We start from the raw sequence: 72,089 nt of genomic DNA, 5'->3' as shown, positions 1-72,089 counted from the left end.
GCACATAGATTTGTGCCAAACCACTTGTTGAGCATGCACATGCATCTTTAGGTAGACGCGGACTTTGTTTTCTGCAAAACCACAAGTTATGCGTGCACATGCTGCCTTTGGCAGAGCGCGCACGTGGATTTCTGCCAAACGACGTGCTATGCACGCCGATGCTGCTATTTTGAGCGCCCGCACATGGATTTCTGCCAAACAACTTGTTGAGCATACACATGCATCTTTTGGTAGACGCGGAAGTTGTCTTCTGCAAAACTACAAGTTATGCATGCACATGCTGCCTTTGGCCGGACGCGCACGTGGATTTCTGCCAAACGACGTGCTAAGCACGCTGAAGCTGCTCTTTTGAGCACCCGCACATGGATTTGTGCCAAACCAATTGTTGAGCATGCACATGCATCTTTTGGTAGACGCGGACGTTGTTTTCTGCAAAACCACAAGTCATGTATGGACATGCTGCTTTTGGCAGAGCGCGCAGGTAAATTTCTGCCAAAGGACGCCAAAGCAGGCCAATGCTGCTCTTTTTAGCACCCGCGCATGGATTTCTGCCAAACAACTTTTTGAGCATGCACATGCATTTTTGGTAGGCGCGGAAGTTGTTTTCTGCAAAACTACATGTTATGCATGCACATGCTGCCTTTTGCAGAGCGCGCACGTGGATTTCTGCCAAACGACGTGCTAAGCACGTCGCTGCTGCTCTTTTTAGCACCCGCACATGGATTTGTTCCAAACCACTTGTTGAGCATGCATATGCATCTTTTGGTAGACGCGGACGTTGTTTTCTGCAAAACTACAAGTTATGCATGCACATGCTGCCTTTGACCGAGCGCGCACGGGGATTTCTGCCAAACGACGTGCTAAGCACGCCGATGCTGCTCTTTTTAGCACCCGCACATGGATTTGTGCCAAACCACTTGTTGAGCATGCACATGCATCTGTTCGTAGACGCGTACGTTGTTTTCTGGAAAACTACAAGTTATGCATGCACATGCTGCTTTTGGCAGAGCACACACGTGGATATCTGCCAAACGACGTGCTATGCACGCCGATGCTGCTCTTTTTAGCACCCCCACATGGATTTGTGCCAAACCACTTGTTTAGCATGCACATGCATCTTTTGGTAGACGCGGACGTTGTTTTCTGCAAAACCACAAGTTATGCATGCACATGCTGCTTTTGGCAGAGCGCGCACGTGGATTTCTGCCAAACGATGTGCTAAGCACGCCGCTGCTGCTCTTTTTAGCACCCGCACATGGATTTGTGCCAAACCACTTGTTGAGTATGCACATGCATCTTTTGGTAGACGCGGACGTTGTTTTCTGCAAAACCACAAGTTATGCATGGACATGCTGCTTTTGGCAGAGCGCGCAGGTAAATTTCTGCCGAAGGACGCCAATGCAGGCCAATGCTGCTCTTTTTAGCACCCGCGCATGGATTTCTGCGAAACAACTTGTTGAGCATGCACATGCATCTTTTGGTAGACGCGGAAGTTGTTTTCTGCAAAACTACAAGTTATGCATGCACATGCTGCCTTTTGCAGAGCGCGCACGTGGATTTCTGCCAAACGACGTCCTAAGCACGCCGATGCTGCTCTTTTTAGCACCCCCACATGGATTTGTGCCAAACCACTTGTTTAGCATGCACATGCATCTTTTTGTAGACGCGGACGTTGTTTTCTGCAAAACCACAAGTTATGCATGCACATGCTGCTTTTGGCAGAGCGCGCACGTGGATTTCTGCCAAACGATGTGCTAAGCACGCCGCTGCTGCTCTTTTTAGCACCCGCACATGGATTTGTGCCGAACCACTTGTTGAGCATGCACATGCCTCTTTTGGTAGACGCGGACGTTGTTTTCTGCAAAACCACTAGTTATGCGTGCACATGCAGCTTTTGGCAGAGCGCGCACGTGCATTTCTGCCAAACGACGTGCTAAGCACGCCAATGCTGCTCTTTTTAGCACCCGCGCATGGATTTCTGCCAAGCAACTTGTTGAGCACACACATGCATCTTTTGGTAGACGCGGAAGTTGTTTTCTGCAAAACTACAAGTTATGCATACACATGGTGCCTTTGGTCGAGCGCGCACGTGGATTTCTGCCAAACGACGTGCTAAGCACGCCGATGCTGCTCTTTTTAGCAAGCGCACATGGATTTGTGCCAAACCACTTGTTGAGCATGTACATGCATCTTTTGGTAGACGCGGACGTTGTTTTCTGCAAAACCACAAGTTATGCATGCACATGCTGCTTTTGGAAGAGCGCGCACGTGGATTTCTGCCAAACGATTTGCTAAGCAAGCCCATGCAGCTCCTTTTAGCACCCGCGCATGAATTTGGGCCAAGCCACTTGTTGAGCATGCACATGCATCTTTTGGTAGGCGCGGACGTTGTTTTCTGCAAAACCACAAGTTAGGCTTGCACATGCTGCTTCAGGCCGAGCGCGCGCGTGGATTTCTGCCAAACGACGTGCTAAGCAAGCCCATGCTGCTCTTTTTAGCACCCGCGCATGGATTTGTCCCAAACCAGTTGTTGAGAATGCACATGCATATTTTAGTAGACGCTGACGTTGTTTTCTGCAAAACTACAAGTTACGCATGCACATGCTGCTTTGGCAGAGCGCGCTCGTGGATTTCTGCCAAACGACGTGCTAAGCAAGCCCATGCTGCTCTTTTTAGCACCCGCGCATGGATTTGTCCCAAACCAGTTGTTGAGAATGCACATGCATATTTTAGTAGACGCTGACGTTGTTTTCTGCAAAACTACAAGTTACGCATGCACATGCTGCTTTGGCAGAGCGCGCTCGTGGATTTCTACCAAACGACCTGCTAAGCATGCCAATGCTGCTCTTTTTAGCACCTGCGCATGGATTTGTGCCAAACCACTGTTTAAGCATACACATGCAACTTTTGGTAGACGCGGATGTTGTTTTCTGTAAAACAACAAGTTATGTATGCACATGCTGGTTTTGGCAGACCGCGCACGTGGATTTCTGCCAAACGATTTACTAAGCACGCCGCTGCTGCTCTTTTTAGCCCCCGCACATGGATTTGTGCCAAACCACTTGTTGAGCATGCACATGCATCTTTTGGTAGACGGGGACGTTGTTTTCTGCAAAACCACACGTTATGCATGCACATGCTGCTTTTGGCAGAGCGCGCACGTAAATTTCTGCCAAAGGACGCGCTAAGCACGCCAATGCTGCTCTTTTTAGCACCCGCGCATGGATTTCTACCAAACAACTTGTTGAGCATGCACATGCATCTTCTGGTAGACGTGGAAGTTGTTTTCTGCAAAACAACAAGTTATGCATGCACATGCTGCCTTTGGCCGAGCGCGCACGGCGATTTCTGCCAAACGACGTGCTAAGCACGCCGATGCTGCTCTTTTTAGCACCCGCACATGGATTTGTGCCAAACCACTTGTTGAGCATGCACATGCATCTTTTGGTAGGCGCGGACGTTGTTTTCTGCAAAACCACAAGTTATGCACGCACATGCTGCTTTTGGCAGAGCGCGCACGTGGATTTCTGCCAAACGATTTGCTAAGCACGCTGCTGCTGCTCTTTTAAGCAACCGCACATGATTTTGTGCCAAACCACTTGTTGAGCATGCACATGCATATTTTAGTAGACGCTGACGTTGTTTTCTGCAAAACAACAAGTTACGCATGAACATGCTGCTTTGGCAGAGCGCGCACGTGGATTTCTGCCAAACGACGTGCTAAGCACGCCGATGCTGCTCTTTTTACCACCCGCACATGGATTTGTGCTATACCACTTGTTGAGCATGCACATGCATCTCTTCGTAGACGCGTACGTTGTTTTCTGGAAAACTACAAGTTATGCATGCACATGCTGCTTTTGGTAGAGCACACACGTGGATATCTGCCAAACGACGTGCTATGTACGCCGATGGTGCTGTTTTGAGCACCCGCACATGGATTTGTGCCAAACCACTTGTTGAGCATGCACATGCATCTTTTGATAGACTGGAACTATGTTTTCTGCAAAACCACAAGTTATGTATGGACATGCTGCTTTTGGCAGAGCGCGCAGGTAAATTTCTGCCAAAGGACGCCAATGCAGGCCAATGCTGCTCTTTTTAGCACCCGCGCATGGATTTCTGCCAAACAACTTTTTGAGCATGCACATGGATTTTTGGTAGACGCGGAAGTTGTTTTCTGCAAAACTACAAGTTATGCATGCACATGCGGCCTTTTGCAGAGCGCGCACGTGGATTTCTGCCAAACGACGTGCTAAGCACGTCGCTGCTGCTCTTTTTAGCACCCGCACATGGATTTGTTCCAAACCACTTGTTGAGCATGCATATGCATCTTTTGGTAGACGCGGACGTTGTTTTCTGCAAAACCACAAGTTATGCGTGCACATGCTGCTTTTGGCAGAGCGCGCACGTGGATTTCTGCCAAACGACGTGCTAAACGCCAATGCTGCTATTTTTAGCACCCGAGCATGGATTTCTGCCAAACAACTTGTTGAGCCTACACATGCATCTTTTGGTAGACGCGGAAGTTGTTTTCTGCAAAACTACAAGTTATGCATGCACATGCTGCCTTTGGCCGAGCGCGCACGGGGATTTCTGCCAAACGACGTGCTAAGCGCGCCGATGCTGCTCTTTTTAGCACCCGCACATGGATTTGTGCCAAACCACTTGTTGAGCATGCACATGCATCTTTTGGTAGGCGCGGACGTTGTTTTCTGCAATACCACAAGTTATGCACGCACATGCTGCTTTTGGCAGAGCGCGCACGTGGATTTCTGCCAAACGATTTGCTAAGCACGCCGATGCTGCTCTTTTTAGCACCCGCGCATAGATTTGTGCCAAACCACTTGTTGAGCATGCACATGCATCTTTTGGTAGGCGCGGACGTTGTTTTCTGCAATACCACAAGTTATGCACGCACATGCTGCTTTTGGCAGAGCGCGCACGTGGATTTCTGCCAAACGACGTGCTATGCACGCCGATGCTGCTATTTTGAGCGCCCGCACATGGAATTGTGCCAAACCACTTGTTGAGCATGCACATGCATCTTTTGGTAGACGCGGACGTTGTTTTCTGCAAAACCACAAGTTATGCATGGACATGCTGCTTTTGGCAGAGCGCGCACGTAAATTTCTGCCAAACGACGTGCTAAACGCCAATGCTGCTCTTTTCAGCACCCGCGCATGGATTTCTGCCAAACAACTTATTGAGCATACACATGCATCTTTTGGTAGACGCGGAAGTTGTTTTCTGCAAAACTACAAGTTATGCATGCACATGTTGCCTTTGACCGAGCGCGCACGGGGATTTTGCCAAACGACGTGCTCAGCACGCCGATGCTGCTCTTTTTAGCACCCGCACATGGATTTGTGCCAAACCACTTGTTGAGCATGCACATGCATCTGTTCGTAGACGCGTACGTTGTTTTCTGGAAAACTACAAGTTATGCATGCACATGCTGCTTTTGGCAGAGCACACACGTGGATATCTGCCAAACGACGTGCTATGCACGCCGATGGTGCTCTTTTGAGCGCCCGCACATGGATTTATGCCAAACCACTTGTTGAGCATGCACATGCATCTTTTGGTAGACGCGGACGTTGTTTTCTGCAAAACCACAAGTTATGCATGGACATGCTGCTTTTGGCAGTGCGCAAAGGTAAATTTCTGCCAATGGACGCCAATGCAGGCCAATGCTGCTCTTTTTAGCACCCGCGCATGGATTTCTGCCAAAAAACTTGTTGAGCATGCACATGCATCTTTTGGTAGACGCGGAAGTTGTTTTCTGCAAAACTACAAGTTATGCATGCACATGCTGCCTTTTGCAGAGCGCGCACGTTGATTTCTGCCAAACGACGTCCTAAGCACGCCGATGCTGCTCTTTTTAGCACCCCCACATGGATTTGTGCCAAACCACTTGTTTAGCATGCACATGCATCTTTTGGTAGACGCGGACGTTGTTTTCTGCAAAACTACAAGTTATGCATGCACATGCTGCTTTTGGCAGAGCGCGCACGTGGATTTCTGCCAAACGATTTGCTAAGCACGCCGCTGCTGCTCTTTTTAGCACCCGCACATGGATTTGTGCCGAACCACTTGTTGAGCATGCACATGCCTCTTTTGGTAGACGCGGACGTTGTTTTCTGCAAAACCACTAGTTATGCGTGCACATGCAGCTTTTGGCAGAGCGCGCACGTGCATTTCTGCCAAACGACGTGCTAAGCACGCCAATGCTGCTCTTTTTAGCACCCGCGCATGGATTTCTGCCAAGCAACTTGTTGAGCATACACATGCATCTTTTGGTAGACGCGGAAGTTGTTTTCTGCAAAACTACAAGTTATGCATACACATGGTGCCTTTGGCCGAGCGCGCACGTGGATTTCTGCCAAACGACGTGCTAAGCACGCCGATGCTGCTCTTTTTAGCACCCGCACATAGATTTGTGCCAAACCACTTGTTGAGCATGTACATGCATCTTTTGGTAGACGCGGACGTTGTTTTCTGCAAAACCACAAGTTAGGCTTGCATATGCTGCTTCAGGCCGAGCGGGCACGTGGATTTCTGCCAATCGACGTGCTAAGCAAGCCCATGCTGCTCTTTTTAGCACCCGCGCTTGGATTTGTCCCAAACCAGTTGTTGAGCATGCACATGCATATTTTAGTAGACGCTGACGTTGTTTTCTGCAAAACTACAAGTTACGCATGCACATGCTGCTTTGGCAGAGCGCGCTCGTGGAATTCTACCAAACGACGTGCTGAGCATGCCAATGCTGCTCTTTTTAGCACCCGCGCATGGATTTGTGCCAAACCACTGTTTAAGCATGCACATGCAACTTTTGGTAGACGCGGATGTTGTTTTCTGTAAAACAACAAGTTATGTATGCACATGCTGGTTTTGGCAGAGCGCGCACGTGGATTTCTGCCAAACGATTTACTAAGCACGCCGCTGCTGCTCTTTTTAGCACCCGCACATGGATTTGTGCCAAACCACTTGTTGAGCATGCACATGCATCTTTTGGTAGACGCGGACGTTGTTTTCTGTAAAACCACACGTTATGCATGCACATGCTGCCTTTGGCCGAGCGCGCACGGGGATTTCTGCCAAACGACGTGCTAAGCACGCCGATGCTGCTCTTTTTAGCACCCGCACATGGATTTGTGCCAAACCACTTGTTGAGCATGCACATGCATCTTTTGGTAGGCGCGGACGTTGTTTTCTGCAAAACCACAAGTTATGCACGCACATGCTGCTTTTGGCAGAGCGCGCACGTGGATTTCTGCCAAACGATTTGCTAAGCACGCCGCTGCTGCTCTTTTAAGCAACCGCACATGATTTTGTGCCAAACCACTTGTTGAGCATGCACATGCATATTTTAGTAGACGCTGACGTTGTTTTCTGCAAAACAACAAGTTACGCATGAACATGCTGCTTTGGCAGAGTGCGCACGTGGATTTCTGCCAAACGACGTGCTAAGCACGCCGATGCTGCTCTTTTTACCACCCGCACATGGATTTGTGCCAAACCACTTGTTGAGCATGCACATGCATCTTTTGGTAGACGCGGACGTTATTTTCTGCAAAACTACAAGTTATGCGTGCACATGCTGCTTTTGGCAGAGCGCGCACGTGGATGTCTGACAAACGACGTGCTAAGCACGCCGTTGCTGCTCTTTTTAGCATCCGCACATGGATTTGTGCCAAACCATTTGTTGAGCATGCACATGCATCTTTTGGTAGACGCAGATGTTGTTTTCTGCAAACCTACAAGTTATGTATGCACATGCTGCTTTTGGCAGAGCGCGCACGTGGATTTCTGCCAAACGACGTGCTAAACGCCAATGCTGCTATTTTTAGCACCCGAGCATGGATTTCTGCCAAACAACTTGTTGAGCCTACACATGCATCTTTTGGTAGACGCGGAAGTTGTTTTCTGCAAAACTACAAGTTATGCATGCACATGCTGCCTTTGGCCGAGCGCGCACGGGGATTTCTGCCAAACGACGTGCTAAGCGCGCCGATGCTGCTCTTTTTAGCACCCGCACATGGATTTGTGCCAAACCACTTGTTGAGCATGCACATGCATCTTTTGGTAGGCGCGGACGTTGTTTTCTGCAATACCACAAGTTATGCACGCACATGCTGCTTTTGGCAGAGCGCGCACGTGGATTTCTGCCAAACGATTTGCTAAGCACGCCGATGCTGCTCTTTTTAGCACCCGCGCATGGATTTGTGCCAAACCACTTGTTGAGCATGCACATGCAACTTTTGTAGACGCGGACGTTGTTTTCTGTAAAACAACAAGTTATGCATGCACATGCTGCTTTTGGCAGAGCGCGCACGTGGATTTCTGCCAAACGACGTGCTATGCACGCCGATGCTGCTATTTTGAGCGCCCGCACATGGATTTGTGCCAAACCACTTGTTGAGCATGCACATGCATCTTTTGGTAGACGCGGACGTTGTTTTCTGCAAAACCACAAGTTATGCATGGACATGCTGCTTTTGGCAGAGCGCGCACGTAAATTTCTGCCAAAGGACGCGCTAAGCACGCCAATGCTACTCTTTTTAGCACCCGCGCATGGATTTCTGCCAAGCAACTTGTTGAGCATACACATGCATCTTTTGGTAGACGCGGAAGTTGTTTTCTGCAAAACTAAAAGTTATGCGTGCACATGCTGCTTTTGGCACAGCGCGCACGTGGATTTCTGCCAAACGACGTGCTAAACGCCAATGCTGCTCTTTTCAGCACGCGCGCATGGATTTCTGCCAAACAACTTATTGAGCATACACATGCATCTTTTGGTAGACGCGGAAGTTGTTTTCTGCAAAACTACAAGTTATGCATGCACATGCTGCCTTTGACCGAGCGCGCACGGGGATTTCTGCCAAACGACGTGCTCAGCACGCCGATGCTGCTCTTTTTAGCACCCGCACATGGATTTGTGCCAAACCACTTGTTGAGCATGCACATGCATCTGTTCGTAGACGCGTACGTTGTTTTCTCGAAAACTACAAGTTATGCATGCACATGCTGCTTTTGGCAGAGCACACACGTGGATATCTGCCAAACGACGTGCTATGCACGCCGATGGTGCTCTTTTGAGCGCCCGCACATGGATTTGTGCCAAACCACTTGTTTAGCATGCACATGCATCTTTTGGTAGACGCGGACGTTGTTTTCTGCAAAACCACAAGTTATGCATGGACATGCTGCTTTTGGCAGAGCGCGCAGGTAAATTTCTGCCAGAGGACGCCAATGCAGGCCAATGCTGCTCTTTTTAGCACCCGCGCATGGATTTCTGCCAAAAAACTTGTTGAGCATGCACATGCATCTTTTGGTAGACGCGGAAGTTGTTTTCTGCAAAACTACAAGTTATGCATGCACATGCTGCCTTTTGCAGAGCGCGCACGTGGATTTCTGCCAAACGACGTCCTAAGCACGCCGATGCTGCTCTTTTTAGCACCCCCACATGGATTTGTGCCAAACCACTTGTTTAGCATGCACATGCATCTTTTGGTAGACGCGGACGTTGTTTTCTGCAAAACCACAAGTTATGCATGCGCATGCTGCTTTTGGCAGAGCGCGCACGTGGATTTCTGCCAAACGATTTGCTAAGCACGCCGCTGCTGCTCTTTTTAGCACCCGCACATGTATTTGTGCCGAACCACTTGTTGAGCATGCACATGCCTCTTTTGGTAGACGCGGACGTTGTTTTCTGCAAAACCACTAGTTATGCGTGCACATGCAGCTTTTGGCAGAGCGCGCACGTGCATTTCTGCCAAACGAGGTGCTAAGCACGCCAATGCTGCTCTTTTTAGCACCCGCGCATGGATTTCTGCCAAGCAACTTGTTGAGCATACACATGCATCTTTTGGTAGACGCGGAAGTTGTTTTCTGCAAAACTACAAGTTATGCATACACATGGTGCCTTTGGCCGAGCGCGCACGTGGATTTCTGCCAAACGACGTGCTACGCACGCCGATGCTGCTCTTTTTAGCACCCGCACATAGATTTGTGCCAAACCACTTGTTGAGCATGTACATGCAAATTTTGGTAGACGCGGACGTTGTTTTCTGCAAAACCACAAGTTAGGCTTGCATATGCTGCTTCAGGCCGAGCGCGCACGTGGATTTCTGCCAATCGACGTGCTAAGCAAGCCCATGCTGCTCTTTTTAGCACCCGCGCTTGGATTTGTCCCAAACCAGTTGTTGAGCATGCACATGCATATTTTAGTAGACGCTGACGTTGTTTTCTGCAAAACTACAAGTTACGCATGCACATGCTGCTTTGGCAGAGCGCGCTCGTGGATTTCTACCAAACGACGTGCTAAGCATGCCAATGCTGCTCTTTTTAGCACCCGTGCATGGATTTGTGCCAAACCACTGTTTAAGCATGCACATGCAACTTTTGGTAGACGCGGATGTTGTTTTCTGTAAAACAACAAGTTATGTATGCACATGCTGGTTTTGGCAGAGCGCGCACGTGGATTTCTGCCAAACGATTTACTAAGCACGCCGCTGCTGCTCTTTTTAGCACCCGCACATGGACTTGTGCCAAACCACTTGTTGAGCATGCACATGCATCTTTTGGTAGACGCGGACGTTGTTTTCTGTAAAACCACACGTTATGCATGCACATGATGCCTTTGGCCGAGCGCGCACGGGGATTTCTGCCAAACGACGTGCTAAGCACGCCGATGCTGCTCTTTTTAGCACCCGCACATGGATTTGTGCCAAACCACTTGTTGAGCATGCACATGCATCTTTTGGTAGGCGCGGACGTTGTTTTCTGCAAAACCACAAGTTATGCACGCACATGCTGCTTTTGGCAGAGCGCGCACGTGGATTTCTGCTAAACGATTTGCTAAGCACGCCGCTGCTGCTCTTTTAAGCAACCGCACATGATTTTGTGCCAAACCACTTGTTGAGCATGCACATGCATATTTTAGTAGACGCTGACGTTGTTTTCTGCAAAACAACAAGTTACGCATGAACATGCTGCTTTGGCAGAGTGCGCACGTGGATTTCTGCCAAACGACGTGCTAAGAACGCCGATGCTGCTCTTTTTACCACCCGCACATGGATTTGTGCCAAACCACTTGTTGAGCATGCACATGCATCTTTTGGTAGACGCGGACGTTATTTTCTGCAAAACTACAAGTTATGCGTGCACATGCTGCTTTTGGCAGAGCGCGCACGTGGATGTCTGACAAACGACGTGCTAAGCACGCCGTTGCTGCTCTTTTTAGCATCCGCACATGGATTTGTGCCAAACCATTTGTTGAGCAGGCACATGCATCTTTTGGTAGACGCAGATGTTGTTTTCTGCAAAACTACAAGTTATGCATGCACATGCTGCTTTTGGCAGAGCGCGCACGTGGATTTCTGCCAAACGACGTGCTAAGCACGCCGATGCTGCTCTTTTTAGCACCCGCACATGGATTTGTGCCAAACCACTTGTTGAGCATGCACATGCATCTTTTGGTATACGCGGACGTTGTTTTCTGCCAAACCACAAGTTATGCATGCACATGCTCCCTTTTGCAGAGCGCGCACGTGGATTTCTGCCAAACGACGTGGTAAGCACGCCGCTGCTGCTCTTTTTAGCACCCGCACATGGATTTGTGCCAAACCACTTGTTGAGCATGCACATGCATCTTTTGGTAGACGCGGACTTTGTTTTCTGCAAAACCACAAGTTATGCGTGCACATGCTGCTTTTGGCAGAGCGCGCACGTGGATTTCTGCCAAACGACGTGCTAAACGCCAATGCTGCTCTTTTTAGCACCCGCGCATGGATTTCTGCCACACAACTTGTTGAGCATACGCATGCATCTTTTGGTAGACGCGGAAGTTGTCTTCTGCAAAACTACAAGTTATGCATGCACATGCTGCCTTTGGCCGGACGCGCACGTGGATTTCTGCCAAACGACGTGCTAAGCACGCTGAAGCTGCTCTTTTTAGCACCCGCACATAGATTTGTGCCATACCATTTGTTGAGCATGCACATGCATCTCTTCGTAGACGCGTACGTTGTTTTCTGGAAAACTACAAGTTATGCATGCACATGCTGCTTTTGGTAGAGCACACACGTGGATATCTGCCAAACGACGTGCTATGTACGCCGATGGTGCTCTTTTGAGCACCCGCACGTGGATTTGTGCCAAACCACTTGTTGAGCATGCACATGCATCTTTTGGTAGACGCGGGCGTTGTTTTCTGCAAAACCACAAGTTATGTATGGACGTGCTGCTTTTGGCAGAGCGCGCAGGTAAATTTCTGCCAAAGGACGCCAATGCAGGCCAATGCTGCTCTTTTTAGCACCCGCGCATGAATTTGTGCCAAACCACTTGTTGAGCATGCACATGCCTCTTTTGGTAGACGCTGACGTTGTTTTCTGCAAAACCACAAGTTATGCGTGCACATGCAGCTTTTGGCAGAGCGCGCACGTGCATTTCTGCCAAACGACGTGCTAAGCACGCCAATGCTGCCCTTTTTAGCACCCGCGCATGGATTTCTGCCAAGCAACTTGTTGAGCATACACATGCATCTTTTGGTAGACGCGGAAGTTGTTTTCTGCAAAACTAGAAGTTATGCATGCACATGGTGCCTTTGGCCGAGCGCGCACGTGGATTTCTGCCAAACGAAGTGCTAAGCACGCCGATGCTGCTCTTTTTAGCACCCGCGCATGGATTTGTGCCAAACCAATTCTTGACCATGCACATGCATCTCTTGGTAGACGCGGACGTTGTTTTCTGCAAAACTACAAGTTATGCATGCACATGCTGCTTTTGGCAGAGCGCGCACGTGGATTTCTGACAAACGACGTGCTAAGCACGCCGATGCTGCTGTTTTTACCAACCGCACATGGATTTGTGCCAAACCACTTGTTGAGCATGCACATGCATCTTTTGGTAGACGCAGATGTTGTTTTCTGCAAAACTACAAGTTATGCATGCACATGCTGCTCTTGGCAGAGCGCGCACGTGGATTTCTGGCAAACGACGTGCTAAGCACGCCGATGCTGCTCCTTTTAGCACCCACACATGGTTTTGTGCCAAACCACTTGTTGAGCATGCACATGCATCTTTTGGTATACGCGGACGTTGTTTTCTGCCAAACCACAAGTTATGCATGCACATGCTGCCTTTTGCAGAGCGCGCACGTGGATTTCTGCCAAACGACGTGGTAAGCACGCTGAAGCTGCTCTTTTTAGCACCCGCACATAGATTTGTGCCATACCACTTGTTGAGTATGCACATGCATCTCTTCGTAGACGCGTACGTTGTTTTCTGGAAAACTACAAGTTATGCAAACACGTGCTGCTTTTGGTAGAGCACACACGTGGATATCTGCCAAACGACGTGCTATGTACGCCGATGGTGCTCTTTTGAGCACCCGCACATATATTTGTGCCATACCACATGTTAAGCATGCACATGCATCTCTTCGTAGACGCGTACGTTGTTTTCTGGAAAACTACAAGTTATGCATGCACATGCTGCTTTTGGCAGAGCACACACGTGGATATCTGCCAAACGACGTGCTATGCACGCCGATGGTGCTCTTTTGAGCACCCACACATGGATTTGTGTCAAACCACTTGTTGAGCATGCACATGCATCTATTGGTAGACGCGGACGTTGTTTTCTGCAAAACCACAAGTTATGTATGGACATGCTGCTTTTGGCAGAGCGCGCAGTTTAATTTTTGCCAAAGGACGCCAATGCAGGCCAATGCTGCTCTTTTTAGCACCCGCGCATGGATTTCTGCCAAACAACTTGTTGAGCATGCACATGCATTTTTGGTAGACGCGGAAGTTGTTTTCTGCAAAACTACAAGTTATGCATGCACATGCTGCTTTTGGCAGAGCGCGCACGTGGATTTCTGCCAAAGGACGCCAATGCAGGCCAATGCTGCTCTTTTTAGCACCCGCGCATGGATTTCTGCCAAACAACTTGTTGAGCATAAACATGCATCTTTTGGTAGACGCGGAAGTTGTTTTCTGCAAAACTAGAAGTTATGCATGCACATGGTGCCTTTGGCCGAGCGCGCACGTGGATTTCTGCCAAACGACGTGCTAAGCACGCCGATGCTGCTCTTTTTAGCACCCGCGCATGGATTTGTGCCAAACCAATTCTTGACCATGCACATGCATCTCTTGGTAGACGCGGACGTTGTTTTCTGCAAAACTAGAAGTTAAGCATGCACATGCTGCTTTTGGCAGAGCGCGCACGTGGATTTCTGACAAACGACGTGCTCAGCACGCCGATGCTGCTGTTTTTAGCAACCGCACATGGATTTGTGCCAAACCACTTGTTGAGCATGCACATGCATCTTTTGGTAGACGCGGACGTTATTTTCTGCAAAACTACAAGTTATGCGTGCACATGCTGCTTTTGGCAGAGCGCGCACGTGGATGTCTGACAAACGACGTGCTAAGCACGCCGTTGCTGCTCTTTTTAGCATCCGCACATGGATTTGTGCCAAACCATTTGTTGAGCAGGCACATGCATCTTTTGGTAGACGCAGATGTTGTTTTCTGCAAAACTACAAGTTATGCATGCACATGCTGCTTTTGGCAGAGCGCGCACGTGGATTTCTGCCAAACGACGTGCTAAGCACGCCGATGCTGCTCTTTTTAGCACCCGCACATGGATTTGTGCCAAACCACTTGTTGAGCATGCACATGCATCTTTTGGTATACGCGGACGTTGTTTTCTGCCAAACCACAAGTTATGCATGCACATGCTCCCTTTTGCAGAGCGCGCACGTGGATTTCTGCCAAACGACGTGGTAAGCACGCCGCTGCTGCTCTTTTTAGCACCCGCACATGGATTTGTGCCAAACCACTTGTTGAGCATGCACATGCATCTTTTGGTAGACGCGGACTTTGTTTTCTGCAAAACCACAAGTTATGCGTGCACATGCTGCTTTTGGCAGAGCGCGCACGTGGATTTCTGCCAAACGACGTGCTAAACGCCAATGCTGCTCTTTTTAGCACCCGCGCATGGATTTCTGCCACACAACTTGTTGAGCATACGCATGCATCTTTTGGTAGACGCGGAAGTTGTCTTCTGCAAAACTACAAGTTATGCATGCACATGCTGCCTTTGGCCGGACGCGCACGTGGATTTCTGCCAAACGACGTGCTAAGCACGCTGAAGCTGCTCTTTTTAGCACCCGCACATAGATTTGTGCCATACCACTTGTTGAGCATGCACATGCATCTCTTCGTAGACGCGTACGTTGTTTTCTGGAAAACTACAAGTTATGCATGCACATGCTGCTTTTGGTAGAGCACACACGTGGATATCTGCCAAACGACGTGCTATGTACGCCGATGGTGCTCTTTTGAGCACCCGCACGTGGATTTGTGCCAAACCACTTGTTGAGCATGCACATGCATCTTTTGGTAGACGCGGGCGTTGTTTTCTGCAAAACCACAAGTTATGTATGGACATGCTGCTTTTGGCAGAGCGCGCAGTTTAATTTTTGCCAAAGGACGCCAATGCAGGCCAATGCTGCTCTTTTTAGCACCCGCGCATGGATTTCTGCCAAACAACTTGTTGAGCATGCACATGCATTTTTGGTAGACGCGGAAGTTGTTTTCTGCAAAACTACAAGTTATGCATGCACATGCTGCTTTTGGCAGAGCGCGCACGTGGATTTCTGCCAAAGGACGCCAATGCAGGCCAATGCTGCTCTTTTTAGCACCCGCGCATGGATTTGTGCCAAACCAATTCTTGACCATGCACATGCATCTCTTGGTAGACGCGGACGTTGTTTTCTGCAAAACTACAAGTTATGCATGCACATGCTGCTTTTGGCAGAGCGCGCACGTGGATTTCTGACAAACGACGTGCTAAGCACGCCGATGCTGCTGTTTTTACCAACCGCACATGGATTTGTGCCAAACCACTTGTTGAGCATGCACATGCATCTTTTGGTAGACGCAGATGTTGTTTTCTGCAAAACTACAAGTTATGCATGCACATGCTGCTCTTGGCAGAGCGCGCACGTGGATTTCTGGCAAACGACGTGCTAAGCACGCCGATGCTGCTCCTTTTAGCACCCACACATGGTTTTGTGCCAAACCACTTGTTGAGCATGCACATGCATCTTTTGGTATACGCGGACGTTGTTTTCTGCCAAACCACAAGTTATGCATGCACATGCTGCCTTTTGCAGAGCGCGCACGTGGATTTCTGCCAAACGACGTGGTAAGCACGCTGAAGCTGCTCTTTTTAGCACCCGCACATAGATTTGTGCCATACCACTTGTTGAGTATGCACATGCATCTCTTCGTAGACGCGTACGTTGTTTTCTGGAAAACTACAAGTTATGCAAACACGTGCTGCTTTTGGTAGAGCACACACGTGGATATCTGCCAAACGACGTGCTATGTACGCCGATGGTGCTCTTTTGAGCACCCGCACATATATTTGTGCCATACCACATGTTAAGCATGCACATGCATCTCTTCGTAGACGCGTACGTTGTTTTCTGGAAAACTACAAGTTATGCATGCACATGCTGCTTTTGGCAGAGCACACACGTGGATATCTGCCAAACGACGTGCTATGCACGCCGATGGTGCTCTTTTGAGCACCCACACATGGATTTGTGTCAAACCACTTGTTGAGCATGCACATGCATCTATTGGTAGACGCGGACGTTGTTTTCTGCAAAACCACAAGTTATGTATGGACATGCTGCTTTTGGCAGAGCGCGCAGTTTAATTTTTGCCAAAGGACGCCAATGCAGGCCAATGCTGCTCTTTTTAGCACCCGCGCATGGATTTCTGCCAAACAACTTGTTGAGCATGCACATGCATTTTTGGTAGACGCGGAAGTTGTTTTCTGCAAAACTACAAGTTATGCATGCACATGCTGCTTTTGGCAGAGCGCGCACGTGGATTTCTGCCAAAGGACGCCAATGCAGGCCAATGCTGCTCTTTTTAGCACCCGCGCATGGATTTCTGCCAAACAACTTGTTGAGCATAAACATGCATCTTTTGGTAGACGCGGAAGTTGTTTTCTGCAAAACTAGAAGTTATGCATGCACATGGTGCCTTTGGCCGAGCGCGCACGTGGATTTCTGCCAAACGACGTGCTAAGCACGCCGATGCTGCTCTTTTTAGCACCCGCGCATGGATTTGTGCCAAACCAATTCTTGACCATGCACATGCATCTCTTGGTAGACGCGGACGTTGTTTTCTGCAAAACTAGAAGTTAAGCATGCACATGCTGCTTTTGGCAGAGCGCGCACGTGGATTTCTGACAAACGACGTGCTCAGCACGCCGATGCTGCTGTTTTTAGCAACCGCACATGCATTTGTGCCAAACCACTTGTTGAGCATGCACATGCATCTTTTGGTAGACGCAGATGTTTTCTGCAAAACTACAAGTTATGCATGCACATGCTGCTCTTGGCAGAGCGCGCACGTGGATTTCTGGCAAACGACGTGCTAAGCACGCCGATGCTGCTCCTTTTAGCACCCACACATGGATTTCTGCCAAACAACTTTTTGAGCATGCACATGCATTTTTGGTAGATGCGGAAGTTGTTTTCTGCAAAACTACAAGTTATGCATGCACTTGCTGCCTTTTGCAGAGCGCGCACGTGGATTTCTGCCAAACGACGTGCTAAGCACGGCGCTGCTGGTCTTTTTAGCACCCGCACATGGATTTGTTCCAAACCACTTGTTGAGCATGCATATGCATCTTTTGGTAGACGCGGACGTTGTTTTCTGCAAAACCACAAGTTATGCGTGCACATGCTGCTTTTGGCAGAGCGCGCACGTGGATTTCTGCCAAACGACGTGCTAAACGCCAATGCTGCTATTTTTAGCACCCGAGCATGGATTTCTGCCAAACAACTTGTTGAGCCTACACATGCATCTTTTGGTAGACGCGGAAGTTGTTTTCTGCAAAACTACAAGTTATGCATGCACATGCTGCCTTTGGCCGAGCGCGCACGTGGATTTCTGCCAAACGACGTGCTAAGCGCGCCGATGCTGCTCTTTTTAGCACCCGCACATGGATTTGTGCCACACCACTTGTTGAGCATGCACATGCATCTTTTGGTATGCGCGGACGTTGTTTTCTGCAAAACCACAAGTTAGGCTTGCACATGCTGCTTCAGGCCGAGCGCGCACGTGGATTTCTGCCAAACGACGTGCTAAGCAAGCCCATGCTGCTCTTTTTAGCACCTGCGCATGGATTTGTCCCAAACCAGTTGTTGAGCATGCACATGCATATTTTAGTAGACGCTGACGTTGTTTTCTGCAAAACTACAAGTTACGCATGCACATGCTGCTTTGGCAGAGCGCGCTCGTGGATTTCTACCAAACGACGTGCTAAGCATGCCAATGCTGCTCTTTTTAGCACCCGCGCATGGATTTGTGCCAAACCACTGTTTAAGCATGCACATGCAACTTTTGGTAGACGCGGACGTTGTTTTCTGCAAAACAACAAGTTATGTATGCACATGCTGGTTTTGGCAAAGCGCGCACGTGGATTTCTGCCACACGATTTACTAAGCACGCCGCTGCTGCTCTTTTTAGCACCTGCACATGGATTTGTGCCAAACCACTTGTTGAGCATGCACATGCATCTTTTGGTAGACGCGGACGTTGTTTTCTGCAAAACCACACGTTATGCATGCACATGCTGCTTTTGGCAGAGCGCGCACGTAAATTTCTGCCAAAGGACGCGCTAAGCACGCCAATGCTGCTCTTTTTAGCACCCGCGCATGGATTTCTACCAAACAACTTGTTGAGCATGCACATGCGTCTTCTGGTAGACGCGGAAGTTGTTTTCTGCAAAACTATAAGTTATGCATGCACATGCTGCCTTTGGCCGAGCGCGCACGGGGATTTCTGCCAAACGACGTGCTAAGCACGCCGATGCTGCTCTTTTTAGCACCCGGACATGGATTTGTGCCAAACCACTTGTTGAGCATGCACATGCATCTTTTGGTAGGCGCGGACGTTGTTTTCTGCAAAACCACAAGTTATGCGCGCACATGCTGCTTTTGGCAGAGCGCGCACGTGGATTTCTGCCAAACGATTTGCTAAGCACGCCGCTGCTGCTCTTTTAAGCAACCGCACATGATTTTGTGCCAAACCACTTGTTGAGCATGCACATGCATATTTTAGTAGACGCTGACGTTGGTTTCTGCAAAACAACAAGTTACGCATGAACATGCTGCTTCAGGCCGAGCGCGCACGTGGATTTCTGCCAAACGACGTGCTAAGCAAGCCCATGCTGCTCTTTTTAGCACCCGCGCATGGATTTGTCCCAAACCAGTTGTTGAGCATGCACATGCATATTTTAGTAGACGCTGACGTTGTTTTCTGCAAAACTACAAGTTACGCATGCACATGCTGCTTTGGCAGAGCGCGCTCGTGGATTTCTACCAAACGACGTGCTAAGCATGCCAATGCTGCTCTTTTTAGCACCCGCGCATGGATTTGTTCCAAACCACTGTTTAAGCATGCACATGCAACTTTTGGTAGACGCGGACGTTGTTTTCTGCAAAACAACAAGTTATGTATGCACATGCTGGTTTTGGCCGAGCGCGCACGTGGATTTCTGCTAAACGATTTACTAAGCACGCCGCTGCTGCTCTTTTTAGCACCCGCACATGGATTTGTGCCAAACCACTTGTTGAGCATGCACATGCATCTTCTGGTAGACGCGGAAGTTGTTTTCTGCAAAACTACAAGTTATGCATGCACATGCTGCCTTTGGCCGAGCGCGCACGGGGATTTCTGCCAAACGACGTGCTAAGCACGCCGATGCTGCTCTTTTTAGCACCCGCACATGGATTTGTGCCAAACCACTTGTTGAGCATGCACATGCATCTTCTGGTAGACGCGGAAGTTGTTTTCTGCAAAACCACAAGGTATGCGTGCACATGCTGCTTTTGGCAGAGCGCGCACGTGGATTTCTGCCAAACGACGTGCTAAACGCCAATGCTGCTCTTTTTAGCACCCGCGCATGGATTTCTGCCAAACAACTTGTTGAGCATACGCATGCATCTTTTGGTAGACGCGGAAGTTGTCTTCTGCAAAACTACAAGTTATGCATGCACATGCTGCCTTTGGCCGGACGCGCACGTGGATTTCTGCCAAACGACGTGCTAAGCACGCTGAAGCTGCTCTTTTTAGCACCCGCACATAGATTTGTGCCATACCACTTGTTGAGCATGCACATGCATCTCTTCGTAGACGCGTACGTTGTTTTCTGGAAAACTACAAGTTATGCATGCACATGCTGCTTTTGGTAGAGCACACACGTGGATATCTGCCAAACGACGTGCTATGTACGCCGATGCTGCTGTTTTTACCAACCGCACATGGATTTGTGCCAAACCACTTGTTGAGCATGCACATGCATCTTTTGGTAGACGCAGATGTTGTTTTCTGCAAAACTACAAGTTATGCATGCACATGCTGCTCTTGGCAGAGCGCGCACGTGGATTTCTGGCAAACGACGTGCTAAGCACGCCGATGCTGCTCCTTTTAGCACCCACACATGGTTTTGTGCCAAACCACTTGTTGAGCATGCACATGCATCTTTTGGTATACGCGGACGTTGTTTTCTACCAAACCACAAGTTATGCATGCACATGCTGCCTTTTGCAGAGCGCGCACGTGGATTTCTGCCAAACGATTTGCTAAGCACGCCGATGCTGCTCTTTTTAGCACCCGCACATGGATTTGGGCCAAACCACTTGTTGGGCATGCACATGCATCTTTTGGTATACGCGGACGTTGTTTTCTGCCAAACCACAAGTTATGCATGCACATGCTGCCTTTTGCCGAGCGCGCACGTGGATTTCTGCCAAAGGACGTGGTAAGCACGCCGCTGCTGCTCTTTTTAGCACCCGCACATGGATTTGTGCCAAACCACTTGTTGAGCATGCACATGCATCTTTTAGTAGACGCGGACTTTGTTTTCTGCAAAACCACAAGTTATGCGTGCACATGCTGCTTTTGGCAGAGCGCGCACGTGGATTTCTGCCAAACGACGTGCTAAACGCCAATGCTGCTCTTTTTAGCACCCGCGCATGGATTTCTGCCAAACAACTTGTTGAGCATACACATGCATCTTTTGGTAGACGCGGAAGGTGTCTTCTGCAAAACTACAAGTTATGCATGCACATTCTGCCTTTGGCCGGACGCGCACGTGGATTTCTGCCAAACGACGTGCTAAGCACGCTGAAGCTGCAATTTTTAGCACCCGCACATAGATTTGTGCCATACCACTTGTTGAGCATGCACATGCATCTCTTCGTAGACGCGTACGTTGTTTTCTGGAAAACTACAAGTTATGCATGCACATGCTGCCTTTTGCAGAGCGCGCACGTGGATTTCTGCCAAACGACGTGCTTAGCACGTCGCTGCTGCTCTTTTTAGCACCCGCACATGGATTTGTTCCAAACCACTTGTTGAGCATGCATATGCATCTTTTGGTAGACGCGGACGTTGTTTTCTGCAAAACCAAAAGTTATGCGTGCACATGCTGCTTTTGGCAGAGCGCGCACGTGGATTTCTGCCAAACGACGTGCTAAACGCCAATGCTGCTATTTTTAGCACCCGAGCATGGATTTCTGCCAAACAACTTGTTGAGCCTACACATGCATCTTTTGGTAGACGCGGAAGTTGTTTTCTGCAAAACTACAAGTTATGCATGCACATGCTGCCTTTGGCCGAGCGCGCACGGGGATTTCTGCCAAACGACGTGCTAAGCGCGGCGATGCTGCTCTTTTTAGCACGCGCACATGGATTTGTGCCAAACCACTTGTTGAGCATGCACATGCATCTTTTGGTAGGCGCGGACGTTGTTTTCTGCAAAACCACAAGTTATGCATGCACATGCTGCTTTTGGCAGAGCGCGCACGTGAATTTCTGCCAAACGATTTGCTAAGCACGCCGCTGCTGCTCTTTTAAACAACCGCACATGGATTTGTGCCAAACCACTTGTTGAGCATGCACATGCATATTTTAGTAGACGCTGACGTTGTTTTCTGCAAAACAACAAGTTACGCATGAACATGCTGCTTTGGCAGAGCGCGTACGTGGATTTCTGCCAAACGACGTGCTAAGCACGCCGATGCTGCTCTTTTTACCACCCGCACATGGATTTGTGCCAAACCACTTGTTGAGCATGCACATGCATCTTTTGGTAGACGCGGACGTTATTTTCTGCAAAACCACAAGTTATGCGTGCACATGCTGCTTTTGGCAGAGCGCGCACGTGGATTTCTGACAAACGACGTGCTAAGCACGCCGATGCTGCTCTTTTTAACATCCGCACACGGATTTGTGCCAAACCATTTGTTGAGCATGCACATGCATCTTTTGGTAGACGCAGATGTTGTTTTCTGCAAAACTACAAATTATGCATGCACATGCTGCTTTTGGCAGAGCGCGCACGTGGATTTCTGCCAAACGACGTGCTAAGCACGCCGCTGCTGCTCTTTTTAGCACCCGCACATGGGTTTGTGCCAAACCACTTGTTGAGCATGCACATGCATCTTTTGGTATACGCGGACGTTGTTTTCTGCCAAACCACAAGTTATGCATGCACATGCTGCCTTTTGCAGAGCGCGCACGTGGATTTCTGCCAAACGACGTGGTAAGCACGCCGCTGCTGCTCTTTTTAGCACCCGCACATGGATTTGTGCCAAACCACTTGTTGAGCATGCACATGCATCTTTTGGTTGACGCGGACTTTGTTTTCTGCAAAACCACAAGTTATGCGTGCACATGCTGCTTTTGGCAGAGCGCGCACGTGGATTTCTGCCAAACGACGTGCTAAACGCCAATGCTGCTCTTTTTAGCACCCGCGCATGGATTTCTGCCAAACAACTTGTTGAGCATACACATGCATCTTTTGGTAGACGCGGAAGTTGTCTTCTGCAAAACTACAAGTTATGCATGCACATGCTGCCTTTGGCCGGACACGCACGTGGATTTCTGCCAAACAACGTGCTAAGCACGCTGAAGCTGCTCTTTTTAGCACCCGCACATAGATTTGTGCCATACCTCTTGTTGAGCATGCACATGCATCTCTTCGTAGACGCGTACGTTGTTTTCTGGAAAACTACAAGTTATGCATGCACATGCTGCTTTTGGCAGAGCACACACGTGGATATCTGCCAAACGACGTGCTATGCACGCCGATGGTGCTCTTTTGAGCACCCGCACATGGATTTGTGTCAAACCACTTGTTGAGCATGCACATGCATCTTTTGGTAGACGCGGACGTTGTTTTCTGCAAAACCACAAGTTATGTATGGACATGCTGCTTTTGGCAGAGCGCGCAGGTAAATTTCTGCCAAAGGACGCCAATGCAGGCCAATGCTGCTCTTTTTAGCACCCGCGCATGGATTTCTGCCAAACAACTTGTTGAGCATGCACATGCATGTTTTAGTAGACGCGGACTTTGTTTTCTGCAAAACCACAAGTTATGCGTGCACATGCTGCTTTTGGCAGAGCGCGCACGTGGATTTCTGCCAAACGACGTGCTAAACGCCAATGCTGCTCTTTTTAGCACCCGGACATGGATTTGTGCCAAAGCACTTGTTGAGCATGCACATGCATCTTTTGGTAGGCGCGGACGTTGTTTTCTGCAAAACCACAAGTTATGCGCGCACATGCTGCTTTTGGCAGAGCGCGCACGTGGATTTCTGCCAAACGATTTGCTAAGCACGCCGCTGCTGCTCTTTTAAGCAACCGCACATGATTTTGTGCCAAACCACTTGTTGAGCATGCACATGCATATTTTAGTAGACGCTGACGTTGGTTTCTGCAAAACAACAAGTTACGCATGAACATGCTGCTTCAGGCCGAGCGCGCACGTGGATTTCTGCCAAACGATGTGCTAAGCAAGCCCATGCTGCTCTTTTTAGCACCCGCGCATGGATTTGTCCCAAACCAGTTGTTGAGCATGCACATGCATATATTAGTAGACGCTGACGTTGTTTTCTGCAAAACTACAAGTTACGCATGCACATGCTGCTTTGGCAGAGCGCGCTCGTGGATTTCTACCAAACGACGTGCTAAGCATGCCAATGCTGCTCTTTTTAGCACCCGCGCATGGATTTGTTCCAAACCACTGTTTAAGCATGCACATGCAACTTTTGGTAGACGCGGACGTTGTTTTCTGCAAAACAACAAGCTATGTATGCACATGCTGGTTTTGGCCGAGCGCGCACGTGGATTTCTGCCAAACGATTTACTAAGCACGCCGCTGCTGCTCTTTTTAGCACCCGCACATGGATTTGTGCCAAACCACTTGTTGAGCATGCACATGCATCTTTTGGTAGACGCGGACGTTGTTTTCTGCAAAACCACACGTTATGCATGCACATGCTGCTTTTGGCAGAGCGCGCACGTAAATTTCTGCCAAAGGACGCGCTAAGCACGCCAATGCTGCTCTTTTTAGCACCCGCGCATGGATTTCTACCAAACAACTTGTTGAGCATGCACATGCATCTTCTGGTAGACGCGGAAGTTGTTTTCTGCAAAACTACAAGTTATGCATGCACATGCTGCCTTTGGCCGAGCGCGCACGGGGATTTCTGCCAAACGACGTGCTAAGCACGCCGATGCTGCTCTTTTTAGCACCCGCACATGGATTTGTGCCAAACCACTTGTTGAGCATGCACATGCATCTTTTGGTAGACGCGGACGTTGTTTTCTGCAAAACCACAAGTTATGTATGGACGTGCTGCTTTTGGCAGAGCGCGCAGGTAAATTTCTGCCAAAGGACGCCAATGCAGGCCAATGCTGCTCTTTTTAGCACCCGCGCATGGATTTCTGCCAAACAACTTGTTGAGCATGCACATGCATTTTTGGTAGACGCGGAAGTTGTTTTCTCCAAAACTACAAGTTATGCATGCACATGCTGCTTTTGGCAGAGCGCGCACGTGGATTTCTGCCAAACGATTTGCTAAGCACGCCGCTGCTGCTCTTTTTAGCACCCGCACATGAATTTGTGCCAAACCACTTGTTGAGCATGAACATGCCTCTTTTGGTAGACGCTGACGTTGTTTTCTGCAAAACCACAAGTTATGCGTGCACATGCAGCTTTTGGCAGAGCGCGCACGTGCATTTCTGCCAAACGACGTGCTAAGCACGCCAATGCTGCCCTTTTTAGCACCCGCGCATGGATTTCTGCCAAGCAACTTGTTGAGCATACACATGCATCTTTTGGTAGACGCGGAAGTTGTTTTCTGCAAAACTAGAAGTTATGCATGCACATGGTGCCTTTGGCCGAGCGCTCATGTGGATTTCTGCCAAACGAAGTGCTAAGCACGCCGATGCTGCTCTTTTTAGCACCCGCGCATGGATTTGTGCCAAACCAATTCTTGACCATGCACATGCATCTCTTGGTAGACGCGGACGATCTTTTCTGCAAAACTACAAGTTATGCATGCACATGCTGCTTTTGGCAGAGCGCGCACGTGGATTTCTGACAAACGACGTGCTAAGCACGCCGATGCTGCTGTTTTTACCAACCGCACATGGATTTGTGCCAAACCACTTGTTGAGCATGCACATGCATCTTTTGGTAGACGCAGATGTTGTTTTCTGCAAAACTACAAGTTATGCATGCACATGCTGCTCTTGGCAGAGCGCGCACGTGGATTTCTGGCAAACGACGTGCTAAGCACGCCGATGCTGCTCCTTTTAGCACCCACACATGGTTTTGTGCCAAACCAATTGTTGAGCATGCACATGCATCTTTTGGTATACGCGGACGTTGTTTTCTGCCAAACCACAAGGTATGCATGCACATGCTGCCTTTTGCAGAGCGCGCACGTGGATTTCTGCCAAACGATTTGCTAAGCACGCCGATGCTGCTCTTTTTAGCACCCGCACATGGATTTGGGCCAAGCCACTTGTTGGGCATGCACATGCATCTTTTGGTATACGCGGACGTTGTTTTCTGCCAAACCACAAGTTATGCATGCACATGCTGCCTTTTGCCGAGCGCGCACGTGGATTTCTGCCAAAGGACGTGGTAAGCACGCCGCTGCTGCTCTTTTTAGCACCCGCACATGGATTTGTGCCAAACCACTTGTTGAGCATGCACATGCATCTTTTAGTAGACGCGGACTTTGTTTTCTGCAAAACCACAAGTTATGCGTGCACATGCTGCTTTTGGCAGAGCGCGCACGTGGATTTCTGCCAAACGACGTGCTAAACGCCAATGCTGCTCTTTTAGGCACCCGCGCATGGATTTCTGCCAAACAACTTGTTGAGCATACACATGCATCTTTTGGTAGACGCGGAAGGTGTCTTCTGCAAAACTACAAGTTATGCATGCACATGCTGCCTTTGGCCGGACGCGCACGTGGATTTCTGCCAAACGACGTGCTAAGCACGCTGAAGCTGCAATTTTTAGCACCCGCACATAGATTTGTGCCATACCACTTGTTGAGCATGCACATGCATCTCTTCGTAGACGCGTACGTTGTTTTCTGGAAAACTACAAGTTATGCATGCACCTGCCTTTTGCAGAGCGCGCACGTGGATTTCTGCCAAACGACGTGCTAAGCACGTCGCTGCTGCTCTTTTTAGCACCCGCACATGGATTTGTTCCAAACCACTTGTTGAGCATGCATATGCATCTTTTGGTAGACGCGGACGTTGTTTTCTGCAAAACCAAAAGTTATGCGTGCACATGCTGCTTTTGGCAGAGCGCGCACGTGGATTTCTGCCAAACGACGTGCTAAACGCCAATGCTGCTATTTTTAGCACCCGAGCATGGATTTCTGCCAAACAACTTGTTGAGCCTACACATGCATCTTTTGGTAGACGCGGAAGTTGTTTTCTGCAAAACTACAAGTTATGCATGCACATGCTGCCTTTGCCCGAGCGCGCACGGGGATTTCTGCCAAACGACGTGCTAAGCGCGCCGATGCTGCTCTTTTTAGCACCCGCACATGAATTTGTGCCAAACCACTTGTTGAGCATGCACATGCATCTTTTGGTAGGCACGGACGTTGTTTTCTGCCAAACCACAAGTTAGGCATGCACATGCTGCTTTTGGCAGAGCGCGCACGTGAATTTCTGCCAAACGATTTGCTAAGCACGCCGCTGCTGCTCTATTAAACAACCGCACATGGATTTGTGCCAAACCACTTGTTGAGCATGCACATGCATATTTTAGTAGACGCTGACGTTGTTTTCTGCAAAACAACAAGTTACGCATGAACATGCTGCTTTGGCAGAGCGCGTACGTGGATTTCTGCGAAACGACGTGCTAAGCACGCCGATGCTGCTCTTTTTACCACCCGCACATGGATTTGTGCCAAACAACTTGTTGAGCATGCACATGCATCTTTTGGTAGACGCGGACGTTATTTTCTGCAAAACCACAAGTTATGCGTGCACATGCTGCTTTTGGCAGAGCGCGCACGTGGATTTCTGACAAACGACGTGCTAAGCACGCCGATGCTGCTCTTTTTAACATCCGCACACGGATTTGTGCCAAACCACTTGTTGGGCATGCACATGCATCTTTTGGTATACGCGGACGTTGTTTTCTGCCAAACCACAAGTTATGCATGCACATGCTGCCTTTTGCCGAGCGCGCACGTGGATTTCTGCCAAAGGACGTGGTAAGCACGCCGCTGCTGCTCTTTTTAGCACCCGCACATGGATTTGTGCCAAACCACTTGTTGAGCATGCACATGCATCTTTTAGTAGACGCGGACTTTGTTTTCTGCAAAACCACAAGTTATGCGTGCACATGCTGCTTTTGGCAGAGCGCGCACGTGGATTTCTGCCAAACGACGTGCTAAACGCCAATGCTGCTCTTTTTAGCACCCGCGCATGGATTTCTGCCAAACAACTTGTTGAGCATACACATGCATCTTTTGGTAGACGCGGAAGGTGTCTTCTGCAAAACTACAAGTTATGCATGCACATGCTGCCTTTGGCCGGACGCGCACGTGGATTTCTGCCAAACGACGTGCTAAGCACGCTGAAGCTGCAATTTTTAGCACCCGCACATAGATTTGTGCCATAACACTTGTTGAGCATGCACATGCATCTCTTCGTAGACGCGTACGTTGTTTTCTGGAAAACTACAAGTTATGCATGCACCTGCCTTTTGCAGAGCGCGCACGTGGATTTCTGCCAAACGACGTGCTAAGCACGTCGCTGCTGCTCTTTTTAGCACCCGCACATGGATTTGTTCCAAACCACTTGTTGAGCATGCATATGCATCTTTTGGTAGACGCGGACGTTGTTTTCTGCAAAACCAAAAGTTATGCGTGCACATGCTGCTTTTGGCAGAGCGCGCACGTGGATTTCTGCCAAACGACGTGCTAAACGCCAATGCTGCTATTTTTAGCACCCGAGCATGGATTTCTGCCAAACAACTTGTTGAGCCTACACATGCATCTTTTGGTAGACGCGGAAGTTGTTTTCTGCAAAACTACAAGTTATGCATGCACATGCTGCCTTTGGCCGAGCGCGCACGGGGATTTCTGCCAAACGACGTGCTAAGCGCGCCGATGCTGCTCTTTTTAGCACCCGCACATGAATTTGTGCCAAACCACTTGTTGAGCATGCACATGCATCTTTTGGTAGGCACGGACGTTGTTTTCTGCCAAACCACAAGTTAGGTATGCACATGCTGCTTTTGGCAGAGCGCGCACGTGAATTTCTGCCAAACGATTTGCTAAGCACGCCGCTGCTGCTCTATTAAACAACCGCACATGGATTTGTGCCAAACCACTTGTTGAGCATGCACATGCATATTTTAGTAGACGCTGACGTTGTTTTCTGCAAAACAACAAGTTACGCATGAACATGCTGCTTTGGCAGAGCGCGTACGTGGATTTCTGCGAAACGACGTGCTAAGCACGCCGATGCTGCTCTTTTTACCACCCGCACATGGATTTGTGCCAAACAACTTGTTGAGCATGCACATGCATCTTTTGGTAGACGCGGACGTTATTTTCTGCAAAACCACAAGTTATGCGTGCACATGCTGCTTTTGGCAGAGCGCGCACGTGGATTTCTGACAAACGACGTGCTAAGCACGCCGATGCTGCTCTTTTTAACATCCGCACACGGATTTGTGCCAAACCATTTGTTGAGCATGCACATGCATCTTTTGGTAGACGCAGATGTTGTTTTCTGCAAAACTACAAGTTATGCATGCACATGCTGCTTTTGGCAGAGCGCGCACGTGGATTTCTGCCAAACGACGTGCTAAGCACGCCGCTGCTGCTCTTTTTAGCACCCGCACATGGGTTTGTGCCAAACCACTTGTTGAGCATGCACATGCATCTTTTGGTATACGCGGACGTTGTTTTCTGCCAAACCACAAGTTATGCATGCACATGCTGCCTTTTGCAGAGCGCGCACGTGGATTTCTGCCAAACGACGTGGTAAGCACGCCGCTGCTGCTCTTTTTAGCACCCGCACATGGATTTGTGCCAAACCACTTGTTGAGCATGCACATGCATCTTTTGGTAGACGCGGACTTTGTTTTCTGCAAAACCACAAGTTATGCGTGCACATGCTGCTTTTGGCAGAGCGCGCACGTGGATTTCTGCCAAACGACGTGCTAAACGCCAATGCTGCTCTTTTTAGCACCCGCGCATGGATTTCTGCCAAACAACTTGTTGAGCATACACATGCATCTTTTGGTAGACGCGGAAGTTGTCTTCTGCAAAACTACAAGTTATGCATGCACATGCTGCCTTTGGCCGGACACGCACGTGGATTTCTGCCAAACAACGTGCTAAGCACGCTGAAGCTGCTCTTTTTAGCACCCGCACATAGATTTGTGCCATACCACTTGTTGAGCATGCACATGCATCTCTTCGTAGACGCGTACGTTGTTTTCTGGAAAACTACAAGTTATGCATGCACATGCTGCTTTTGGCAGAGCACACACGTGGATATCTGCCAAACGACGTGCTATGCACGCCGATGGTGCTCTTTTGAGCACCCGCACATGGATTTGTGCCAAACCACTTGTTGAGCATGCACATGCATCTTTTGGTATACGCGGACGTTGTTTTCTGCCAAACCACAAGTTATGTATGGACATGCTGCTTTTGGCAGAGCGCGCAGGTAAATTTCTGCCAAAGGACGCCAATGCAGGCCAATGCTGCTCTTTTTAGCACCCGCGCATGGATTTCTGCCAAACAACTTGTTGAGCATGCACATGCATTTTTGGTAGACGCGGAAGTTGTTTTCTGCAAAACTACAAGTTATGCATGCACATGCTGCTTTTGGCAGAGCGCGCACGTGGATTTCTGCCAAACGATTTGCTAAGCACGCCGCTGCTGCTCTTTTTAGCACCCGCACATGGATTTGTGCCAAACCACTTGTTGAGCATGCACATGCCTCTTTTGGTAGACGCGGACGTTGTTTTCTGCAAAACCAGAAGTTATGCGTGCACATGCAGCTTTTGGCAGAGCGCGCACGTGCATTTCTGCCAAACGACGTGCTAAGCACGCCAATGCTGCTCTTTTTAGCACCCGCGCATGGATTTCTGCCAAGCAACTTGTTGAGCATAAACATACATCTTTTGGTAGACGCGGAAGTTGTTTTCTGCAAAACTAGAAGTTATGCATGCACATGGTGCCTTTGGCCGAGCGCGCACGTGGATTTCTGCCAAACGACGTGCTAAGCACGCCGATGCTGCTCCTTTTAGCACCCACACATGGTTTTGTGCCAAACCACTTGTTGAGAATGCACATGCATCTTTTGGTAGACGCGGACGTTGTTTTCTGCAAAACCACCAGTTATGCATGCACATGCTGCATTTGGCATAGTGCGCACGTGGATTTCTGCCAAACGATTTGCTAAGCACGCCGCTGCTGCTCTTTTTAGCACCCGCACATGGATTTGTGCCAAACCACTTGTTGAGCATGGACATGCATCTTTTGGTAGACGCGGACGTTGTTTTCTGCAAAACCAAAAGTTATGCGTGCACATGCTGCTTTTGGCAGAGCGCGCACGTGGATTTCTGCCAAACGATTTGCTAAGCACGCCGCTGCTGCTCTTTTTAGCACCCGCACATGGATTTGTGCCAAACCACTTGTTGAGCATGCACATGCATCTTTTGGTAGACGCAGACGTTGTTGTCTGCAAAACCACAACTTATGCGTCTACATGCTGCTTTTGGCAGAACGCGCCCGTGGATTTCTGCCAAACGACGTGCTAAGCAAGCCCATGCTGCTCTTTTTAGCACCCGCGCATGGATTTGTGCCAAACCACTTGTTGAGCATGCACATGCATCTTTTGGTATACGCGGACGTTGTTTTCTGCCAAACCACAAGTTATGCATGCACATGCTGCCTTTTGCAGAGCGCGCACGTGGATTTCTGCCAAACGACGTGCTAAGCCCGCTGAAGCTGCTCTTTTTAGCACCCGCACATAGATTTGTGCCATACCACTTGTTGAGCATGCACATGCATCTCTTCGTAGACGCGTACGTTGTTTTCTGGAAAACTACAAGTTATGCATGGACATGCTGCTTTTGGCAGAGCGCGCACGTGGATTTCTCACAAACGACGTGCTAAGCACGCCGATGCTGCTGTTTTTAGCAACCGCACATGGATTTGTGCCAAACCACTTGTTGAGCATGCACATGCATCTTTTGGTAGACGCAGATGTTGTTTTCTGCAAAACTACAAGTTATGCATGCACATGCTGCTCATGGCAGAGCGCGCACGTGGATTTCTGGCAAACGACGTGCTAAGCACGCCGATGCTGCTCCTTTTAGCACCCACACATGGTTTTGTGCCAAACCACTTGTTGAGAATGCACATGCATCTTTTGGTAGACGCGGACGTTGTTTTCTGCAAAACCACCAGTTATGCATGCACATGCTGCATTTGGCATAGTGCGCACGTGGATTTCTGCCAAACGATTTGCTAAGCACGCCGCTGCTGCTCTTTTTAGCACCCGCACATGGATTTGTGCCAAACCACTTGTTGAGCATACACATGCATCTTTTGGTAGACGCGGAAGTTGTCTTCTGCAAAACTAGAAGTTATGCATGCACATGCTGCCTTTGGCCGGAAGCGCACGTGGATTTCTGCCAAACGACGTGCTAAGCACGCTGAAGCTGCTCTTTTTAGCAACCGCACATAGATTTGTGCCATACCACTTGTTGAGCATGCACATGCATCTCTTCGTAGACGCGTACGTTGTTTTCTGGAAAACTACAAGTTATGCATGGACATGCTGCTTTTGGCAGAGCACACACGTGGATATCTGCCAAACGACGTGCTATGCACGCCGATGGTGCTCTTTTGAGCACCCGCACATGGATTTGTGTCAAACCACTTGCTGAGCATGCGCATGCATCTTTTGGTAGACGCGGACGTTGTTTTCTGCAAAACCACAAGTTATGTATGGACATGCTGCTTTTGGCAGAGCGCGCAGGTAAATTTCTGCCAAAGGACGCCAATGCAGGCCAATGCTGCTCTTTTTAGCACCCGCGCATGGATTTCTGCCAAACAACTTGTTGAGCATGCACATGCATTTTTGGTAGACGCGGAAGTTGTTTTCTGCAAAACTACAAGGTATGCATGCACATGCTGCTTTTGGCAGAGCGCGCACGTGGATTTCTGCCAAACGATTTGCTAAGCACGCCGCTGCTGCTCTTTTTAGCACCCGCACATGGATTTGTGCCAAACCACTTGTTGAGCATGCACATGCCTCTTTTGGTAGACGCGGACGTTGTTTTCTGCAAAACCAGAAGTTATGCGTGCACATGCAGCTTTTGGCAGAGCGCGCACGTGCATTTCTGCCAAACGACGTGCTAAGCACGCCAATGCTGCTCTTTTTAGCACCCGCGCATGGATTTCTGCCAAGCAACTTGTTGAGCATAAACATACATCTTTTGGTAGACGCGGAAGTTGTTTTCTGCAAAACTAGAAGTTATGCATGCACATGGTGCCTTTGGCCGAGCGCGCACGTGGATTTCTGCCAAACGACGTGCTAAGCACGCCGATGCTGCTCCTTTTAGCACCCACACATGGTTTTGTGCCAAACCACTTGTTGAGAATGCACATGCATCTTTTGGTAGACGCGGACGTTGTTTTCTGCAAAACCACCAGTTATGCATGCACATGCTGCATTTGGCATAGTGCGCACGTGGATTTCTGCCAAACGATTTGCTAAGCACGCCGATGCTGCTGTTTTTAGCAACCGCACATGGATTTGTGCCAAACCACTTGTTGAGCATGCACATGCATCTTTTGGTAGACGCAGATGTTGTTTTCTGCAAAACCAAAAGTTATGCGTGCACATGCTGCTTTTGGCAGAGCGCGCACGTGGATTTCTGGCAAACGACGTGCTAAGCACGCCGATGCTGCTCCTTTTAGCACCCACACATGGTTTTGTGCCAAACCACTTGTTGAGAATGCACATGCATCTTTTGGTAGACGCGGACGTTGTTTTCTGCAAAACCACCAGTTATGCATGCACATGCTGCATTTGGCATAGTGCGCACGTGGATTTCTGCCAAACGATTTGCTAAGCACGCCGCTGCTGCTCTTTTTAGCACCCGCACATGGATTTGTGCCAAACCACTTGTTGAGCATGCACATGCATCTTTTGGTAGACGCGGACGTTGTTTTCTGCAAAACCAAAAGTTATGCGTGCACATGCTGCTTTTGGCAGAGCGCGCACGTGGATTTCTGCCAAACGATTTGCTAAGCACGCCGCTGCTGCTGTTTTTAGCACCCGCACATGGATTTGTGCCAAACCACTTGTTGAGCATGCACATGCATCTTTTGGTAGACGCAGACGTTGTTTTCTGCAAAACCACAACTTATGCGTCTACATGGTGCTTTTGGCAGAACGCGCCCGTGGATTTCTGCCAAACGACGTGCTAAGCAAGCCCATGCTGCTCTTTTTAGCACCCGCGCATGGATTTGTGCCAAACCACTTGTTGAGCAGGCACATGCATCTTTTGGTATACGCGGACGTTGTTTTCTGCCAAACCACAAGTTATGCATGCACATGCTGCCTTTTGCAGAGCGCGCACGTGGATTTCTGCCAAACGACGTGCTAAGCACGCTGAAGCTGCTCTTTTTAGCACCCGCACATAGATTTGTGCCATACCACTTGTTGAGCATGCACATGCATCTCTTCGTAGACGCGTACGTTGTTTTCTGGAAAACTACAAGTTATGCATGCACATGCTCCTTTTGGCAGAGCACACACCAGGATATCTGCCAAACGACGTGCTATGCACGCCGATGGTGCTCTTTTGAGCACCCGCACATGGATTTGTGTCAAACCACTTGTTGAGCATGCACATGCATCTTTTGGTAGACGCGGACGTTGTTTTCTGCAAAACCACAAGTTATGTATGGACATGCTGCTTTTGGCAGAGCGCGCAGGTAAATTTCTGCCAAAGGACGCCAATGCAGGCCAATGCTGCTCTTTTTAGCACCCGCGCATGGATTTCTGCCAAACAACTTGTTGAGCATGCACATGCATTTTTGGTAGACGCGGAAGTTGTTTTCTGCAAAACTACAAGTTATGCATGCACATGCTGCTTTTGGTAGAGCGCACACGTGGATTTCTGCCAAACGATTTGCTAAGCACGCCGCTGCGGCTCTTTTTAGCACCCGCACATGGATTTGTGCCAAACCACTTGTTGAGCATGCACATGCCTCTTTTGGTAGACGCGGACGTTGTTTTCTGCAAAACCACAAGTTATGCGTGCACATGCAGCTTTTGGTAGAGCGCGCACGTGCATGTCTGCCAAACGACGTGCTAAGCACGCCAATGCTGCTCTTTTTAGCACCCGCGCATGGATTTCTGCCAAGCAACTTGTTGAGCATAAACATACATCTTTTGGTAGACGCGGAAGTTGTTTTCTGCAAAACTAGAAGTTATGCATGCACATGGTGCCTTTGGCCGAGCGCGCACGTGGATTTCTGCGAAACGACGTGCTAAGCACGCCGATGCTGCTCTTTTTAGCACCCGCGCATGGATTTGTGCCAAACCAATTCTTGACCATGCACATGCATCTCTTGGTAGACGCGGACGTTGTTTTCTGCAAAACTACAAGTTATGCATGCACATGCTGCTTTTGGCAGAGCGCGCACGTGGATTTCTCACAAACGACGTGCTAAGCACGCCGATGCTGCTGTTTTTAGCAACCGCACATGGATTTGTGCCAAACCACTTGTTGAGCATGCACATGCATCTTTTGGTAGACGCAGATGTTGTTTTCTGCAAAACTACAAGTTATGCATGCACATGCTGCTCATGGCAGAGCGCGCACGTGGATTTCTGGCAAACGACGTGCTAAGCACGGCGATGCTGCTCCTTTTAGCACCCACACATGGTTTTGTGCCAAACCACTTGTTGAGAATGCACACGCATCTTTTGGTAGACGCGGACGTTGTTTTCTGCAAAACCACCAGTTATGCATGCACATGCTGCATTTGGCATAGTGCGCACGTGGATTTCTGCCAAACGATTTGCTAAGCACGCCGCTGCTGCTCTTTTTAGCACCCGCACATGGATTTGTGCCAAACCACTTGTTGAGCATGCACATGCATCTTTTGGTAGACGCGGACGTTGTTTTCTGCAAAACCAAAAGTTATGCGTGCACATGCTGCTTTTGGCAGAGCGCGCACGTGGATTTCTGCCAAACGATTTGCTAAGCACGCCGCTGCTGCTCTTTTTAGCACCCGCACATGGATTTGTGCCAAACCACTTGTTGAGCATGCACATGCATCTTTTGGTAGACGCAGACGTTGTTTTCTGCAAAACCACAACTTATGCGTCTACATGGTGCTTTTGGCAGAACGCGCCCGTGGATTTCTGCCAAACGACGTGCTAAGCAAGCCCATGCTGCTCTTTTTAGCACCCGCGCATGGATTTGTGCCAAACCACTTGTTGGGCATGCACATGCATCTTTTGGTATACGCGGACGTTGTTTTCTGCCAAACCACAAGTTATGCATGCACATGCTGCCTTTTGCAGAGCGCGCACGTGGATTTCTGCCAAACGACGTGGTAAGCACGCCGCTGCTGCTCTTTTTAGCACCCGCACATGGATTTGTGCCAAACCACTTGTTGAGCATGCACATGCATCTTTTGGTAGACGCGGACTTTGTTTTCTGCAAAACCACAAGTTATGCGTGCACATGCTGCTTTTGGCAGAGCGCGCACGTGGATTTCTGCCAAACGACGTGCTAAACGCCAATGCTGCTCTTTTTAGCACCCGCGCATGGATTTCTGCCAAACAACTTGTTGAGCATACAGATGCATCTTTTGGTAGACGCGGAAGTTGTCTTCTGCAAAACTACAAGTTATGCATGCACATGCTGCCTTTGGCCGGACGCGCACGTGGATTTCTGCCAAACGACGTGCTAAGCACGCTGAAGCTGCTCTTTTTAGCACCCGCACATAGATTTGTGCCATACCACTTGTTGAGCATGCACATGCATCTCTTCGTAGACGCGTACGTTGTTTTCTGGAAAACTACAAGTTATGCATGCACATGCTGCTTTTGGCAGAGCACACACAAGGATATCTGCCAAACGACGTGCTATGCACGCCGATGGTGCTCTTTTGAGCACCCGCACATGGATTTGTGTCAAACCACTTGTTGAGCATGCACATGCATCTTTTGGTAGACGCGGACGTTGTTTTCTGCAAAACCACAAGTTATGTATGGACATGCTGCTTTTGGCAGAGCGCGCAGGTAAATTTCTGCCAAAGGACGCCAATGCAGGCCAATGCTGCTCTTTTTAGCACCCGCGCATGGATTTCTGCCAAACAACTTGTTGAGCATGCACATGCATTTTTGGTAGACGCGGAAGTTGTTTTCTGCAAAACTACAAGTTATGCATGCACATGCTGCTTTTGGCAGAGCGCGCACGTGGATTTCTGCCAAACGATTTGCTAAGCACGCCGCTGCTGCTCTTTTTAGCACCCGCACATGGATTTGTGCCAAACCACTTGTTGAGCATGCACATGCATCTTTTGGTAGACGCAGACGTTGTTTTCTGCAAAACCACCAGTTATGCATGCACATGCTGCATTTGGCATAGTGCGCACGTGGATTTCTGCCAAACGATTTGCTAAGCACGCCGATGCTGCTGTTTTTAGCAACCGCACATGGATTTGTGCCAAACCACTTGTTGAGCATGCACATGCATCTTTTGGTAGACGCAGATGTTGTTTTCTGCAAAACCAAAAGTTATGCGTGCACATGCTGCTTTTGGCAGAGCGCGCACGTGGATTTCTGGCAAACGACGTGCTAAGCACGCCGATGCTGCTCCTTTTAGCACCCACACATGGTTTTGTGCCAAACCACTTGTTGAGAATGCACATGCATCTTTTGGTAGACGCGGACGTTGTTTTCTGCAAAACCACCAGTTATGCATGCACATGCTGCATTTGGCATAGTGCGCACGTGGATTTCTGCCAAACGATTTGCTAAGCACGCCGCTGCTGCTCTTTTTAGCACCCGCACATGGATTTGTGCCAAACCACTTGTTGAGCATGCACATGCATCTTTTGGTAGACGCGGACGTTGTTTTCTGCAAAACCAAAAGTTATGCGTGCACATGCTGCTTTTGGCAGAGCGCGCACGTGGATTTCTGCCAAACGATTTGCTAAGCACGCCGCTGCTGCTGTTTTTAGCACCCGCACATGGATTTGTGCCAAACCACTTGTTGAGCATGCACATGCATCTTTTGGTAGACGCAGACGTTGTTTTCTGCAAAACCACAACTTATGCGTCTACATGGTGCTTTTGGCAGAACGCGCCCGTGGATTTCTGCCAAACGACGTGCTAAGCAAGCCCATGCTGCTCTTTTTAGCACCCGCGCATGGATTTGTGCCAAACCACTTGTTGAGCAGGCACATGCATCTTTTGGTATACGCGGACGTTGTTTTCTGCCAAACCACAAGTTATGCATGCACATGCTGCCTTTTGCAGAGCGCGCACGTGGATTTCTGCCAAACGACGTGCTAAGCACGCTGAAGCTGCTCTTTTTAGCACCCGCACATAGATTTGTGCCATACCACTTGTTGAGCATGCACATGCATCTCTTCGTAGACGCGTACGTTGTTTTCTGGAAAACTACAAGTTATGCATGCACATGCTCCTTTTGGCAGAGCACACACAAGGATATCTGCCAAACGACGTGCTATGCACGCCGATGGTGCTCTTTTGAGCACCCGCACATGGATTTGTGTCAAACCACTTGTTGAGCATGCACATGCATCTTTTGGTAGACGCGGACGTTGTTTTCTGCAAAACCACAAGTTATGTATGGACATGCTGCTTTTGGCAGAGCGCGCAGGTAAATTTCTGCCAAAGGACGCCAATGCAGGCCAATGCTGCTCTTTTTAGCACCCGCGCATGGATTTCTGCCAAACAACTTGTTGAGCATGCACATGCATTTTTGGTAGACGCGGAAGTTGTTTTCTGCAAAACTACAAGTTATGCATGCACATGCTGCTTTTGGCAGAGCGCACACGTGGATTTCTGCCAAACGATTTGCTAAGCACGCCGCTGCGGCTCTTTTTAGCACCCGCACATGGATTTGTGCCAAACCACTTGTTGAGCATGCACATGCCTCTTTTGGTAGACGCGGACGTTGTTTTCTGCAAAACCACAAGTTATGCGTGCACATGCAGCTTTTGGTAGAGCGCGCACGTGCATGTCTGCCAAACGACGTGCTAAGCACGCCAATGCTGCTCTTTTTAGCACCCGCGCATGGATTTCTGCCAAGCAACTTGTTGAGCATAAACATACATCTTTTGGTAGACGCGGAAGTTGTTTTCTGCAAAACTAGAAGTTATGCATGCACATGGTGCCTTTGGCCGAGCGCGCACGTGGATTTCTGCGAAACGACGTGCTAAGCACGCCGATGCTGCTCTTTTTAGCACCCGCGCATGGATTTGTGCCAAACCAATTCTTGACCATGCACATGCATCTCTTGGTAGACGCGGACGTTGTTTTCTGCAAAACTACAAGTTATGCATGCACATGCTGCTTTTGGCAGAGCGCGCACGTGGATTTCTCACAAACGACGTGCTAAGCACGCCGATGCTGCTGTTTTTAGCAACCGCACATGGATTTGTGCCAAACCACTTGTTGAGCATGCACATGCATCTTTTGGTAGACGCAGATGTTGTTTTCTGCAAAACTACAAGTTATGCATGCACATGCTGCTCATGGCAGAGCGCGCACGTGGATTTCTGGCAAACGACGTGCTAAGCACGGCGATGCTGCTCCTTTTAGCACCCACACATGGTTTTGTGCCAAACCACTTGTTGAGAATGCACACGCATCTTTTGGTAGACGCGGACGTTGTTTTCTGCAAAACCACCAGTTATGCATGCACATGCTGCATTTGGCATAGTGCGCACGTGGATTTCTGCCAAACGATTTGCTAAGCACGCCGCTGCTGCTCTTTTTAGCACCCGCACATGGATTTGTGCCAAACCACTTGTTGAGCATGCACATGCATCTTTTGGTAGACGCGGACGTTGTTTTCTGCAAAACCAAAAGTTATGCGTGCACATGCTGCTTTTGGCAGAGCGCGCACGTGGATTTCTGCCAAACGATTTGCTAAGCACGCCGCTGCTGCTCTTTTTAGCACCCGCACATGGATTTGTGCCAAACCACTTGTTGAGCATGCACATGCATCTTTTGGTAGACGCAGACGTTGTTTTCTGCAAAACCACAACTTATGCGTCTACATGGTGCTTTTGGCAGAACGCGCCCGTGGATTTCTGCCAAACGACGTGCTAAGCAAGCCCATGCTGCTCTTTTTAGCACCCGCGCATGGATTTGTGCCAAACCACTTGTTGGGCATGCACATGCATCTTTTGGTATACGCGGACGTTGTTTTCTGCCAAACCACAAGTTATGCATGCACATGCTGCCTTTTGCAGAGCGCGCACGTGGATTTCTGCCAAACGACGTGGTAAGCACGCCGCTGCTGCTCTTTTTAGCACCCGCACATGGATTTGTGCCAAACCACTTGTTGAGCATGCACATGCATCTTTTGGTAGACGCGGACTTTGTTTTCTGCAAAACCACAAGTTATGCGTGCACATGCTGCTTTTGGCAGAGCGCGCACGTGGATTTCTGCCAAACGACGTGCTAAACGCCAATGCTGCTCTTTTTAGCACCCGCGCATGGATTTCTGCCAAACAACTTGTTGAGCATACAGATGCATCTTTTGGTAGACGCGGAAGTTGTCTTCTGCAAAACTACAAGTTATGCATGCACATGCTGCCTTTGGCCGGACGCGCACGTGGATTTCTGCCAAACGACGTGCTAAGCACGCTGAAGCTGCTCTTTTTAGCACCCGCACATAGATTTGTGCCATACCACTTGTTGAGCATGCACATGCATCTCTTCGTAGACGCGTACGTTGTTTTCTGGAAAACTACAAGTTATGCATGCACATGCTGCTTTTGGCAGAGCACACACAAGGATATCTGCCAAACGACGTGCTATGCACGCCGATGGTGCTCTTTTGAGCACCCGCACATGGATTTGTGTCAAACCACTTGTTGAGCATGCACATGCATCTTTTGGTAGACGCGGACGTTGTTTTCTGCAAAACCACAAGTTATGTATGGACATGCTGCTTTTGGCAGAGCGCGCAGGTAAATTTCTGCCAAAGGACGCCAATGCAGGCCAATGCTGCTCTTTTTAGCACCCGCGCATGGATTTCTGCCAAACAACTTGTTGAGCATGCACATGCATTTTTGGTAGACGCGGAAGTTGTTTTCTGCAAAACTACAAGTTATGCATGCACATGCTGCTTTTGGCAGAGCGCGCACGTGGATTTCTGCCAAACGATTTGCTAAGCACGCCGCTGCTGCTCTTTTTAGCACCCGCACATGGATTTGTGCCAAACCACTTGTTGAGCATGCACATGCATCTTTTGGTAGACGCAGACGTTGTTTTCTGCAAAACCACAACTTATGCGTCTACATGGTGCTTTTGGCAGAACGCGCCCGTGGATTTCTGCCAAACGACGTGCTAAGCAAGCCCATGCTGCTCTTTTTAGCACCCGCGCATGGATTTGTGCCAAACCACTTGTTGAGCATGCACATGCATCTTTTGGTATACGCGGACGTTGTTTTCTGCCAAACCACAAGTTATGCATGCACATGCTGCCTTTTGCAGAGCGCGCACGTGGATTTCTGCCAAACGACGTGGTAAGCACGCCGCTGCTGCTCTTTTTAGCACCCGCACATGGATTTGTGCCAAACCACTTGTTGAGCATGCACATGCATCTTTTGGTAGACGCGGACTTTGTTTTCTGCAAAACCACAAGTTATGCGTGCACATGCTGCTTTTGGCAGAGCGCGCACGTGGATTTCTGCCAAACGACGTGCTAAACGCCAATGCTGCTCTTTTTAGCACCCGCGCATGGATTTCTGCCAAACAACTTGTTGAGCATACACATGCATCTTTTGGTAGACGCGGAAGTTGTCTTCTGCAAAACTACAAGTTATGCATGCACATGCTGCCTTTGGCCGGACGCGCACGTGGATTTCTGCCAAACGACGTGCTAAGCACGCTGAAGCTGCTCTTTTTAGCACCCGCACATAGATTTGTGCCATACCACTTGTTGAGCATGCACATGCATCTCTTCGTAGACGCGTACGTTGTTTTCTGGAAAACTACAAGTTATGCATGCACATGCTGCTTTTGGCAGAGCACACACAAGGATATCTGCCAAACGACGTGCTATGCACGCCGATGGTGCTCTTTTGAGCACCCGCACATGGATTTGTGTCAAACCACTTGTTGAGCATGCACATGGATCTTTTGGTAGACCCGGACGTTGTTTTCTGCAAAACCACAAGTTATGTATGGACATGCTGCTTTTGGCAGAGCGCGCAGGTAAATTTCTGCCAAAGGACGCCAATGCAGGCCAATGCTGCTCTTTTTAGCACCCGCGCATGGATTTCTGCCAAACAACTTGTTGAGCATGCACATGCATTTTTGGTAGACGCGGAAGTTGTTTTCTGCAAAACTACAAGTTATGCATGCACATGCTGCTTTTGGCAGAGCGCACACGTGGATTTCTGCCAAACGATTTGCTAAGCACGCCGCTGCTGCTCTTTTTAGCACCCGCACATGGATTTCTGCCAAACCACTTGTTGAGCATGCACATGCCTCTTTTGGTAGACGCGGACGTTGTTTTCTGCAAAACCACAAGTTATGCGTGCACATGCAGCTTTTGGCAGAGCGCGCACGTGCATTTCTGCCAAACGACGTGCTAAGCACGCCAATGCTGCTCTTTTTAGCACCCGCGCATGGATTTCTGCCAAGCAACTTGTTGAGCATAAACATACATCTTTTGGTAGACGCGGAAGTTGTTTTCTGCAAAACTAGAAGTTATGCATGCACATGGTGCCTTTGGCCGAGCGCGCACGTGGATTTCTGCCAAACGACGTGCTAAGCACGCCGATGCTGCTCTTTTTAGCACCCGCGCATGGATTTGTGCCAAACCAATTCTTGACCATGCACATGCATCTCTTGGTAGACGCGGACGTTGTTTTCTGCAAAACTACAAGTTATGCATGCACATGCTGCTTTTGGCAGAGCGCGCACGTGGATTTCTCACAAACGACGTGGTAAGCACGCCGATGCTGCTGTTTTTAGCAACCGCACATGGATTTGTGCCAAACCACTTGTTGAGCATGCACATGCATCTTTTGGTAGACGCAGATGTTGTTTTCTGCAAAACTACAAGTTATGCATGCACATGCTGCTCATGGCAGAGCGCGCACGTGGATTTCTGGCAAACGACGTGCTAAGCACGGCGATGCTGCTCCTTTTAGCACCCACACATGGTTTTGTGCCAAACCACTTGTTGAGAATGCACATGCATCTTTTGGTAGACGCGGACGTTGTTTTCTGCAAAACCACCAGTTATGCATGCACATGCTGCATTTGGCATAGTGCGCACGTGGATTTCTGCCAAACGATTTGCTAAGCACGCCGCTGCTGCTCTTTTTAGCACCCGCACATGGATTTGTGCCAAACCACTTGTTGAGCATGCACATGCATCTTTTGGTAGACGCGGACGTTGTTTTCTGCAAAACCAAAAGTTATGCGTGCACATGCTGCTTTTGGCAGAGCGCGCACGTGGATTTCTGCCAAACGATTTGCTAAGCACGCCGCTGCTGCTCTTTCTAGCACCCGCACATGGATTTGTGCCAAACCACTTGTTGAGCATGCACATGCATCTTTTGGTAGACGCAGACGTTGTTTTCTGCAAAACCACAACTTATGCGTCTACATGGTGCTTTTGGCAGAACGCGCCCGTGGATTTCTGCCAAACGACGTGCTAAGCAAGCCCATGCTGCTCTTTTTAGCACCCGCGCATGGATTTGTGCCAAACCACTTGTTGAGCATGCACATGCATCTTTTGGTATACGCGGACGTTGTTTTCTGCCAAACCACAAGTTATGCATGCACATGCTGCCTTTTGCAGAGCGCGCACGTGGATTTCTGCCAAACGACGTGGTAAGCACGCCGCTGCTGCTCTTTTTAGCACCCGCACATGGATTTGTGCCAAACCACTTGTTGAGCATGCACATGCATCTTTTGGTAGACGCGGACTTTGTTTTCTGCAAAACCACAAGTTATGCGTGCACATGCTGCTTTTGGCAGAGCGCGCACGTGGATTTCTGCCAAACGACGTGCTAAACGCCAATGCTGCTCTTTTTAGCACCCGCGCATGGATTTCTGCCAAACAACTTGTTGAGCATACACATGCATCTTTTGGTAGACGCGGAAGTTGTCTTCTGCAAAACTACAAGTTATGCATGCACATGCTGCCTTTGGCCGGACGCGCACGTGGATTTCTGCCAAACGACGTGCTAAGCACGCTGAAGCTGCTCTTTTTAGCACCCGCACATAGATTTGTGCCATACCACTTGTTGAGCATGCACATGCATCTCTTCGTAGACGCGTACGTTGTTTTCTGGAAAACTACAAGTTATGCATGCACATGCTGCTTTTGGCTGAGCACACACAAGGATATCTGCCAAACGACGTGCTATGCACGCCGATGGTGCTCTTTTGAGCACCCGCACATGGATTTGTGTCAAACCACTTGTTGAGCATGCACATGCATCTTTTGGTAGACGCGGACGTTGTTTTCTGCAAAACCACAAGTTATGTATGGACATGCTGCTTTTGGCAGAGCGCGCAGGTAAATTTCTGCCAAAGGACGCCAATGCAGGCCAATGCTGCTCTTTTTAGCACCCGCGCATGGATTTCTGCCAAACAACTTGTTGAGCATGCACATGCATTTTTGGTAGACGCGGAAGTTGTTTTCTGCAAAACTACAAGTTATGCATGCACATGCTGCTTTTGGCAGAGCGCACACGTGGATTTCTGCCAAACGATTTGCTAAGCACGCCGCTGCTGCTCTTTTTAACACCCGCACATGGATTTGTGCCAAACCACTTGTTGAGCATGCACATGCCTCTTTTGGTAGACGCGGACGTTGTTTTCTGCAAAACCACAAGTTATGCGTGCACATGCAGCTTTTGGCAGAGCGCGCACGTGCATTTCTGCCAAACGACGTGCTAAGCACGCCAATGCTGCTCTTTTTAGCACCCGCGCATGGATTTCTGCCAAGCAACTTGTTGAGCATAAACATACATCTTTTGGTAGACGCGGAAGTTGTTTTCTGCAAAACTAGAAGTTATGCATGCACATGGTGCCTTTGGCCGAGCGCGCACGTGGATTTCTGCCAAACGACGTGCTAAGCACGCCGATGCTGCTCTTTTTAGCACCCGCGCATGGATTTGTGCCAAACCAATTCTTGACCATGCACATGCATCTCTTGGTAGACGCGGACGTTGTTTTCTGCAAAACTACAAGTTATGCATGCACATGCTGCTTTTGGCAGAGCGCGCACGTGGATTTCTCACAAACGACGTGCTAAGCACGCCGATGCTGCTGTTTTTAGCAACCGCACATGGATTTGTGCCAAACCACTTGTTGAGCATGCACATGCATCTTTTGGTAGACGCAGATGTTGTTTTCTGCAAAACTACAAGTTATGCATGCACATGCTGCTCATGGCAGAGCGCGCACGTGGATTTCTGGCAAACGACGTGCTAAGCACGGCGATGCTGCTCCTTTTAGCACCCACACATGGTTTTGTGCCAAACCACTTGTTGAGAATGCACATGCATCTTTTGGTAGACGCGGACGTTGTTTTCTGCAAAACCACCAGTTATGCATGCACATGCTGCATTTGGCATAGTGCGCACGTGGATTTCTGCCAAACGATTTGCTAAGCACGCCGCTGTTGCTCTTTTTAGCACCCGCACATGGATTTGTGCCAAACCACTTGTTGAGCATGCACATGCATCTTTTGGTAGACGCGGACGTTGTTTTCTGCAAAACCAAAAGTTATGCGTGCACATGCTGCTTTTGGCAGAGCGCGCACGTGGATTTCTGCCAAACGATTTGCTAAGCACGCCGCTGCTGCTCTTTTTAGCACCCGCACATGGATTTGTGCCAAACCACTTGTTGAGCATGCACATGCATCTTTTGGTAGACGCAGACGTTGTTTTCTGCAAAACCACAACTTATGCGTCTACATGGTGCTTTTGGCAGAACGCGCCCGTGGATTTCTGCCAAACGACGTGCTAAGCAAGCCCATGCTGCTCTTTTTAGCACCCGCGCATGGATTTGTGCCAAACCACTTGTTGAGCATGCACATGCATCTTTTGGTATACGCGGACGTTGTTTTCTGCCAAACCACAAGTTATGCATGCACATGCTGCCTTTTGCAGAGCGCGCACGTGGATTTCTGCCAAACGACGTGGTAAGCATGCCGCTGCTGCTCTTTTTAGCACCCGCACATGGATTTGTGCCAAACCACTTGTTGAGCATGCACATGCATCTTTTGGTAGACGCGGACATTGTTTTCTGCAAAACCACAAGTTATGCGTGCACATGCTGCTTTTGGCAGAGCGCGCACGTGGATTTCTGCCAAACGACGTGCTAAACGCCAATGCTGCTCTTTTTAGCACCCGCGCATGGATTTCTGCCAAACAACTTGTTGAGCATACACATGCATCTTTTGGTAGACGCGGAAGTTGTCTTCTGCAAAACTACAAGTTATGCATGCACATGCTGCCATTGGCCGGACGCGCACGTGGATTTCTGCCAAACGACGTGCTAAGCACGCTGAAGCTGCTCTTTTTAGCACCCGCACATAGATTTGTGCCATACCACTTGTTGAGCATGCACATGCATCTCTTCGTAGACGCGTACGTTGTTTTCTGGAAAACTACAAGTTATGCATGCACATGCTGCTTTTGGCAGAGCACACACAAGGATATCTGCCAAACGACGTGCTATGCACGCCGATGGTGCTCTTTTGAGCACCCGCACATGGATTTGTGTCAAACCACTTGTTGAGCATGCACATGCATCTTTTGGTAGACGCGGACGTTGTTTTCTGCAAAACCACAAGTTATGTATGGACATGCTGCTTTTGGCAGAGCGCGCAGGTAAATTTCTGCCAAAGGACGCCAATGCAGGCCAATGCTGCTCTTTTTAGCACCCGCGCATGGATTTCTGCCAAACAACTTGTTGAGCATGCACATGCATTTTTGGTAGACGCGGAAGTTGTTTTCTGCAAAACTACAAGTTATGCATGCACATGCTGCTTTTGGCAGAGCGCACACGTGGATTTCTGCCAAACGATTTGCTAAGCACGCCGCTGCTGCTCTTTTTAACACCCGCACATGGATTTGTGCCAAACCACTTGTTGAGCATGCACATGCCTCTTTTGGTAGACGCGGACGTTGTTTTCTGCAAAACCACAAGTTATGCGTGCACATGCAGCTTTTGGCAGAGCGCGCACGTGCATTTCTGCCAAACGACGTGCTAAGCACGCCAATGCTGCTCTTTTTAGCACCCGCGCATGGATTTCTGCCAAGCAACTTGTTGAGCATACACATGCATCTTTTGGTAGACGCGGAAGTTGTTTTCTGCAAAACTAGAAGTTATGCATGCACATGGTGCCTTTGGCCGAGCGCGCACGTGGATTTCTGCCAAACGACGTGCTAAGCACGCCGATGCTGCTCTTTTTAGCACCCGCGCATGGATTTGTGCCAAACCAATTCTTGACCATGCCCATGCATCTCTTGGTAGAGGCGGACGTTGTTTTCTGCATAACTACAAGTTATGCATGCACATGCTGCTTTTGGCAGAGCGCGCACGTGGATTTCTGACAAACGAAGTGCTAAGCACGCCGATGCTGCTGTTTTTAGCAACCGCACATGGATTTGTGCCAAACCACTTGTTGAGCATGCACATGCATCTTTTGGTAGAGGCAGATGTTGTTTTCTGCAAAACTACAAGTTATGCATGCACATGCTGCTCTTGGCAGAGCGCGCACGTGGATTTCTGGCAAACGACGTGCTAAGCACGCCGATGCTGCTCCTTTTAGCACCCACACATGGTTTTGTGCCAAACCACTTGTTGAGAATGCACATGCATCTTTTGGTAGACGCGGACGTTGTTTTCTGCAAAACCACCAGTTATGCATGCACATGCTGCATTTGGCATAGTGCGCACGTTAATTTCGGACAAACGATTTGCTAAGCACGCCGCTGCTGCTCTTTTTAGCACCCGCACATGGATTTGTGCCAAACCACTTGTTGAGCATGCACATGCATCTTTTGGTAGACGCGGACGTTGTTTTCTGCAAAACCAAAAGTTATGCGTGCACATGCTGCTTTTGGCAGAGCGCGCACGTGGATTTCTGGCAAACGATTTGCTAAGCACGCCGCTGCTGCTCTTTTAGCACCCGCACATGGATTTGTGCCAAACCACTTGTTGAGCATGCACATGCATCTTTTGGTAGACGCAGACGTTGTTTTCTGCAAAACCACAACTTATGCGTCTACATGCTGCTTTTGGCAGAACGCGCCCATGGATTTCTGCCGAACGACGTGCTAAGCAAGCCCATGCTGCTCTTTTTAGCACCCGCGCATGCATTTGTGCCCAACCATTTGTTGAGCATGCACCAGCATCTTTTGGTAGACGCGGACGTTGTTTTCTGCAAAACCACCAGTTATGCATGGACATGCTGCTTTTGGCAGAGCGCGCACGTGGATTTCTGCCAAAGGACGCGCTAAGCATGCCAATGCTGCTCTTTTTAGCACCCTCGCATGGATTTCTGCCAAACAACTTGTTGAGCGTGCACATGCATATTTTGGTAGACGCGGAAGTTGTTTTCTGCAAAACTACAAGTAATGCATGCACATGCTGCCTTTTGCAGAGCGCGCTCGTGGATTTCTGCCAAACGACGTGCTAAGCAAGCCCATGCTGCTCTTTTTAGCACCCGCGCTTGGATTTGTGCCAAACCACTTGTTGATCATGCACATGCATCCTTTGGTAGACGCGGACGTTGTTTTCTGCAAAACCACAAGTTAGGCTTGCACATGCTGCTTTTGGCAGAGCGCGCACGTGGATTTCTGCCAAACGATTTGCTAAGCACGCCGCTGCTGCTCTTTTTAGCACCCGCACATGGATTTGTGCCAAACCACTTGTTGAGCATGCACATGCATCTTTTGGTAGACGCGGACGTTGTTTTCTGCAAAACCAAAAGTTATGCGTGCACATGCTGCTTTTGGCAGAGCGCGCACGTGGATTTCTGCCAAACGATTTGCTAAGCACGCCGCTGCTGCTGTTTTTAGCACCCGCACATGGATTTGTGCCAAACCACTTGTTGAGCATGCACATGCATCTTTTGGTAGACGCAGACGTTGTTTTCTGCAAAACCACAACTTATGCGTCTACATGGTGCTTTTGGCAGAACGCGCCCGTGGATTTCTGCCAAACGACGTGCTAAGCAAGCCCATGCTGCTCTTTTTAGCACCCGCGCATGGATTTGTGCCAAACCACTTGTTGAGCAGGCACATGCATCTTTTGGTATACGCGGACGTTGTTTTCTGCCAAACCACAAGTTATGCATGCACATGCTGCCTTTTGCAGAGCGCGCACGTGGATTTCTGCCAAACGACGTGCTAAGCACGCTGAAGCTGCTCTTTTTAGCACCCGCACATAGATTTGTGCCATACCACTTGTTGAGCATGCACATGCATCTCTTCGTAGACGCGTACGTTGTTTTCTGGAAAACTACAAGTTATGCATGCACATGCTCCTTTTGGCAGAGCACACACAAGGATATCTGCCAAACGACGTGCTATGCACGCCGATGGTGCTCTTTTGAGCACCCGCACATGGATTTGTGTCAAACCACTTGTTGAGCATACACATGCATCTTTTGGTAGACGCGGACGTTGTTTTCTGCAAAACCACAAGTTATGTATGGACATGCTGCTTTTTGCAGAGCGCGCAGGTAAATTTCTGCCAAAGGACGCCAATGCAGGCCAATGCTGCTCTTTTTAGCACCCGCGCATGGATTTCTGCCAAACAACTTGTTGAGCATGCACATGCATTTTTGGTAGACGCGGAAGTTGTTTTCTGCAAAACTACAAGTTATGCATGCACATGCTGCTTTTGGCAGAGCGCACACGTGGATTTCTGCCAAACGATTTGCTAAGCACGCCGCTGCGGCTCTTTTTAGCACCCGCACATGGATTTGTGCCAAACCACTTGTTGAGCATGCACATGCCTCTTTTGGTAGACGCGGACGTTGTTTTCTGCAAAACCACAAGTTATGCGTGCACATGCAGCTTTTGGTAGAGCGCGCACGTGCATTTCTGCCAAACGACGTGCTAAGCACGCCAATGCTGCTCTTTTTAGCACCCGCGCATGGATTTCTGCCAAGCAACTTGTTGAGCATAAACATACATCTTTTGGTAGACGCGGAAGTTGTTTTCTGCAAAACTAGAAGTTATGCATGCACATGGTGCCTTTGGCCGAGCGCGCACGTGGATTTCTGCGAAACGACGTGCTAAGCACGCCGATGCTGCTCTTTTTAGCACCCGCGCATGGATTTGTGCCAAACCAATTCTTGACCATGCACATGCATCTCTTGGTAGACGCGGACGTTGTTTTCTGCAAAACTACAAGTTATGCATGCACATGCTGCTTTTGGCAGAGCGCGCACGTGGATTTCTCACAAACGACGTGCTAAGCACGCCGATGCTGCTGTTTTTAGCAACCGCACATGGATTTGTGCCAAACCACTTGTTGAGCATGCACATGCATCTTTTGGTAGACGCAGATGTTGTTTTCTGCAAAACTACAAGTTATGCATGCACATGCTGCTCATGGCAGAGCGCGCACGTGGATTTCTGGCAAACGACGTGCTAAGCACGGCGATGCTGCTCCTTTTAGCACCCACACATGGTTTTGTGCCAAACCACTTGTTGAGAATGCACATGCATCTTTTGGTAGACGCGGACGTTGTTTTCTGCAAAACCACCAGTTATGCATGCACATGCTGCATTTGGCATAGTGCGCACGTGGATTTCTGCCAAACGATTTGCTAAGCACGCCGCTGCTGCTCTTTTTAGCACCCGCACATGGATTTGTGCCAAACCACTTGTTGAGCATGCACATGCATCTTTTGGTAGACGCGGACGTTGTTTTCTGCAAAACCAAAAGTTATGCGTGCACATGCTGCTTTTGGCAGAGCGCGCACGTGGATTTCTGCCAAACGATTTGCTAAGCACGCCGCTGCTGCTCTTTTTAGCACCCGCACATGGATTTGTGCCAAACCACTTGTTGAGCATGCACATGCATCTTTTGGTAGACGCAGACGTTGTTTTCTGCAAAACCACAACTTATGCGTCTACATGGTGCTTTTGGCAGAACGCGCCCGTGGATTTCTGCCAAACGACGTGCTAAGCAAGCCCATGCTGCTCTTTTTAGCACCCGCGCATGGATTTGTGCCAAACCACTTGTTGGGCATGCACATGCATCTTTTGGTATACGCGGACGTTGTTTTCTGCCAAACCACAAGTTATGCATGCACATGCTGCCTTTTGCAGAGCGCGCACGTGGATTTCTGCCAAACGACGTGGTAAGCACGCCGCTGCTGCTCTTTTTAGCACCCGCACATGGATTTGTGCCAAACCACTTGTTGAGCATGCACATGCATCTTTTGGTAGACGCGGACTTTGTTTTCTGCAAAACCACAAGTTATGCGTGCACATGCTGCTTTTGGCAGAGCGCGCACGTGGATTTCTGCCAAACGACGTGCTAAACGCCAATGCTGCTCTTTTTAGCACCCGCGCATGGATTTCTGCCAAACAACTTGTTGAGCATACACATGCATCTTTTGGTAGACGCGGAAGTTGTCTTCTGCAAAACTACAAGTTATGCATGCACATGCTGCCTTTGGCCGGACGCGCACGTGGATTTCTGCCAAACGACGTGCTAAGCACGCTGAAGCTGCTCTTTTTAGCACCCGCACATAGATTTGTGCCATACCACTTGTTGAGCATGCACATGCATCTCTTCGTAGACGCGTACGTTGTTTTCTGGAAAACTACAAGTTATGCATGCACATGCTGCTTTTGGCAGAGCACACACAAGGATATCTGCCAAACGACGTGCTATGCACGCCGATGGTGCTCTTTTGAGCACCCGCACATGGATTTGTGTCAAACCACTTGTTGAGCATGCACATGCATCTTTTGGTAGACGCGGACGTTGTTTTCTGCAAAACCACAAGTTATGTATGGACATGCTGCTTTTGGCAGAGCGCGCAGGTAAATTTCTGCCAAAGGACGCCAATGCAGGCCAATGCTGCTCTTTTTAGCACCCGCGCATGGATTTCTGCCAAACAACTTGTTGAGCATGCACATGCATTTTTGGTAGACGCGGAAGTTGTTTTCTGCAAAACTACAAGTTATGCATGCACATGCTGCTTTTGGCAGAGCGCGCACGTGGATTTCTGCCAAACGATTTGATAAGCACGCCGCTGCTGCTCTTTTTAGCACCCGCACATGGATTTGTGCCAAACCACTTGTTGAGCATGCACATGCATCTTTTGGTAGACGCAGACGTTGTTTTCTGCAAAACCACAACTTATGCGTCTACATGGTGCTTTTGGCAGAACGCGCCCGTGGATTTCTGCCAAACGACGTGCTAAGCAAGCCCATGCTGCTCTTTTTAGCACCCGCGCATGGATTTGTGCCAAACCACTTGTTGAGCATGCACATGCATCTTTTGGTATACGCAGACGTTGTTTTCTGCCAAACCACAAGTTATGCATGCACATGCTGCCTTTTGCAGAGCGCGCACGTGGATTTCTGCCAAACGACGTTGTAAGCACGCCGCTGCTGCTCTTTTTAGCACCCGCACATGGATTTGTGCCAAACCACTTGTTGAGCATGCACATGCATCTTTTGGTAGACGCGGACTTTGTTTTCTGCAAAACCACAAGTTATGCGTGCACATGCTGCTTTTGGCAGAGCGCGCACGTGGATTTCTGCCAAACGACGTGCTAAACGCCAATGCTGCTCTTTTTAGCACCCGCGCATGGATTTCTGCCAAACAACTTGTTGAGCATACACATGCATCTTTTGGTAGACGCGGAAGTTGTCTTCTGCAAAACTACAAGTTATGCATGCACATGCTGCCTTTGGCCGGACGCGCACGTGGATTTCTGCCAAACGACGTGCTAAGCACGCTGAAGCTGCTCTTTTTAGCACCCGCACATAGATTTGTGCCATACCACTTGTTGAGCATGCACATGCATCTCTTCGTAGACGCGTACGTTGTTTTCTGGAAAACTACAAGTTATGCATGCACATGCTGCTTTTGGCAGAGCACACACAAGGATATCTGCCAAACGACGTGCTATGCACGCCGATGGTGCTCTTTTGAGCACCCGCACATGGATTTGTGTCAAACCACTTGTTGAGCATGCACATGCATCTTTTGGTAGACCCGGACGTTGTTTTCTGCAAAACCACAAGTTATGTATGGACATGCTGCTTTTGGCAGAGCGCGCAGGTAAATTTCTGCCAAAGGACGCCAATGCAGGCCAATGCTGCTCTTTTTAGCACCCGCGCATGGATTTCTGCCAAACAACTTGTTGAGCATGCACATGCATTTTTGGTAGACGCGGAAGTTGTTTTCTGCAAAACTACAAGTTATGCATGCACATGCTGCTTTTGGCAGAGCGCACACGTGGATTTCTGCCAAACGATTTGCGAAGCACGCCGCTGCTGCTCTTTTTAGCACCCGCACATGGATTTGTGCCAAACCACTTGTTGAGCATGCACATGCCTCTTTTGGTAGACGCGGACGTTGTTTTCTGCAAAACCACAAGTTATGCGTGCACATGCAGCTTTTGGCAGAGCGCGCACGTGCATTTCTGCCAAACGACGTGCTAAGCACGCCAATGCTGCTCTTTTTAGCACCCGCGCATGGATTTCTGCCAAGCAACTTGTTGAGCATAAACATACATCTTTTGGTAGACGCGGAAGTTGTTTTCTGCAAAACTAGAAGTTATGCATGCACATGGTGCCTTTGGCCGAGCGCGCACGTGGATTTCTGCCAAACGACGTGCTAAGCACGCCGATGCTGCTCTTTTTAGCACCCGCGCATGGATTTGTGCCAAACCAATTCTTGACCATGCACATGCATCTCTTGGTAGACGCGGACGTTGTTTTCTGCAAAACTACAAGTTATGCATGCACATGCTGCTTTTGGCAGAGCGCGCACGTGGATTTCTCACAAACGACGTGCTAAGCACGCCGATGCTGCTGTTTTTAGCAACCGCACATGGATTTGTGCCAAACCACTTGTTGAGCATGCACATGCATCTTTTGGTAGACGCAGATGTTGTTTTCTGCAAAACTACAAGTTATGCATGCACATGCTGCCTTTGGCCGGACGCGCACGTGGATTTCTGCCAAACGACGTGCTAAGCACGCTGAAGCTGCTCTTTTTAGCACCCGCACATAGATTTGTGCCATACCACTTGTTGAGCATGCACATGCATCTCTTCGTAGACGCGTACGTTGTTTTCTGGAAAACTACAAGTTATGCATGCACATGCTGCTTTTGGCAGAGCACACACAAGGATATCTGCCAAACGACGTGCTATGCACGCCGATGGTGCTCTTTTGAGCACCCGCACATGGATTTGTGTCAAACCACTTGTTGAGCATGCACATGCATCTTTTGGTAGACGCGGACGTTGTTTTCTGCAAAACCACAAGTTATGTATGGACATGCTGCTTTTGGCAGAGCGCGCAGGTAAATTTCTGCCAAAGGACGCCAATGCAGGCCAATGCTGCTCTTTTTAGCACCCGCGCATGGATTTCTGCCAAACAACTTGTTGAGCATGCACATGCATTTTTGGTAGACGCGGAAGTTGTTTTCTGCAAAACTACAAGTTATGCATGCACATGCTGCTTTTGGCAGAGCGCGCACGTGGATTTCTGCCAAACGATTTGATAAGCACGCCGCTGCTGCTCTTTTTAGCACCCGCACATGGATTTGTGCCAAACCACTTGTTGAGCATGCACATGCATCTTTTGGTAGACGCAGACGTTGTTTTCTGCAAAACCACAACTTATGCGTCTACATGGTGCTTTTGGCAGAACGCGCCCGTGGATTTCTGCCAAACGACGTGCTAAGCAAGCCCATGCTGCTCTTTTTAGCACCCGCGCATGGATTTGTGCCAAACCACTTGTTGAGCATGCACATGCATCTTTTGGTATACGCGGACGTTGTTTTCTGCCAAACCACAAGTTATGCATGCACATGCTGCCTTTTGCAGAGCGCGCACGTGGATTTCTGCCAAACGACGTGGTAAGCACGCCGCTGCTGCTCTTTTTAGCACCCGCACATGGATTTGTGCCAAACCACTTGTTGAGCATGCACATGCATCTTTTGGTAGACGCGGACTTTGTTTTCTGCAAAACCACAAGTTATGCGTGCACATGCTGCTTTTGGCAGAGCGCGCACGTGGATTTCTGCCAAACGACGTGCTAAACGCCAATGCTGCTCTTTTTAGCACCCGCGCATGGATTTCTGCCAAACAACTTGTTGAGCATACACATGCATCTTTTGGTAGACGCGGAAGTTGTCTTCTGCAAAACTACAAGTTATGCATGCACATGCTGCCTTTGGCCGGACGCGCACGTGGATTTCTGCCAAACGACGTGCTAAGCACGCTGAAGCTGCTCTTTTTAGCACCCGCACATAGATTTGTGCCATACCACTTGTTGAGCATGCACATGCATCTCTTCGTAGACGCGTACGTTGTTTTCTGGAAAACTACAAGTTATGCATGCACATGCTGCTTTTGGCAGAGCACACACAAGGATATCTGCCAAACGACGTGCTATGCACGCCGATGGTGCTCTTTTGAGCACCCGCACATGGATTTGTGTCAAACCACTTGTTGAGCATGCACATGCATCTTTTGGTAGACCCGGACGTTGTTTTCTGCAAAACCACAAGTTATGTATGGACATGCTGCTTTTGGCAGAGCGCGCAGGTAAATTTCTGCCAAAGGACGCCAATGCAGGCCAATGCTGCTCTTTTTAGCACTCGCGCATGGATTTCTGCCAAACAACTTGTTGAGCATGCACATGCATTTTTGGTAGACGCGGAAGTTGTTTTCTGCAAAACTACAAGTTATGCATGCACATGCTGCTTTTGGCAGAGCGCACACGTGGATTTCTGCCAAACGATTTGCTAAGCACGCCGCTGCTGCTCTTTTTAGCACCCGCACATGGATTTGTGCCAAACCACTTGTTGAGCATGCACATGCCTCTTTTGGTAGACGCGGACGTTGTTTTCTGCAAAACCACAAGTTATGCGTGCACATGCAGCTTTTGGCAGAGCGCGCACGTGCATTTCTGCCAAACGACGTGCTAAGCACGCCAATGCTGCTCTTTTTAGCACCCGCGCATGGATTTCTGCCAAGCAACTTGTTGAGCATAAACATACATCTTTTGGTAGACGCGGAAGTTGTTTTCTGCAAAACTAGAAGTTATGCATGCACATGGTGCCTTTGGCCGAGCGCGCACGTGGATTTCTGCCAAACGACGTGCTAAGCACGCCGATGCTGCTGTTTTTAGCAACCGCACATGGATTTGTGCCAAACCACTTGTTGAGCATGCACATGCATCTTTTGGTAGACGCAGATGTTGTTTTCTGCAAAACTACAAGTTATGCATGCACATGCTGCTCATGGCAGAGCGCGCACGTGGATTTCTGGCAAACGACGTGCTAAGCACGGCGATGCTGCTCCTTTTAGCACCCACACATGGTTTTGTGCCAAACCACTTGTTGAGAATGCACATGCATCTTTTGGTAGACGCGGACGTTGTTTTCTGCAAAACCACCAGTTATGCATGCACATGCTGCATTTGGCATAGTGCGCACGTGGATTTCTGCCAAACGATTTGCTAAGCACGCCGCTGCTGCTCTTTTTAGCACCCGCACATGGATTTGTGCCAAACCACTTGTTGAGCATGCACATGCATCTTTTGGTAGACGCGGACGTTGTTTTCTGCAAAACCAAAAGTTATGCGTGCACATGCTGCTTTTGGCAGAGCGCGCACGTGGATTTCTGCCAAACGATTTGCTAAGCACGCCGCTGCTGCTCTTTTTAGCACCCGCACATGGATTTGTGCCAAACCACTTGTTGAGCATGCACATGCATCTTTTGGTAGACGCAGACGTTGTTTTCTGCAAAACCACAACTTATGCGTCTACATGGTGCTTTTGGCAGAACGCGCCCGTGGATTTCTGCCAAACGACGTGCTAAGCAAGCCCATGCTGCTCTTTTTAGCACCCGCGCATGGATTTGTGCCAAACCACTTGTTGAGCATGCACATGCATCTTTTGGTATACGCGGACGTTGTTTTCTGCCAAACCACAAGTTATGCATGCACATGCTGCCTTTTGCAGAGCGCGCACGTGGATTTCTGCCAAACGACGTGGTAAGCACGCCGCTGCTGCTCTTTTTAGCACCCGCACATGGATTTGTGCCAAACCACTTGTTGAGCATGCACATGCATCTTTTGGTAGACGCGGACTTTGTTTTCTGCAAAACCACAAGTTATGCGTGCACATGCTGCTTTTGGCAGAGCGCGCACGTGGATTTCTGCCAAACGACGTGCTAAACGCCAATGCTGCTCTTTTTAGCACCCGCGCATGGATTTCTGCCAAACAACTTGTTGAGCATACACATGCATCTTTTGGTAGACGCGGAAGTTGTCTTCTGCAAAACTACAAGTTATGCATGCACATGCTGCCTTTGGCCGGACGCGCACGTGGATTTCTGCCAAACGACGTGCTAAGCACGCTGAAGCTGCTCTTTTTAGCACCCGCACATAGATTTGTGCCATACCACTTGTTGAGCATGCACATGCATCTCTTCGTAGACGCGTACGTTGTTTTCTGGAAAACTACAAGTTATGCATGCACATGCTGCTTTTGGCTGAGCACACACAAGGATATCTGCCAAACGACGTGCTATGCACGCCGATGGTGCTCTTTTGAGCACCCGCACATGGATTTGTGTCAAACCACTTGTTGAGCATGCACATGCATCTTTTGGTAGACGCGGACGTTGTTTTCTGCAAAACCACAAGTTATGTATGGACATGCTGCTTTTGGCAGAGCGCGCAGGTAAATTTCTGCCAAAGGACGCCAATGCAGGCCAACGCTGCTCTTTTTAGCACCCGCGCATGGATTTCTGCCAAACAACTTGTTGAGCATGCACATGCATTTTTGGTAGACGCGGAAGTTGTTTTCTGCAAAACTACAAGTTATGCATGCACATGCTGCTTTTGGCAGAGCGCACACGTGGATTTCTGCCAAACGATTTGCTAAGCACGCCGCTGCTGCTCTTTTTAACACCCGCACATGGATTTGTGCCAAACCACTTGTTGAGCATGCACATGCCTCTTTTGGTAGACGCGGACGTTGTTTTCTGCAAAACCACAAGTTATGCGTGCACATGCAGCTTTTGGCAGAGCGCGCACGTGCATTTCTGCCAAACGACGTGCTAAGCACGCCAATGCTGCTCTTTTTAGCACCCGCGCATGGATTTCTGCCAAGCAACTTGTTGAGCATAAACATACATCTTATGGTAGACGCGGAAGTTGTTTTCTGCAAAACTAGAAGTTATGCATGCACATGGTGCCTTTGGCCGAGCGCGCACGTGGATTTCTGCCAAACGACGTGCTAAGCACGCCGATGCTGCTCTTTTTAGCACCCGCGCATGGATTTGTGCCAAACCAATTCTTGACCATGCACATGCATCTCTTGGTAGACGCGGACGTTGTTTTCTGCAAAACTACAAGTTATGCATGCACATGCTGCTTTTGGCAGAGCGCGCACGTGGATTTCTCACAAACGACGTGCTAAGCACGCCGATGCTGCTGTTTTTAGCAACCGCACATGGATTTGTGCCAAACCACTTGTTGAGCATGCACATGCATCTTTTGGTAGACGCAGATGTTGTTTTCTGCAAAACTACAAGTTATGCATGCACATGCTGCTCATGGCAGAGCGCGCACGTGGATTTCTGGCAAACGACGTGCTAAGCACGGCGATGCTGCTCCTTTTAGCACCCACACATGGTTTTGTGCCAAACCACTTGTTGAGAATGCACATGCATCTTTTGGTAGACGCGGACGTTGTTTTCTGCAAAACCACCAGTTATGCATGCACATGCTGCATTTGGCATAGTGCGCACGTGGATTTCTGCCAAACGATTTGCTAAGCACGCCGCTGTTGCTCTTTTTAGCACCCGCACATGGATTTGTGCCAAACCACTTGTTGAGCATGCACATGCATCTTTTGGTAGACGCGGACGTTGTTTTCTGCAAAACCAAAAGTTATGCGTGCACATGCTGCTTTTGGCAGAGCGCGCACGTGGATTTCTGCCAAACGAATTGCTAAGCACGCCGCTGCTGCTCTTTTTAGCACCCGCACATGGATTTGTGCCAAACCACTTGTTGAGCATGCACATGCATCTTTTGGTAGACGCAGACGTTGTTTTCTGCAAAACCACAACTTATGCGTCTACATGGTGCTTTTGGCAGAACGCGCCCGTGGATTTCTGCCAAACGACGTGCTAAGCAAGCCCATGCTGCTCTTTTTAGCACCCGCGCATGGATTTGTGCCAAACCACTTGTTGAGCATGCACATGCATCTTTTGGTATACGCGGACGTTGTTTTCTGCCAAACCACAAGTTATGCATGCACATGCTGCCTTTTGCAGAGCGCGCACGTGGATTTCTGCCAAACGACGTGGTAAGCACGCCGCTGCTGCTCTTTTTAGCACCCGCACATGGATTTGTGCCAAACCACTTGTTGAGCATGCACATGCATCTTTTGGTAGACGCGGACTTTGTTTTCTGCAAAACCACAAGTTATGCGTGCACATGCTGCTTTTGGCAGAGCGCGCACGTGGATTTCTGCCAAACGACGTGCTAAACGCCAATGCTGCTCTTTTTAGCACCCGCGCATGGATTTCTGCCAAACAACTTGTTGAGCATACACATGCATCTTTTGGTAGACGCGGAAGTTGTCTTCTGCAAAACTACAAGTTATGCATGCACATGCTGCCTTTGGCCGGACGCGCACGTGGATTTCTGCCAAACGACGTGCTAAGCACGCTGAAGCTGCTCTTTTTAGCACCCGCACATAGATTTGTGCCATACCACTTGTTGAGCATGCACATGCATCTCTTCGTAGACGCGTACGTTGTTTTCTGGAAAACTACAAGTTATGCATGCACATGCTGCTTTTGGCAGAGCACACACAAGGATATCTGCCAAACGACGTGCTATGCACGCCGATGGTGCTCTTTTGAGCACCCGCACGTGGATTTGTGTCAAACCACTTGTTGAGCATGCACATGCATCTTTTGGTAGACGCGGACGTTGTTTTCTGCAAAACCACAAGTTATGTATGGACATGCTGCTTTTGGCAGAGCGCGCAGGTAAATTTCTGCCAAAGGACGCCAATGCAGGCAAATGCTGCTCTTTTTAGCACCCGCGCATGGATTTCTGCCAAACAACTTGTTGAGCATGCACATGCATTTTTGGTAGACGCGGAAGTTGTTTTCTGCAAAACTACAAGTTATGCATGCACATGCTGCTTTTGGCAGAGCGCACACGTGGATTTCTGCGAAACGATTTGCTAAGCACGCCGCTGCTGCTCTTTTTAACACCCGCACATGGATTTGTGCCAAACCACTTGTTGAGCATGCACATGCCTCTTTTGGTAGACGCGGACGTTGTTTTCTGCAAAACCACAAGTTATGCGTGCACATGCAGCTTTTGGCAGAGCGCGCACGTGCATTTCTGCCAAACGACGTGCTAAGCACGCCAATGCTGCTCTTTTTAGCACCCGCGCATGGATTTCTGCCAAGCAACTTGTTGAGCATACACATGCATCTTTTGGTAGACGCGGAAGTTGTTTTCTGCAAAACTAGAAGTTATGCATGCACATGGTGCCTTTGGCCGAGCGCGCACGTGGATTTCTGCCAAACGACGTGCTAAGCACGCCGATGCTGCTCTTTTTAGCACCCGCGCATGGATTTGTGCCAAACCAATTCTTGACCATGCCCATGCATCTCTTGGTAGAGGCGGACGTTGTTTTCTGCATAACTACAAGTTATGCATGCACATGCTGCTTTTGGCAGAGCGCGCACGTGGATTTCTGACAAACGAAGTGCTAAGCACGCCGATGCTGCTGTTTTTAGCAACCGCACATGGATTTGTGCCAAACCACTTGTTGAGCATGCACATGCATCTTTTGGTAGAGGCAGATGTTGTTTTCTGCAAAACTACAAGTTATGCATGCACATGCTGCTCTTGGCAGAGCGCGCACGTGGATTTCTGGCAAACGACGTGCTAAGCACGCCGATGCTGCTCCTTTTAGCACCCACACATGGTTTTGTGCCAAACCACTTGTTGAGAATGCACATGCATCTTTTGGTAGACGCGGACGTTGTTTTCTGCAAAACCACCAGTTATGCATGCACATGCTGCATTTGGCATAGTGCGCACGTTAATTTCGGACAAACGATTTGCTAAGCACGCCGCTGCTGCTCTTTTTAGCACCCGCACATGGATTTGTGCCAAACCACTTGTTGAGCATGCACATGCATCTTTTGGTAGACGCGGACGTTGTTTTCTGCAAAACCAAAAGTTATGCCTGCACATGCCGCTTTTGGCAGAGCGCGCACGTGGATTTCTGGCAAACGATTTGCTAAGCACGCCGCTGCTGCTCTTTTAGCACCCGCACATGGATTTGTGCCAAACCACTTGTTGAGCATGCACATGCATCTTTTGGTAGACGCAGACGTTGTTTTCTGCAAAACCACAACTTATGCGTCTACATGCTGCTTTTGGCAGAACGCGCCCATGGATTTCTGCCGAACGACGTGCTAAGCAAGCCCATGCTGCTCTTTTTAGCACCCGCGCATGCATTTGTGCCCAACCATTTGTTGAGCATGCACCAGCATCTTTTGGTAGACGCGGACGTTGTTTTCTGCAAAACCACCAGTTATGCATGGACATGCTGCTTTTGGCAGAGCGCGCACGTGGATTTCTGCCAAAGGACGCGCTAAGCATGCCAATGCTGCTCTTTTTAGCACCCTCGCATGGATTTCTGCCAAACAACTTGTTGAGCGTGCACATGCATATTTTGGTAGACGCGGAAGTTGTTTTCTGCTAAACTACAAGTAATGCATGCACATGCTGCCTTTTGCAGAGCGCGCTCGTGGATTTCTGCCAAACGACGTGCTAAGCAAGCCCATGCTGCTCTTTTTAGCACCCGCGCTTGGATTTGTGCCAAACCACTTGTTGATCATGCACATGCATCCTTTGGTAGACGCGGACGTTGTTTTCTGCAAAACCACAAGTTAGGCTTGCACATGCTGCTTTTGGCAGAGCGCGCACGTGGATTTCTGCCAAACGACGTGCTAAGCAAGCCCATGCTGCTCTTTTTAGCACCCGCGCATGGATTTGTGCCAAACCACTTGTTGAGCATGCACATGCATATTTTATAGACGCTGACGTTGTTTTCTGCAAAACAACAAGTTACGCATGAACATGCTGCTTTGGCAGAGCGCGCACATGGATTTCTGCCAAACGACGTGCTAAGCACGCCGATGCTGCTCTTTTTAGCACCCGCGCATGGATTTGTGCCAAACCACTTGTTGAGCATGCACATGCATCTTTTGGTAGACGCGGACGTTGTTTTCTGCAAAACTACAAGTTATGCATGCACATGCTGCTTATGGCAGAGCGCGCACGTGGATTTCTGACAAACGCCGTGCAAAGCACGCCGATGCTGCTCCTTTTAGCACCCACACATGGTTTTGTGCCAAACCACTTGTTGAGAATGCACATGCATCTTTTGGTAGACGCGGACGTTGTTTTCTGCAAAACCACCAGTTATGCATGCACATGCTGCATTTGGCATAGTGCGCACGTGGATTTCTGCCAAACGATTTGCTAAGCACGCCGCGGCTGCTCTTTTTAGCACCCGCACATGGATTTGTGCCAAACCACTTGTTGAGCATGCACATGCATCTTTTGGTAGACGCGGACGTTGTTTTCTGCAAAACCAAAAGTTATGCGTGCACATGCTGCTTTTGGCAGAGCGCGCACGTGGATTTCTGCCAAACGATTTGCTAAGCACGCCGCTGCTGCTCTTTTTAGCACCCGCACATGGATTTGTGCCAAACCACTTGTTGAGCATGCACATGCATCTTTTGGTAGACGCAGACGTTGTTTTCTGCAAAACCACAACTTATGCGTCTACATGGTGCTTTTGGCAGAACGCGCACGTGGATTTCTGCCAAACGACGTGGTAAGCACGCCGCTGCTGCTCTTTTTAGCACCCGCACATGGATTTGTGCCAAACCACTTGTTGAGCATGCACATGCATCTTTTGGTAGACGCGGACTTTGTTTTCTGCAAAACCACAAGTTATGCGTGCACATGCTGCTTTTGGCAGAGCGCGCACGTGGATTTCTGCCAAACGACGTGCTAAACGCCAATGCTGCTCTTTTTAGCACCCGCGCATGGATTTCTGCCAAACAACTTGTTGAGCATACACATGCATCTTTTGGTAGACGCGGAAGTTGTCTTCTGCAAAACTACAAGTTATGCATGCACATGCTGCCTTTGGCCGGATGCGCACGTGGATTTCTGCCAAACGACGTGCTAAGCACGCTGAAGCTGCTCTTTTTAGCACCCGCACATAGATTTGTGCCATACCACTTGTTGAGCATGCACATGCATCTCTTCGTAGACGCGTACGTTGTTTTCTGGAAAACTACAAGTTATGCATGCACATGCTGCTTTTGGCAGAGCACACACAAGGATATCTGCCAAACGACGTGCTATGCACGCCGATGGTGCTCTTTTGAGCACCCGCACATGGATTTGTGTCAAACCACTTGTTGAGCATGCACATGCATCTTTTGGTAGACGCGGACGTTGTTTTCTGCAAAACCACAAGTTATGTATGGACATGCTGCTTTTGGCAGAGCGCGCAGGTAAATTTCTGCCAAAGGACGCCAATGCAGGCCAATGCTGCTCTTTTTAGCACCCGCGCATGGATTTCTGCCAAACAACTTGTTGAGCATGCACATGCATTTTTGGTAGACGCGGAAGTTGTTTTCTGCAAAACTACAAGTTATGCATGCACATGCTGCTTTTGGCAGAGCGCACACGTGGATTTCTGCCAAACGATTTGCTAAGGACGCCGCTGCTGCTCTTTTTAACACCCGCACATGGATTTGTGCCAAACCACTTGTTGAGCATGCACATGCATCTTTTGGTAGAGGCAGATGTTGTTTTCTGCAAAACTACAAGTTATGCATGCACATGCTGCTCTTGGCAGAGCGCGCACGTGGATTTCTGGCAAACGACGTGCTAAGCACGCCGATGCTGCTCCTTTTAGCACCCACACATGGTTTTGTGCCAAACCACTTGTTGAGAATGCACATGCATCTTTTGGTAGACGCGGACGTTGTTTTCTGCAAAACCACCAGTTATGCATGCACATGCTGCATTTGGCATAGTGCGCACGTGGATTTCTGACAAACGATTTGCTAAGCACGCCGCTGCTGCTCTTTTTAGCACCCGCACATGGATTTGTGCCAAACCACTTGTTGAGCATGCACATGCATCTTTTGGTAGACGCGGACGTTGTTTTCTGCAAAACCAAAAGTTATGCGTGCACATGCTGCTTTTGGCAGAGCGCGCACGTGGATTTCTGGCAAACGATTTGCTAAGCACGCCGCTGCTGCTCTTTTAGCACCCGCACATGGATTTGTGCCAAACCACTTGTTGAGCATGCACATGCATCTTTTGGTAGACGCAGACGTTGTTTTCTGCAAAACCACAACTTATGCGTCTACATGCTGCTTTTGGCAGAACGCGCCCATGGATTTCTGCCGAACGACGTGCTAAGCAAGCCCATGCTGCTCTTTTTAGCACCCGCGCATGCATTTGTGCCCAACCATTTGTTGAGCATGCACCAGCATCTTTTGGTAGACGCGGACGTTGTTTTCTGCAAGACCACCAGTTATGCATGGACATGCTGCTTTTGGCAGAGCGCGCACATGGATTTCTGCCAAAGGACGCGCTAAGCATGCCAATGCTGCTCTTTTTAGCACCCTCGCATGGATTTCTGCCAAACAACTTGTTGAGCGTGCACATGCATATTTTGGTAGACGCGGAAGTTGTTTTCTGCAAAACTACAAGTAATGCTTGCACATGCTGCCTTTTGCAGAGCGCGCTCGTGGATTTCTGCCAAACGACGTGCTAAGCAAGCCCATGCTGCTCTTTTTAGCACCCGCGCTTGGATTTGTGCCAAACCACTTGTTGATCATGCACATGCATCTTTTGGTAGACGCGGACGTTGTTTTCTGCAAAACCACAAGTTAGGCTTGCACATGCTGCTTTTGGCAGAGCGCGCACGTGGATTTCTGCCAAACGACGTGCTAAGCAAGCCCATGCTGCTCTTTTTAGCACCCGCGCATGGATTTGTGCCAAACCACTTGTTGAGCATGCACATGCATATTTTATAGACGCTGACGTTGTTTTCTGCAAAACAACAAGTTACGCATGAACATGCTGCTTTGGCAGAGCGCGCACGTGGATTTCTGCCAAACGACGTGCTAAGCACGCCGATGCTGCTCTTTTTAGCACCCGCGCATGGATTTGTGCCAAACCACTTGTTGAGCATGCACATGCATCTTTTGGTAGACGCGGACGTTGTTTTCTGCAAAACTACAAGTTATGCATGCACTTGCTGCTTATGGCAGAGCGCGCACGTGGATTTCTGACAAACGCCGTGCAAAGCACGCCGATGCTGCTCTTTTTAGACACCGAACATGGATTTGTGCCAAACCACTGGTTGAGCATGCACATGCATCTTTTCGTAGACGCGGACGTTGTTTTCTGCAAAACCACCATTTATGCAAGCACATGCTGCTTTTGGCAGAGCGCGCACGTGGATTTCTGCCAAACGACGTGCTAAGCACGCCGATGCTGCTCTTTTTAGCACCCGCGCATGGATTTGTGCCAAATTACTTGTTGAGCATGCACATGCATCTTTTGGTAGACGCGGACGTTGTTTTCTGCAAAACCAAAAGTTATGCGTGCACATGCTGCTTTTGGCAGAGCGCGCACGTGGATTTCTGCCAAACGATTTGCTAAGCACGCCGCTGCTGCTCTTTTTAGCACCCGCGCATGGATTTGTGCCAAACCACTTGTTGAGCATGCACATGCATCTTTTGGTAGACGCAGACGTTGTTTTCTGCAAAACCACAACTTATGCGTCTACATGGTGCTTTTGGCAGAACGCGCACGTGGATTTCTGCCAAACGACGTGGTAAGCACGCCGCTGCTGCTCTTTTTAGCACCAGCACATGGATTTGTGCCAAACCACTTGTTGAGCATGCACATGCATCTTTTGGTAGACGCGGACTTTGTTTTCTGCAAAACCACAAGTTATGCGTGCACATGCTGCTTTTGGCAGAGCGCGCACGTGGATTTCTGCCAAACGACGTGCTAAACGCCAATGCTGCTCTTTTTAGCACCCGCGCATGGATTTCTGCCAAACAACTTGTTGAGCATACACATGCATCTTTTGGTAGACGCGGAAGTTGTCTTCTGCAAAACTACAAGTTATGCATGCACATGCTGCCTTTGGCCGGATGCGCACGTGGATTTCTGCCAAACGACGTGCTAAGCACGCTGAAGCTGCTCTTTTTAGCACCCGCACATAGATTTGTGCCATACCACTTGTTGAGCATGCACATGCATCTCTTCGTAGACGCGTACGTTGTTTTCTGGAAAACTACAAGTTATGCATGCACATGCTGCTTTTGGCAGAGCACACACAAGGATATCTGCCAAACGACGTGCTAAGCAAGCCCATGCTGCTCTTTTTAGCACCCGCGCATGGATTTGTGCCAAGCCACTTGTTGAGCATGTACATGCATCTTTTGGTAGGCGCGGACGTTGTTTTCTATAAAACCACAAGTTAGGCTTGCACATGCTGCTTTTCTCAAAGCGCGCACGTGGATTTCTGCCAAACGACGTGCTAAGCAAGCCCATGCTGCTCTTTTTAGCACCCGCGCATGGATTTGTGCCAAACCACTTGTTGAGCATGCACATGCATATTTTAGTAGACGCTGACGCTGTTTTCTGCAAAACAACAAGTTACGCAAGAACATGCTGCTTTGGCAGAGCGTGCACGTGGATTTCTGCCACACGACGTGCTAAACACGCCGATGCTGCTCTTTTTACCACCCGCACATGGATTTGTGCTAAACGACTTGTTGAGCATGCACATGCATCTTTTGGTAGACGCGGACGTTCTTTTCTGCAAAACCACAAGTTATGCGTGCACATGCTGCTTTTGGCAGAGCGCGCACGTGGATTTCTGACAAACGACGTGCTAAGCACGCCGATGCTGCTCTTTTTAGCATCCGCACATGGATTTGTGCCTAACCATTTGTTGAGCATGCACATGCATCTTTTGGTAGACGCAGATGTTGTTTTCTGCAAAACTACATGTTATGCATGCACATGCTGCTTTTGGCAGAGCGCGCACGTGGATTTCTGCCAAACGACGTGCTAAGCACGCCGATGCTGCTCTTTTTAGCACCCGCACATGGATTTGTGCCAAACCACTTGTTGAGCATGCACATGCATCTTCTGGTATACGCGGACGTTGTTTTCTGCAAAACCACAAGTTATGCATGCACATGCTGCCCTTTGCAGAGCGCGCACGTGGATTTCTGCCAAACGACGTGCTAAGCACGCCGCTGCTGCTCTTTTTAGCACCCGCACGTGGATTTGTGCCAAACCACTTGTTGAGCATGCACATGCATCTTTTGGTAGACGCGGACGTTGTTTTCTGCAAAACCACAAGTTATGCGTGCACATGCTACTTTTGGCAGAGCGCGCACGTGGATTTCTGCCAAACGACGTGCTAAACGCCAATGCTGCTCTTTTTAGCACCCGCGCATGGATTTCTGCCAAACAACTTGTTGAGCATACACATGCATCTTTTGGTAGACGCGGAAGTTGTTTTCTGCAAAACTACATGTTATGCATGCACATGCTGCCTTTGGCCGAGCGCGCACGGGGATTTCTGCCAAACGAAGTGCTAAGCACGCCGATGCTGCTCTTTTTAGCACCCGCACATGGATTTGAGCCAAACCACTTGCTGAGCATGCACAGGCATCTGTTCGTAGACGCGTACGTTGTTTTCTGGAAAACTACAAGTTATGCATGCACATGCTGCTTTTGGCAGAGCACACAAGTGGATATCTGCCAAACGACGTGCTAAGCACGCCGATGCTGCTCTTTTTAGCACCCGCACATGGATTTGTGCCAGACCGCTTGTTGAGCATGCACATGCATCTTTTGGTAGACGCGGACGTTGTTTTCTGCAAAACCACAAGTTATGCATTCACATGCTGCTTTTTCCAGAGCGCGCACGTGGATTTCTGCCAAACCCCGTGCTAAGAACGCCCATGCTGCTCTTTTTAGCACCCGCGCATGGATTTGTGCCAAACCACTTGTTGAGCATGCACATGCATCTTTTCGTAGACGCGGACGTTGTTTTCTCCTAAACTACAAGTTATGCATGCACTTGCTGCTTTTGGCAGAGCACACACGTTGATATCTGCCAAATGACGTGCTATGCACGCCGATGCCGCTGTTTTTAGCACCCGCGCATGGATTTGTGCCAAACCACTTGTTGAGCATGCACATACATCTTTTGGTAGACGCGGACGTTGTTTTCTGCAAAACCACCAGTTATGCATGGACATGCTGCTTTTGGCAGAGCGCGCACGTAAATTTCTGCCAAAGGACGCGCTAAGCACGCCAATGCGGCTCTTTTTAGCACCCGCGCATGGATTTCTGCCAAACAACTTGTTGAGCATACACATGCGTCTTTTGGTAGACGCGGAAGTTGTTTTCTGCAAAACTACAAGTTATGCATGCACATGCTGCCTTTGGCCGAGCGCGCACGTGGATTTCTGCCAAACGACGTGCTAAGCACGCCGATGCTGCTCTTTTTAGCACCCGCACATGGATTTGTGCCAAACCACATGTTGGGCATGCATATGCATCTTTTGGTAGACGCGGACGTTGTTTTCTGCAAAACCACAAGGTATGCATGCACATGCTGCTTTTGGCAGCGCGCGCACGTAAATTTCTGCGGAAGGACGCGCTAAGCACGCCCATGCTGCTCTTTTTGGCACCCGCGCATGGATTTCTGCCAAACAACTTGTTGAGCGTGCACATGCATCTTTTGGTAGACGCGGAAGTTGTTTTCTGCAAAACTACAAGTTATGCATGCACATGCTGCCTTTTGCAGAGCGCGCAAGTGGATTTCTGCCAAACGACGTGCTAAGCACGCCGATGCTGCTCTTTTTAGCACCCGCACATAGATTTGTGCCAAACCACTTGTTGAGCATGCACATGCATCTTTTGGTAGACGCGGACGTTGTTTTCTGCAAAACCACAAGTTATGCATGCACATGCTGCTTTTGGCAGAGCGCGCACGTGGATTTCTGCCAAACGATTTGCTAAGCACGCCGCTGCTGCTCTTTTTAGCTCCCGCACATGCATTTGTGCCAAACCACTTGTTAAGCATGCACATGCATCTTTTGGTAGACGCGGACGTTGTTTTCTGCAAAACCACCAGTTATGCATGCACATGCTGCATTTGGCATAGCGCGCACGTGGATTTCTGCCAAACGACGTACTAAGCACGCCGATGCTGCTCTTTTCAGCACCCGCGCATGGATTTGTGCCAAACCACTTGTTGAGCATGCACATGCAACTTTTGTAGACGCGGACGTTGTTTTCTGCAAAACAACAAGTTATGCATGCACATGCTGCTTTTGGCAGAGCGCGCACATGGATTTCTGCCAAACGACGTGCTAAGCACGCCGATGCTGCTCTTTTTAGCACCCGCATGGATTTGTGCCCGACCGCTTGTTGAGCATGCACATGCATCTTTTGGTAGACGCGGACGTTGTTTTCTGCAAAACCACAAGTTATGCATGCACATGCTGCTTTTTCCAGAGCGCGCACGTGGATTTCTGCCAAACCACGTGCTAAGAACGCCCATGCTGCTCGTTTTAGCACCCGCGCATGGATTTGTGCCAAACCACTTGCTGAGCATGCACATGCATCTTTTGGTAGACGCGGACGTTATTTTGCAAAACCACCAGTTATGCATGGACATGCTGCTTTTGGCAGAGCGCGCACGTAAATTTCTGCCAATGGACGCGCTAAGCACGCCAATGCTGCTCTTTTTAGCACCCGCGCATGGATTTGTGCCAAACAACTTGTTGAGCATACACATGCATCTTTTGGTAGACGCGGAAGTTGTTTTCTGCAAAACTACAAGTTATGCATGCACATGCTGCCTTTGGCCGAGCGCGCACGTGGATTTCTGCCAAACGACGTGCTGAGCACGCCGATGCTGCTCTTTTTAGCACCCGCACATGGATTTGTGCCAAACCACTTGTTGAGCATGCATATGCATCTTTTGGTAGACGCGGACGTTGTTTTCTGCAAAACCACAAGTTATGCATGCACATGCTGCTTTTGGCAGAGCGCCCACGTGGATTTCTGCCAAACGATTTGCTAAGCACGCCGCTGCTGCTCTTTTTAGCACCCGCACATGGATTTGTGCCAAACCACTTGTTGAGCATGCACATGCATCCTTTGGTAGACGGGGACGTTGTTTTCTGCAAAACCACAAGTTATGCGTCTACATGGTGCTTTTGGCAGAGCGCGCACGTGGATTTCTGCCAAACGACGTGCTAAGCACGCCGATCTGCTCTTTTTAGCAACCACACATGGATTTGTGCCAAACCGCTTGTTGAGCATGCACATGCATCTTTTTGTAGACGCAGATGTTGTTTTCTGCAAAACTACAAGTTATGCAAGCAGATGCTGCTTTTGGCAGAGCGCGCACGTGGATTTCTGCCAAACGACGTGCTAAGCACGCCGATGCTGCTCTTTTTAACACCCACACATGGATTTGTGCCAAACCACTTGTTGAGCATGCACATGCATCTTTTGGTAGACGCGGACGTTGTTTTCTGCAAAACCAAAAGTTATGCATGCACATGCTGCATTTGGCATAGCGCGCACGTGGATTTCTGCCAAACGACGTACTAAGCACGCCGATGCTGCTCTTTTTAGCACCCGCGCATGGATTTGTGCCAAACCACTTGTTGAGCATGCACATGCATCTTTTCGTAGACGCGGACGTTGTTTTCTCCAAAACTACAAGTTATGCATGCACATGCTGCTTTTGGCAGAGCACACACGTGGATATCTGCCAAACGACGTGCTATGCACGCCGATGCTGCTCTTTTTAGCACGCGCACATGGATTTGTGCCAAACCACTTGTAGACCATGCACATGCATCTTTTGGTAGACGCGGACGTTGTTTTCTGCCAAACAACAAGTTATGCATGCACATGCTGCTTCTGGCAGAGCGCGCACGTGGATTTCTGCCAAACGACGTGCTAAGCACGCCGATGCTGCCGTTTTAAGCACCCGTGCATGCATTTGTGCCAACCCACTTGTTGAGCATGCACATGCATCTTTTGGTAGACGCGGACGTTGTTTTCTGCAAAACCACCAGTTATGCATGCACATGCTGCATTTGGCATAGCGCGCACGTGGATTTCTGCCAAACGACGTACTAAGCACGCCGATGCTGCTCTTTTCAGCACCCGCGCATGGATTTGTGCCAAACCACTTGTTGAGCATGCACATGCAACTTTTGTAGACGCGGACGTTGTTTTCTGCAAAACAACAAGTTATGCATGCACATGCTGCTTTTGGCAGAGCGCGCACATGGATTTCTGCCAAACGACGTGCTAAGCACGCCGATGCTGCTCTTTTTAGCACCCGCATGGATTTGTGCCCGACCGCTTGTTGAGCATGCACATGCATCTTTTGGTAGACGCGGACGTTGTTTTCTGCAAAACCACAAGTTATGCATGCACATGCTGCTTTTTCCAGAGCGCGCACGTGGATTTCTGCCAAACCACGTGCTAAGAACGCCCATGCTGCTCGTTTTAGCACCCGCGCATGGATTTGTGCCAAACCACTTGCTGAGCATGCACATGCATCTTTTGGTAGACGCGGACGTTATTTTGCAAAACCACCAGTTATGCATGGACATGCTGCTTTTGGCAGAGCGCGCACGTAAATTTCTGCCAATGGACGCGCTAAGCACGCCAATGCTGCTCTTTTTAGCACCCGCGCATGGATTTGTGCCAAACAACTTGTTGAGCATACACATGCATCTTTTGGTAGACGCGGAAGTTGTTTTCTGCAAAACTACAAGTTATGCATGCACATGCTGCCTTTGGCCGAGCGCGCACGTGGATTTCTGCCAAACGACGTGCTGAGCACGCCGATGCTGCTCTTTTTAGCACCCGCACATGGATTTGTGCCAAACCACTTGTTGAGCATGCATATGCATCTTTTGGTAGACGCGGACGTTGTTTTCTGCAAAACCACAAGTTATGCATGCACATGCTGCTTTTG

The sequence above is a fragment of the Dermacentor variabilis genome, unplaced genomic scaffold (genome assembly GCF_050947875.1).
Source record: "Dermacentor variabilis isolate Ectoservices unplaced genomic scaffold, ASM5094787v1 scaffold_26, whole genome shotgun sequence".
In the NCBI taxonomy this organism is placed as follows: domain Eukaryota; kingdom Metazoa; phylum Arthropoda; class Arachnida; order Ixodida; family Ixodidae; genus Dermacentor; species Dermacentor variabilis.
Note: the sequence above shows the minus strand (reverse complement) of the source record.